This window comes from Bubalus bubalis, chromosome 1 (genome assembly GCF_019923935.1).
Source record: "Bubalus bubalis isolate 160015118507 breed Murrah chromosome 1, NDDB_SH_1, whole genome shotgun sequence".
Lineage (NCBI taxonomy): Eukaryota > Metazoa > Chordata > Mammalia > Artiodactyla > Bovidae > Bubalus > Bubalus bubalis.
The window spans coordinates 58,508,098-58,580,186 of NC_059157.1; the positions used below are offsets into that span (position 1 = coordinate 58,508,098).

Consider the following 72,089-nt stretch of genomic DNA (forward strand, 5'->3'; position numbering starts at 1 on the left):
AAGATGCATTTTGGGATAATCTTGGGCCATAAAATAATTAACTTGAATCTTAAAGAAGGGCAGACCACCATACAAATAGTTTCATTTACATAGATTAGGGGAACAATATCTGAGTATAACATACTGGTTTGTCAAGTAGGTTTTGGGCCCAGAGGCGGAACCGACTTGGAGACCGAGTTTGGGGTAAAGGCGTATTACATTAGCATAGCTTAAGACAAATATTTCCATAAGAAAAAGGCATTGGTTATCTCTAGGCTCAAGAATAGCTAACTTCAGGTGAAACCAGGTGTCATTATGGCAACACAGTATTTTAAGAGAAACCTCTCTTTAAATTTGTATAGAGAAGGAAAAAAATATTGCTAGTTTGTTTCCTCCTGCCGCTTAAGAGAGATAAAAATGTCTGACACTTGCAGGCTATTTCCTCCATTTGGAGACCCCTGGCCTTCCTGCCTGTTACCCTCTCATTCCCCCCTTTTCTTTTAGGAGAATTATGTTGCCTAGGGAAAAGGGGCGTCGTTCTCATTCCATAACTACTTCCGAGCTGACAAGGGGCGTTGTCCCTAAATTGGTGAGGCAATATATTCTCCTAATCCTCATATTGAGGATATCTGATCCAGGGGCCCCAAATAGTAGCTGGAGGAAGCTACAGCAGTAGCAGGAGTTTGAGCAACCATTTGTAACTTAAAAGCTTTCATGTAGCTAGAAACAAATCCAGTTATACAATTACAGATGCAGGGAGCAAACAGCAAAAACACAACATTCAGAATCATAATTAAAAGTCACATTATGTCCATAGTTAAAGTGCTAAGTGTTGCACCAGTCCATTTTAGGGTTGGTAGATGTCATCAGATGAAGAAGAAGCATCGCATGTGATTGTTGTCGAAGGTATTCACAGACTTGGAGAAAGTCTTTTCTTTGAAGTGGGGATGTCCACCACGGGAAGCCTCCCACTGACGAAGAGGGGAGCGCTCCACAGACCCAGCAGTTTATCTTTTAGATCCTCTCGAGCTGTATGGTTTAAAGTTAGGAATTGAGAACAATCGTGATCAGGTGTTGAGAACAATCGTGATCAGGTGTTTCATTTTCCTTCTCAGGAAGGAAAGTGGCAGGATTTAAATTTTCACAAACTTTAAGCTTAGTTACTGGTCCTTCTAACAACAATGACTGATACTTAAGAAGCCTCCTGTCTGTCATCCAAATATTAACCTTAGAATTTAAGATTTCACTCACATCATGAGAAGTCAGTACAGTAAGGTTTCATCCATTAATTATTTTTAAAGCTTCAGGTGCTAATAAAGCCTCTGCCCCAATTACTCTTAGGCAGTGGGGCCACCCACGTGAAACTACGTCTAATTCTCTGCTTAGATAAGCAACAGGTTGCTGGTGAGGCCCTCGGGGTTGTGTCAAAACTCCCAATGCCACACCTTTTCTTTCAGTGACAAACAAATTAAATTCTGACCCTGTGGGCAAGCTCAGAGCTGGAGCTTGCAGGAGAACAGTCCGAAGAACCTTAAAAGCCTTTTGAGTTTCTGGAGACCAAACCAGTTTGTCAGTTTGGGCCTGCTGAGTTTCAGCCAAAAGTTTATATAAAGGCCGGGCAAGTTCCCCATAACCCGGAATCCAAATATGACAGTAACCTGTGATTCCCAAAAATCCTCTCAATTGTCTTAAAGTCATAGGTAGGGGGTGATTTAGTATAGGTTTAATTCTCTCAGGGCCTATGGCCCTAGTCCCTTCTGATATGATTAAGCCCAGATATCTAACCGATTGTTGACAAAGCTGAGCCTTTTCTCTTGATGCCTTGTAACCACAGTCCGCCAGAAAGTTTAAGAAATCTTCTGAGGCTCGCGAACAAGCTTCCTCTGTCTCAGCACAGAGCAAAATATCATCTACATATTGTAACACCACTGTTTCAGAGCTATTAAAGTTTTGTAGATCTCGTGACAAACTTTGTCCGAATAAGTGAGGACTGTCACGAAATCCCTGGGGCAAAACTGTCCAGGTTAATTGAGAAGCTGGCTGCGTAGGGTCTTCAAAGGCAAATAGGAATTGACTTTCTTCCGCCAAAGGCACTGAATAGAAGGCATCTTTTAAATCAATTACTGAGAAATATTTGGCCAGTTCAGGAATTTCAGACAATAGAGTATAAGGATTAGGCACCACGGGGTGTAAAGGAACTACAGCCTCATTTATTTGTAAATCTTGAACTAGTCTCCATTTACCATTCGATTTCTTTATACCCAAAATAGGAGTGTTGCAAGGACTGTTACAGGGAATTAATAGTCCCTGCTCCTTTAAATTTTCGATGATGGGTTTTAACCCTTCCTTAACTTCAGGTTTCAGTGGATACTGCTTCTTATGTGGAAATACGCGTGGGTCTTTGAGCTTAACAACTACAGGAATAGCATTTTGTGCTCAACGCACAGATTTTCCATCAGCAGTTTAATGGTCATCTGAATTAAATTTTCTTATTTCCATCCATTTTAGTTCACTGATTCCTAAGATTTCAATGTTCACTCTTGCCATCTCCTGTTTGATCACTTCCAATTTACCTTGATTCATGGACCTAACATTCCAGGTTCCTATGCAATATTGTTCTTTACAGCATCAGATTTTACATCCATCACCAGATACATCCACAACTAAGCACTGTTTCTGTTTTGGCCTACCCACTTTATTGTTTCTGGAGCTATTAGTAACTGCCTTCTGCCCTTTCCCAGTAGCATTTTGGAAGCCTTCCAAGCTGGGGGGCTTATCTTCTGGTGTGTCATATCTTTTGCCTTTTCATACTCTTCATGGAGTTCTCCAGGCCAGAGTACTGGAGTGGGTTTGCCATTTCCTCCTCCAGTGGGCTAAGTTTTGTCAGAACACTTCACTATGACCTGCCCATCTTGGGTGGTCTTGCACAGTATGGCTTATAGGTTCAATGAGTCATACAAGCCTCTTCACAATGATACAGCTGTGATCCCTGAAGGTATCTGTATCACCTAATCTGATGTCAATTCATTGTAATGTGTTTCATTTGTTATTGTATTTTGCAATTCTGTATTTTTTTTTACACTTCTTAGTTCCTTGTTAATATTCTCACCGTGTTAACATATTCTTTTTCCTAATTCACTTGGTATTCTTATTACAAAAGCTTTGAATTCTTTATCTGTTGAATTGTTTATTTCTCTTTCATTGCTAGCTTTTTTTTTTTCCAGATTTTTTTTCTTGTTCTTTAAATTGAAATGAAATCCTTTGTCTTCTATTTTTTGCTTAATTTTTTCTGTCCCTATGAAATCAGGCAAAACAGTTAACTCTTCTAGTCTTAAAGGTGTGTCTTTGCATGGGGGCATCACTATACAGACTATGTATGTCATAGAGCTGGAACTGACCTGAGCACAAGGCAGATCCTTCCAGAGGTGGTGCTGGCAGCAATCAGTCTGGTAGGACATGGGGCTGCAAATAGAAGGCCTAGAGTCAGAAAAATATGAGCTAGAGCTTCTCTTCTCTGTGGGTAACCCGTCTCTGTTGGGGGTGGGGTCAGGTCCCAAGTTGCTGGAGCAGAAGCCTTGAAAGTCAAGTCCAAGTTGATTCCATTCCTTCCAAGTGCTGTTCTTTCTCCATCCAGCACTGGCACCTTCTTCCCAGAAGCAAGTATTGCTGCAATAAAAGGGGCTGACATAGGTTCTCAGCATTAATCTGGGTGTGGGCTGTGGCAGCCCCAATCCCAATCAGTGTCCCAAAACATTACTCATGCAATAATCACCAGTATGGCTACCCTTGCCCAACCGAGTCAGGGGTCATTCTGGATCTGGGCTGGCACAGTATCTCACAGCCAAGCACTTTCCTTAACCATAGCATCCCTCTCTTTAGCAGGAAGTTGTATTAATAAGCAAACAGGACACAGCAGGGACTCAGTGCAGGCTGGGGTATGCCAGAGCAGTAGAGGAAAAGAGGCCAGGGTCCCAGGCAGTTTCCATTTTTTTTCCCCCGCCTTATTTCATAAATAAGCACTGTATGCACACTCTCCATGAACAGATTCTGGGTTTCGTACACCCTTCTTGTTAGCCCACTATTTTTCTAATGAGTTAAGTGGACTCAATCTCCGGTGTCAGACCCCAGAGCTCTTGTGCCCAATATGTGACTCAAACAGTTCACTCCCCAAGGAGAATCTCTGCTTTTACAATCCCACACCCTTCTGTGTCCCTTTCCAGGGAAACAGGCTTCAATCTGCTTGCTTCCCTTCCCTTCCTACTCAGTTATGTGTGGATCTTTCTTATAGCTTTGTTTGCATAGCAGTCTTTCTGCCAGTCTCCAGTTAGTTTTCAGTGAGAATGACTCCACATGTTGATGTATTTTTGATGTTTTTGTCAGGGTAGGTGAGTTCAATGTCTTCCTAATAAACCACCTTAATCTTTTCTTACAAATGTAGTATTTTTGATACATTAAGAATAACATCATGGTGTATCAACACAGATTGATTTGCATATATTGGAGAACTGAAAACAAAGCAATTGACAAAGGTTTAATCTCCCAAATAAATGAGCAGCTCATACAGCTCAATATTGGAAAAACAATCCAATCAAAAAAGTGGGCAGAAGACCTAAACAGACATTTTTTCCCAAGAAGATATACAAGTGGCCAAGAGGCACATGAAAAGATTCAAATCATCACTCAGTATTACAGAAATCAAAACTCCAATGAGATTTCACCTTACACTAGCCCAGAGGGCCATCATCAAGAAAAAAAAAAAAATCCACAAACAATAAATGCTGGAGAGGGTATGGAGAAAAGAGAACCCTCCTATACTGTTGGTGGGGATGTAAACTGATAAAGCCACTATGGAGAACAGTATGGGGGTTCCTTAAAACAACAACAACAAAGCTAAAAATAATACTACCATATGATCTAGCAATCCCACTACTGGACATATACTGTGAGAAAAACCACAATTCAAAAACACATATGTAACTCCAATGTTCACTGTAGCATTATTTGCAATAACCAGCGCATGGAAGTAACCTAGATGTTCATGGGCAGGGGAATAGATAAAGAAGACATGGTACATCATATACAGTGGATTATTACTCAGTCATAAAAAGGAAAGAATTTGAGTCAGTTGAGAGGTGGATAAGCCTAGAGTCTGTTATGCAGAGTAAAGTAAGTCAGAAAGAGAAAAATAAATATATATTAACACATAGATATGAAATCTAGAAAAATAGTACTGATGAACCTATTTGCAGGGGAGAAATGGAGACACAGAAACAGAGAACAGACTTATGGACACAGCAGGGAAAGGAGAGGATAGGATGAATTGAGAAAATAGCATTGACATATAGACACTATCCGTGTAAACTAGGTATCTAGTGGGAAGCTGCTGTTTGACACAGGGATCCCAGCCTGGCGCTATGTGACAACTTAGAGGGGTAGGATGGGAGAGTGGGAGGGAGGCTCAAGAAGGAAGAGGTATGTATATCATTATGGCTGATTGTTGTACAGCAGAAACCAACACAACACTGTAAAGCAATTATCCTCCAATTAAAAAATAAATTAAATTCCAGAAATACTTTAGAAAAAATAAATAACTATCATTTCATCTCATGATTGAGCTATTGTCTCATTCTTGATAGTTAAGGAACCTAAAATTATCTTAGGCATGCATCAAAATAATTTTTCACATGTCTTTTTCTTGTATTCTTTCTATACATGTGATTGTATACAAGCACATATAATTTATAAGGACTGCTTTTATTCCAGTGTGAGTACACTATCATGTGTGTTTGTTAACATTAAATATAAAAGGAAAACAAATTATGAGCTTTGTTCCTTGGTAGAAGTTTTATGTAATAAGAGTCCTCTGCTTCATTACCTTTGATGTATATGAATACATAGTTTAATTAGTGCAAACTCAAAGTAAATAGTCAGCACTTTATCAGTATGAGAAAAAATAAATTGTGCTTGGCTTTAGTCATTCAGTGATGATGAAATTAACAAGGCCAACTCTGTTCATAAAATAGTTGTGCTTTAAGTTAATAGAAAACTTGATTGCAAATAATTAAAATATTTTTAATTGAAAAAATGATTTATAAATTATTTTTAATACTTTAAAGACAAAAATAATTGCTATAAGTTGCAAAACAGGACATAAAACAATATACTCTTAAATTTATATTTTGAATTCTGTGGTGAACATAATGTCTTAAAATACTTTCTCATTAAGATAATAAAACTTGATTTTGCCATAGATCAACATGCATCCACCACGGGTGTACACGTGTTCCCCATCCTGAACCCCCCTCCCACCTCCCTCCCCAATACAATATTGTAAAGTAAATAATAATAAGAAGAAGAAGAAGAAGATAATAAAACTTGAGAATAAAACATACAAAAAAATAAACTATTTTAAGACATTCTAAAATGGAAGTAAACTTTTAGGGTCTGAACTCTAAATGGCAAAATAAATGTTATGAGGTTAGCCTTAGGAGATCTGACTTTCACTTTTAGATGTCTTGATAAACTCTGGAAAATCTGATCCTGATAAATATACTAAGTGAGGCTGAAAAATACCCTAGTACCCATGAGATAGGTAATCTGACAAAGAACGAAAAATATTTCTGAGATCTATAACAGCTGCATTTTTGGTGTATATGTATTTGATATATAGTATCTACGCAAAACAGGAAGAAAACAAAATTCAAATTGGAAGGAAACACCAATTTAAAGTAAAAGCAAACATGGGTTCACAAAAAAAAAAAATTACACAAGTGGATCTCAGAAAAGTATTTTCCCTCAAATTAACAACACACAGTATTTTTTTTTTTTAATGAGCAAACAAAAATATGCTCAAAGCAAATAATTAAATTTAAGGCAACTTTGTTTTGGTTATCCTTTCACATGATTTGTGGAAACAACAGCAAATTCTTAAGAATAAAATTGCAAGTAAGTTTTCAAATAACCCACATTGGTTATGTTTTTCAAGAAAGAAATAACTTTTATGCAAAAATAACAACGTATATAGGGAAATGAGTCACCATGAACGCAAGCAAAAAAAAAAAAAAACAATATATTCAAAGTACAACATTTCAGATATAGGAAGAATCAAATAATATGAAATAAATACAACATTTCAGATATAGGAATTATAAAATAAACATTAAATTTGTTTAGATAAATAATAGAGAATCAAAAATAAGTCAGGTGAAAGTGAAAGTCCTTCAGAAGTGTCCTACTCTTTTCAACCCCATAGACTGTAGCCTACCAGCCCTCCCTCTGTCCATGGAATTCTCTAGGATAGAACACTAGAGTGGATAGCGTTTCCTTCTCCAGGGGATCTTCTGAACTCAGGAATTAAACCCAGGCCTCCCACATTGCCAGCAGATTCTGTACCATAGAGCCACTGGAAAAGTCAGTTACTAGAGTCTAAGAAGAATGACCCATTAAATGTCTCAAGACACAAACAGAGAGAGCTTTTAAAAATGAAAACAAAACAAAACAAAAATCCATAAGTGAATAAAATAGCATATTAAAAATAAGAATCAGGGAACTAGAAGATATTGGTGAAGAAATTATGTAGGACAAAATATAGAACAAGACAGGGAAATTATGTGGGATTAGGCAATGTTGAGACTAGAGCAAGAAAGTCTAATATATGTCTATTTCAGAATTTCTAAAAGAAATAATATAAAGTTAAAGTAGGGTGATAATTAGAGAAACAATGGTTGTCTACTTCCAATAACATGTATAGATAATAAAATTGCAGTTTTTGAAGCCATATAACAATCTTAAGTAATAAAATAAATATAAATCTATATAATTAGAGTAAAATTAGTAGTAAGTCAAGGGCAATAGAAATTTTAAAAGCATACAAAGAATAAAGACATTATCTAAGATGGAAAACAAATGTAATGAGAGATAACTTCACACAAACACAACACACAATACACATAGACAATAATAAAATGTCATCAAAATAGTTAAAGAAATTAACTGTCCTCACAAAATTCTATAAGTAATCAAATTATGTCTGATAAATGGAGAGAAAGACAAACTTTTTTAGAAAGGAAGACATGGCAAACATGTATAGAGCTTAATAAATAAATATTAAGTAAAATATAAAAATGGTAATAATAATTTTGTGTGAGGAAAATAACATACCTAATGCACTGGAAGATGTGATTGGAAAAATGAAATAAACAGTTTTGAAGATTAGAATATGCTACATTTTCAAGTTTCACTCAAAGTATTAGACAAGACAGCAGATGCAATGCTAACTCCTAAAGAAATAAGCACAGTGAGTAAAAATTCCAAATAAGCAAATTTAAAAGCAAAAGCACTCAAAAAGAAAGCTCAATTCAAAAGAAGGCAAGAAAGGAAGAAAATAAGGAAAAGACATAAAACTCTGTACAAAAAGAAAGACAACATGGAGTTTTATATTTCCATTAATATAATATTAAAATATTAATTGACATATATGATTAAAATCTTCATTGACAAAATATGATACACTGATTTTTTTTAAATTATAGAATAATTTAAAATATTGGGACACAAAGAAAAGCATGGAGAAATGAACAGTGAACAAATAACAATAAAAAAATAGCATAGCTATATTGTTTAGAGACTTAAGGCAGAAACATTTTGTAGTCATAAAATATATCATGATAAAATAATTAAATTCAGAGGCAACCTGTAATTATTACATGTGCATAATTATATGGTCCAAATAAGTAAGTCTCAAATTGTCTGGAGTACAGATTTTCAGAAGAATACACTACTGAGATACTCACACAGATTTACTATAAGAAATTAGCTCATACAATTACAAAGGCTGACAAATCCCAAGAGCAAACAGTCAGAGAGCTGGAGACCCAGAAGACCCAGGAGAAATGATCACGTAGTTTCAGTTAGATAGTCTATAGGCTCAAGACCCAGCAAAAGGTGAAGTTTCAATTTGAATATGAAGGCAGAAAAAAAAGAAAAAAAAAAAAAAACAAAAAACTTAAGGTCCCAAATTGATGGCATCACACATTAAGACATTCTCTCCTGCTCTATCCTTTTGTTCTTTCCAGATCTTGAACTGATGTGATGAGGTTCAACCTCCTTTGGGAGGGCAATCTGCTTTACTCAGTCTACTAATGCAAATGTTAAGCTCGACCACAACCCCCTTCACAGATATACCCGAAATAATATTTAAACAAATATCTAGGCACCACATGGCCAGTCAAGCTAATGTGTAAAATGATCCATCTCACTCTCTGTGATATTTTAAAGAAAAGCAACTTAACTGGATGATCTTAGTCAGGGAGAAAAATACTATAGAGTGACTGGGTAGCTTAAATGACAGGCATTCATTTCTCACAATTCTGGAAGCTGGAAGTACAGTTTCAATGCACTGGCAGATCTGGTATCCACTGAGAGCCACCTTCTTTTAGTATCCTCATGTGTTATATGTACAGCAGAGAGAGAATGGGAGCAAGATTGATCTAGTTTATTTGTCTTTTTATAAGATCACTAATTCCATTCATGAGGTTTTCTCCCTCATGTCCTTGTTACCTCGCAAAGAACTCATCTCCAAATAACAGACCACTGGAAATTAAGCTTCAAATGTAAATTTGAGGTTGGGGGAGGAAAGGAGATACAAGCATTCAGCACACATCAAAATATAAAGAAAAAAATTGTATAGTAAAACTTTATGGGGTTGATGGCAAAATGGATAGAGCACTTGAAATTAAGTGTACATAAACAACATAAAACAACAAATATGAATCTATTTATAGTTCTATATGCAACCCACTCCTGTCTTCTTGCCTGGAGAATTCCATGAACAGAGGAGCCTGGCTGGCTACAGTCCATGGGGGCACAGAGTCAGACAGGACTGAGCAACTAACACACACAAATACACACACGCATACGCATTTTACATATAATTATGATTATGTACGGGCTTCCCAGGTGGTGCTAGTGGTAAAGAACCTGCCTGCCAAAGCAAGAGACAAAAGAAACATGGGTTGGATCCCTGGCTTTGGGAAGATCCCCTGGAGGAGGTCATGGCAACCCACTCCAGTATTTTTGCCTGGAGAATCTCCATGGAGAAAGAAGCCTGGAAGGCTATAATTCATAGGGTTGCAAAGAGTCAGACACAACTTAAGCGACTTAGAATGCACACACATGATTACATATACTTATAATTTTAGATAACTTTATACAATTAAGAATATGATAGAGATAACAATTGAAATAAATGACAGGATACATATTTTCCAGTAAATGACATTGCAGCACTTGAATAACCATTTGGACTACAATTTAATTATATAGTTTTTCATAAATTATCATAAAATGTAAAGATGGATTAAGTATTTGCATTTAAGAAATAAATATACAACGGTATTAGAATAAAATGGCTATATGAGGATAAAAAAATCCTTCATAAGTATGATATTAATGTCTGAAATCATGGAATGTTGGATCAACAGATCACTAAAAATTTTTAAAGTGCTATTATTGTATGTTATGTATGAATGTAGTGTATAATTATTGTTCAGTTCAGTTCAGTTCAGTTGCTCAGTCATGTCCCACTCTTTGGACCCCATGAACTGCAGCAATTCAGGCCTCCCTGTCCATTCCAAAGTTTTCCCAAACTCATGCTCATTGAGTTGGTGATGCCATCCAACCATCTCATCCTCTATTGTCTTCTTCTCTTCCTGCCATCAATCTTTCTCAGCATTGGGGCTTTTCCAATGAGTCAGCGCTTCCCATCAGGTGGCCAAAGTATTGGAGCTTCAGCCTCAACATCAGTCCTTCCAATGAACACCCAGGACTGATGATCTCCTATAGGATGGACTGGTTGGACCTCCTTGCAGTCCTAGGGACTGTCAAGAGTCTTCTCCAACACCACAGTTCAAAAACATCAATTCTTCAGCACTCACGTTTCTTTAGAGTCCAAATCTCACATCCATACATGACTACTGGATAAACCATAGCCTTGACTACACGGACCTTTGTTGGCAAAGTGATATCTCTGCTTTTTAATATGCTGTCTAGGTTGGTCATAACTTTCTTTCCAAGGAGTAAGCGTCTTTTAATTTCACGGCTGCAGTCACCACCTGCAGTGATTTTGGAGCCCCAAAAAATAAAGTCAGCCACTGTTTCCACTGTTTCCCCATCTATCTGCCATAAAGTGATGGGGCCAGATGCCATGATCATAGTTTTCTGAATGTTGAGTTTTAAGCCAACTTTTTCACTCTCCTCTTTCACCTTCATCAAGAAAGGCTCTTTAGTTCTTTTTCACTTTCTGCCATAAGGGTGGTGTCATCTGCATATCTGAGGTTATTGATATTTCTCCCGGCAATCCTGATTCCAGCTCGTGCTACTTCCAGCGCAGCATTTCTCATGATGTACTCTGCATATAAGTTAAATAAGCAGGGTGACAATATACAGCCTTGACGTACTCCTTTTCCTATTTGGAACCAGTCTGTTGTTCCATGTCCAGTTCTAACTGTTGCTTCCTGACCTGCATATAGGTTTCTCAAGAGGCAGGTCAGGTGGTCTGATATTCCCATCTCATTCAGAATTTTCCACAGTTTATTTTGATCCACACAGTCAAAGGCTTTGGCATAGTCAATAAAACAGAAATAGATGTTTTCCTGGAACTCTCTTGCTTTTTCCATGATCCAGCAGATGTTGGCAATTTGATCTCTGGTTCCTTTGCCTTTCTCAGACCAGCTTGAACATCTGGAAGTTCATGGTTCATGTATAAGGAACAGAGGATGTGCTTTGCTGGAGGAGCCTTGAAGAGATACCACACCTCCAAAGTAAGAGAAACCCAAGTGAGACCGTAGGTGTTGTGAGAGGGTATCAGAGGGCAGACACACTGAAACCATAATCACAGAAAACTAGCCAAACTGATCACAAAGACCACAGCGTTGTCTAACTCATTGAAACTAAGCCATGCCGTGTGGGGCCACCCAAGATGGACGGGTCATGGTGGAGAGGTCTGACAGAATGTGGTCCACTTGAGAAGGGAATGGCAAACAACTTCAGTATTTTTGCCTTGAGAATCCCATGAACAGTATAATTATTGTACAAACAATAATTATAAGATATTTTTAAAAGTACATTTGTTACATATACATGAATCAGTGAAAGTGAAAGTAAAAGTCATTTAGTCGTGTCCAACTCATTGCTACCCATTCCATAGCCAGAACACTGGAGTGTGTAGCCTTTCCCTTCTTCAAGGGATCTTTCCAACCCAGGGATTGAACCTAAGTCTTCCACATTGCAGGTGAATTCTTTATCAGCTGAGTCACAAGGGGAGTCCAAGAAAGGTGGAGTGGGTAGCCTTTCCCTTCTCCAGCAGATCTTCCTGACCCAGGAATCACAATGGAGTCTCCTGTGTTAGAAGGCAGATTCTTCACTAACAAAGCCATCAGGGAAGCCCATGATGAATTAGTAACATGCTATTTATAGTAAGTGTTCTAATAAAATACAGTAAAAAATAACCCAAATAAGAAAGCAATCTCGATTAAAAAATAGGCTGAACTTTGACACCTCACCAAAAAAAGATAGATTGCAAATACACACAAGAAAAACTGCTGCTCATCATATGTCATCAGGGAAATATAAATGAAAACAACAAGGGGATTCTACTGCACACTCATTAGAATGGCCAGTATCCAGAACACTGAGAACACAAAATGCTGGTGAAGATGTGGATTAACAGGAGCAGTCATTTTTGAGAGTAGCTCTGGCTATTTCTTACAAAAGTAAACAATTATTACCTAGAGATCAAGGAATCTTGCTCCTTGGTATTTATCCAAAGGAGGTTACAACTTATGTCTATTCAAAACTTACTCAAAATTGCTGAAATTTGGAAACAATGAAGATGTCCTTCGGTAAGACTTTCAGTAAGACTGAGTACATTGTGCTGCCTCCAGAAAATGCTATATAATTGAGCTATCAAACTATGAAAAGACATGGAGGAACCAGAAATGCATATTACTAAGTGAAAATAGCCAATCTGAAAAGGCCGAGTTCATCTATCATTCTTAGAAAGGGAACCCTGGAGACAGTGAAAAGATCAGTGACTATCAGAAGGCAGGAAAGAGGGAAGGATGTGTAAGTAGAGCGCAGAGGATTTTAAGGTATTGGGAACATTATTTGGAAACATATGTTGGATACATGTCATTATATGTTTGTCCAGGTCCAGAGAAGGCACAACACCAGTAGTGAATCCTAAAGTGGACTGTGGGTTTGGGGTGATTATGATGTATTAATGTGGATTCATCAATTCTAGCAAAATAATTGGTTTGGTACCAAATGCTGACAATGGGGAGTTTGTGGATGTATGAGGCCAGGAGAGTATATGTTCCCTGTATGTTCCTCCCAATTTTGTCAGAAACCTAAAATTACACTCAAAAAATGTACCCCTTAAGTTAAAACAAACAAACAATGAAACTCATATGAGTGGAATGGCAATCAATCCACAACAGGAAAAAAAAATCATAGCTCAGACACACTTTACAAATCAAATAGTAAAAAATATTTGAAAAACAGGGTTACTGCCATAATTTTAATGGGAGTGTAAATTTAAATATTTTTCTAAGAGAAATGTAACTCCATGTGTCAGTGTGTCATTAGATATGAAAACCCACCTTCTAATATATATGTGTATATGTATGCATGTGTGTGTGTGTGTGTGTGTGTGTGTCCTGTGTTAGTTGCTCAGTCATATCTGACTCTGTGACGCCCAGAGACTGTAGCTTGCCAGGCTCCTCTGTTCACGGGATTCTTCAGGCAAGAATATGGGAGTGAATTGCCATTTCCTACTCCAGGGAATATTTCTGACCCAGGGATCGAGCCCACTTTTCATGCACTGAAGGTAGATTCTTTACCATCTGAGCCATCAAGGAAGACCATTTCTATGCCTTATAAATTATCAATTATAGAGAGGTATATGCAGGAGCATTTATATCAAGAGGCTTAGAAAATACTTCTGCAAACTGAGGAAGGACATAATAAGAAATTAGAATATTACTTCTGCAGAATATCATTCACACTGTCTCAACTCTCAACAAATTGAACAAGATTATAAAAGATCAGCTCTTTTTAATAATTGAAAATTAAAGACCTTATAATGATGCAGTAATGTGCTTTAGTTAAGTTAATTATGACTTACTCTTTTATCTATGATGTAGAGTCATCGTGTGTCTCTCATAATGGTGAGCCCTAAGCATGGCCTACTCTGATCTATGTGTTTCCAACTCTGCAGTTCTCTCAGCTGCACATTATATTATCTTTCATCTCATTCCCAAAACTGTCATTCTTTTCTGCCCTAAATTACTCTTAAATCTTAATCTTTTTCCTGATTCTGGGGCATAGCATTGCTGTTTCCTTTGACCAGAAAATTATTTACTTCCTTTTTCCTCTGACTAAATCTTCTTGATCTTCTAAAAATGTTCAAATGTTCAACTGTAATGAATGGTTATAATGTCTTCTCCTAATGCAGATATATTTAATTAGTTATTAAAATCTCTGGTACTTGAAATGCTCATTATATATTCACATATAATTGGATAATGAAAGACATTTGTTTCACATTATATATTTATAGCAGTTAGAGTTCAACTCCTAATGTCAAGGACCACAGAAACTACATATGCATTACTTGAAACATAATTTAATACAGAAGAAATTCATAATATGATGTCTTGCAAAATAGTCTGGTCAGCCTTTCTTGGAAAACTAAAAAATTATTATATCATTTGGAGCCATCCAGTACTGCTTTTGAATATTATATCTTGCCCCAAATCTACATTGACTTAGAAATTTACTTAATGTCACTGAGTCACTATCCTAAACTACAGTAGGAGAACATCAGGCCCCTAGATTGAGACATCTTTAACTAATACAGAATATCTCCTTTTGTGTCTATGGTGGGTGAATGTAGTGAAGGTTAACCTACCTAACTTACCTTTAAGTGAAGTGAAGTCTCTCAGTCATGTCCCACTCTTTGCGACCCCATGGACTGTAGCCTACCACGCTTCTCCATCCATGGGATTTTCCAGGCAAGAGTACTGGAGTGGATTGCCATTTCCTTCTCCAGAGGACCTTCAGGACCCAGGAATCGAACCCGGGTATCCTGCATTGTAGGCAGACCCTTTACCATCTGAGCCACAAGGGAAGCTCTTTAACTTACCTTTAACTACAATTAAATATATTTATATATTTTTCTGATTTACTTCATTATACAAGCTTGTTTGAATCCCATTAACTTTTTATGGGATTCTAAAGAATCCCATAAAGTTAAGAATTTATAAATTCTTAACTGTATTTCATTAATACTTCCATGTTTTATTCTTTAAGAAATATATTTGAGATTTCAGTATTTTATCACAAACCCTAAAGCCTGTTTTTAGGGTTAGATGCAAAGACTAGTGACATATCTTTGAATCCCAGAGTGAAGGGGTCCATGGAGGTTTGGATGTGCAGTTTATCTGGGATCTGGGTTTAGGGATCACAGCTTTCAGGTGGCTTAACTATTGTACCAGTTCCCTGGGGCTGCATTAACAAAGCACCACAAACTGGGTGGATTGCACATTTCAGTTCTGGAGTCTGGAAGACTGACATCAAGATGTTATTAAATTTGGTTCCTTTGGAGGGCTGTGAGGGAGAAATTGTTCCATACCACTATCCTAATTTCCAACAGCTACAGGCCTTCCTTGATTTTGTAGATAGCATTCTCCCTGTGTCTTTATATCATCTTCCCTCTATTTGTGTCTTTCTCTATAGTTCTTTTCTTAAGAGGATAGCAGTCATACTTGATTAGGATATAATAATCTTATCTTGAATTGCTCATTTGCAAACACTCTTTTTCTGAGTAAGGTCACATTTACAAGTACTGAGGATTAGTATCTCAATGTTTTGGGGAGTACATAGGCATTGTCTTTGTCTTTTTTTTTTTTTTTTTTTTTTTAACTTGCTTTATTTTTTAATTGAAAGATAATTACTTTATAATATTGTGATGATTTCTGCCATACATCAACATGAATGAGCCATAGGTATGCATATGTTCCCTCCATCTTAAACCTCCCTTCTTCCTCCCTGCCCCACCCCTCTAGGTTATCACAGCACACCAGCTTTAGGTTTCCTGTGTCATATAGAAAATTCCCAGTGGCTATCTACTTTACATATGGTATTATATATGTTTCAATGCCACTCTCTCAAATCATCTCACCTTCTTTCTCCCTCATTCTGTACAAAAGTTTGTTCTCTATGTCTGCCTCTCAGTTGTCGCCCTGCAAATAAGTTCATCAATACTGTCTTTCTAGATTCCATATATATGTGTTGATGTACAATATTTGTCTTTCTCTTTCTGACTTACTTCACTTTATATAATAGGCTCTCGGCTCATTCACCTCATTTGAATCCACTCAAATGTGTTCCTTTTTACAGCTGAGTAACATTCCATTGTGTATATGTGGCACATCTTTATCCATATATCTGTAGATGGACATCTTGGTTGCTTCCATGTCCTAGTAATTGTAAATATTGCTGCAATGAACACTGCACACATGTATTTTTTAAAATTATGGTTTGGTAGAACATAATTTTAATTGTAATAGCTATTCATTGCAAGGATTTTGATAATAATGTCATGTTTCTGAAAAACAAAAATTAAAAAATGGTACTAACCCATGATATGCTCTTTAAAGGAAACTTCAATTACATAGTTACATACTCTAAAGTGATGTTGCTGTTGTTGTTGAGTCACCCAGTCATGTCTGACCCTTTGTGACCACATGGACTGCACCACATCAGGCCTTCCTGTCCCTCACCATCTCCTGGAGTTTGCCCAAGTTCATGTTTGTTGCATTGGTGGTGCCATCCAGCCATCTCATTCTCTGATGCCTTCTTCTGCTTGGAGTTTTTCCCAGCATCAGCAACTTTTCCTTTGAGCCATCTGTTTGCATCAGATGACCAAAATACTGGAGCTTCAGCTTCAGCATCAGTCCTTCCAGTGAATATTCAGGGTTGATCTCCCTTAAGATTGACTGGTTTGATCTTGCTGCCCAAGGGATTTTCATGAGTCTTCTCCAGCACCACAGTTTGAAGGAATCAATTGTTTGGTGGTCTGCCTTCTTCATGGTCCAGCTCTCACAACCTCACATGACCACTGGGAAGACCATAGCCTTGACTATACAGACCTTGGTTGGCAGGGTAATGCCTCTGCTTTTCAACACACTGTCTGGGTTTGTCATCACTCTAAAGTGATAGGCAGTGCTAAAATGCTAATTAAAGAAAGGAAGTCTAATTTCACTTGTTTAAAATGTGATTAGGATCTAGAATTTAATTGCTTGAAAATCAGAATGGCATACTCATAGGATTCAGTCTTTTTTTTTTTTTTTTAACTTATAATTTAAAAACAAAAATATCTATGTTAGCCCATTTAAAAGAGTCTCCAAATATTTTATTGCAGTGAAATCACATAAAATAGTGTTCTACAACTGGTTGCCACTGAGAACCATGAATCAGAAAAGCACATCCATAAAACTGAAGAAGTGCCAAAAACATCTGGTACTCACTATCAGAGAACACAAGTAACTGAAACTTGAAGCAACAACATTGTGGAAAGAAAATGAACAAATTGCAGGGGGGCAAAGTTATGCTACTTTTATATTGGGGATTTTTTTTCCTCCTAAATCTCATGATAAGGCATTAAGCCCTTATAGAAACTCAGCTTGAGATATTGTTTTGAGAGAGGCAAAATTTTGTTTTCAGAAGTAATAATGCATCCAGTATGTGAGAAATAGAAATCTTAGAGAAAAATGACAAAGAGAAGTGATCCAAAAATTCTGAGTGCTTTAGTACTGCAGATTACCAGTAAATCCTAAAAAACACAGAAGGAAGAGGCCAAGAAATCAATCAGAAAGAAATTGCTAAGTAACTTAAAAAGCCTAGGAACTTTCAATAGTCTTATGTTGCAGGGGAGGCACAATTGTACTGCAGGATAGGAGAGGAGAGAAGAGAGCAATAAACACCACATGTATTCAGTTGCCACTTCTAAATAGCTATGTCCTAAAATAAAATGTGTACCAGATAAAGATAAGCTTTACAACACAAGCTCAAAAAAATCTAGGTTGTTTATCGAGACATGGTAATATGCCCTTACTTTAACTACTGGCATGAAGCAAGTTAATTCTTCCCTAAAGGAAAATACAATTATTTAGAGCTGGTTAAATTTTTCATGTTGAATGTAACATGCAATAAAATATCCCCGGTATTAACATGGGACAAAAATTCAAAGACTAAAAACCAAGAGAAAACTTACAAATAAAACTGATCCACAGATATACAGACAATTGAGACAGACATAGAATTGAAAACAAATCTGATTAGTATATTTAAATATGTTCAAAACAATAGCCTGATTAGGAATTACACAAAAGAAACTTAAAACCGGATCAGCTATCTGATCATTTTAGGTGAGTTCTGCTACCAGACCAGCAGAGAATAGAAATTAGCATATGGGCAGAGATAATCTGCCCTAACCACTATGTGTAGGAAGGTCACCTTTTATGTAACGGGGGGTGGAGAAAAATACACTGATGCTCAACGAAGGGATTTGTGGTTTTCCATGACCAGCATTATCAGTAAATGAGTGAGTACCACAAATAAAGTCTAATGAAAATATGAGGGAGTGTCAGATATGAAGTTCTGTATCAACCAAGATGGCAAGCCAATTTTGATCAGCAGAAATGTTAACTAAATAGAAAGTTTAACTACAGTGGATAGTAGAAAATGGGGATCCTGATTATCAATTATGGTCTCAGGACAAACTGCGGGAACAGGACTGAATTTGTCACATTAAACCTCTTTTGATAATTTTTCCAGGAATTATAATTTAAAAAACAGGAGAAGCAATGGAATCTGTGTGATCAAAAGAGTTGATTATGTTGGATGCAAGCATTCACCAGTTTTCTTTACAATTTGACATAGCCATTTTCTAATTTCAGTCATTGTTGAATAAATAAATCTGGAGCTCTCTTCATAATTCCTAGAATATTGTATTCTATGGTAAAGTATGTATTCCTCAGCTTCCTTGTGATATCAGTTGGAAGTTAGTCTCAACTAAGATCACATTTTTGCTTAAATTATTTACTGATTTTTTTTTTTAATGAAATAATCTCCCCTTCCAAAACTATAAGGCTCAACTGCTAAAATATCTGACATAAAACCACTTCCCAACTTGTTCCACTACTCCAGGATAAACTTAACACAAAATTCTGATGAGGACTTTAAGTAAAAGAATACTATAGGCTAACTTCTCTCAAGAATATAGGTTAAAAAAAATATATTATAAGCAAAAGTCAATCAAATTTACTAACATCTGGTGGTTCAGATGGTAAAAATTTGCCTGCAATGAAAGAGACAGGGATTTGATCCCAGAAGATTCTCTGGAGAAGGGAATGACTACTCACTCCAGTATTCTTGCCTGGAGAATTCCATGGACAGAGGAGCCTGGCAGGCTATACAGTCTATGGAGTTCAGAGTCGGGCACAAAGGAGCAACTAACACTTTCATTTTCAAACACATAATACATCACAAGTTGGATTTACATTAGAAATTTCAGAATGATTTAGCATTCAGAAACAATAAATACATATCTCTATATCAGTGGAAAACATAAGACAAATATGATATTCTCAATAACTAGAATAAATAATAATTTTCTTCTTCCACATATTAAAAAATGGCACTTTACCTCAAGATAGAAGAAAAACAAGCTTAGGTGTAAAATATTACTTCTATTTGACAACTTCTGTTAATATTCCTAGTCACTGAAATAAGAAAACGGAAAGTGATAAGGTTTAGAAATGGCAAAATAAAATTGTAAATGGCAATAACAATGTATTCATCCAAAAAAATCAAAAGCATCTTCAGACATTAAAATGAGTCATATTTTACATTATAAATATATAATCTATGAGACAGTATAATTTCATATAATTATTCTAATGATATGCTTACCTTAGTGTATGATTAGTTATCAATGAGAAATCAGAAGAAAGTGGATTTATTTTAAAATCTTTTATTTATATCACACATAATCCACACATATCAATCAATTTTCTTGATTATATTCTTCCTGTATCCACTAACTTACTTTTTCATTAGTAAAAATCATTTTACCTGTAAATGTTAGGGCAGATTCTCAGTTATGTGTTTAGAGTGTTAAATACGCACAGATTGAGGGGTTTGTGTAACAATACACTTAACCATAAATTGGGTCATACTTTACTAATTTGTTTTTTTCAGAGAGTTGAGCACACAGTTGTTTTCTGCAGTAAACATGCTGACAATTTAGTGGCCTTTTGAGTATAGACCCACATCTCATTTTACTGCTCTGATAAAATGTCAGCAAAAATGTATGCATTCTTCAATAGCCTCTAGAGAAAGTCAACCTAAAACAGAAAACAGCAACCAGTATGATAAAAAGCATATGTTTCAAATATCTTGGGTATAATAATATGTATCTTCTGAGGAGACAATTTGTATTGTATATTATAAGAGTAAGTAATAATAGATCTCTAGGTAAATATTTCAAGTGATTAAAAAAAAAAGGGGGGGCTTGTTCAGTGAATTATTTCATCTACTGACACCAATGATTCTTCTCTGTGAGGCTAAATTAGTATATCACAGAAGAGTTTAGCTTCTTGCTTTTGACAGTGTATGATAAAGCTGTGCATAGGCAAAGTGTCCTGTGAATGCAACAAATAATTTTAAAAAGAATAATTTTTAAGATGAAGTGAAATTCACTCAGTCGTGTCTGACTCTGCTACCCAATGGACTATACACTCTATGGAATTCTCCAGGGCAGAATACTGGAGTGGGTTGCTGTTCCCTTCTCCAGAGGATCTTCTCAACCCAGGGATGCAACCCAGGTCTCCCGCATTGCAGGAGGATTTTTTACCAGCTGAGCTACCACGAAAGCCCAAAATTTTTAAAACTCTCAGTTAATTGATGTGAGAATTAAAGCCTAATACATATTTCAAAAATAAAATAAATCTATAGTATTAAAATGTTAATTAATATATCTTCCAGTGAAGATTTAGATGGAGACATGTTAATCATTTTATAGCCACCACTAAAATGTGAATTCTCAATTATAGAGACAAAAGTTCTACAGCTAAATAAATATACAGGAGTGTGAATTTTTTATTAGGGCCTATAAGTATTGATGTTTTATCTCTATGATGTAGACTTAACTTATATACAGCACTCTCTGCATAATGAATTAATTTCTTATAATTTTGAACTTCCCTATCAGTAATTAATTTTAAACAGAAAATTATCATGAGAAAATCCAACAATGTAGATTAGGAATATGTTTTTCAAGTTGTGTTTAGAGAAACCACAAACCAGTGGAAGGAAAGTAATCATAAGAGTTAAGAAATTTTCACATGTGCAAATAGGAAAAAAAGAACACAGCAAAAACAACAACAAACATTAGATAATCGAAATATGGCCTTCCGAAAGAAATCTTAAAAATTAGGGCAGAAATAAATGTAAAAGAAACAAAAGAGACCATAGCAAAAATCAACAAAGCCAAAAGCTGGTTCTTTGAAAGGATAAATAAAATTGACAAAACATTAGCCAGACTCATCAAGAAACAAAGGGAGAAAAATCAAATCAATAAAATTAGAAATGAAAATGGAGAGATCACAACAGACAACACAGAAATACAAAGGATCATAAGAGACTACTATCAGCAATTATATGGCAATAAAATGGACAACGTGGAAGAAATGGACAAATTCTTAGAAAAGTACAACTTTCCAAAACTGAACCAGGAAGAAATAGAAAATCTTAATAGACCCATCACAAGCACACAAATTGAAACTGTAATCAGAAATCTTCCAGCAAACAAAAGCCCAGGTCCAGACGGCTTCACAGCTGAATTCTACCAAAAATTTAGAGAAGAGCTAACACCTATCCTACTCAAACTCTTCCAGAAAATTGCAGAAGGTCAACTTCCAAACTCATTCTATGAGGCCACCATCACCCTAATACCAAAACCTGATAAAGATGCCACCAAAAAAGAAAACTACAGGCCAATATCACTGATGAACATAGATGCAAAATTCCCTCAAGCAATCAGAATCCAACAACACATTAAAAAGATCATACACCATGACCAAATGGGCTTTATCCCAGGGATGCAAGAATTTTTCAATATCCACAAATCAATCAATGTAATACACCACATTAACAAATTGAAAAATAAAAGCCATATGAGTATCTCAATAGATGCAGAGAAAGCATTTGACAAAATTCAACATCCATTTATGATTAAAAAAAAACAAAAAAACTCTACATAAAGCAGGAATAGAAGGAACATACCTCAACATAATAAAAGCTATATATGACAAACCCACAGCAAACATTATCCTCATTGGTGAAAAATTGAAAGCATTTCCCCTAAAGTCAGGAACAAGACAAGGGTGCCCACTCTTAACACTACTATTCAACATAGTTTTGGAAGTTTTGGCCACAGCAATCAGAGCAGAAAAAGAAATAAAAGGAATCCAAATTGGAAAAGAAGAAGTAAAACTCTCACTGTTTGCAGATGACAAGATCCTCTACATAGAAAACCCTAAAGACTCCACCAGAAAATTACTAGAGCTAATCAATGACTATAGTAAAGTTGCAGGATATAAAATCAACACACAGAAATCCCTTGCATTCCTATACACTAATAATGACAAAATAGAAAGAGAAATTAAGGAAACAATTCCATTCACCATTGCAACGAAGACAATAAAATACTTAGGAATATATCTACCTAAAGAAACTAAATACCTATATATAGCAAACTATAAAACACTGGTGAAAGAAATCAAAGAGGACACTAATAGATGGAGAAATATACCATGTCCATGGATCGGAAGAATCAATATAGTGAAAATAAGTATACTACCCAAAGCAATCTATAGATTCAATGCAATCCCTATCAAGCTACCAATGGTATTTTTCACAGAGCTAGAACAAATAATTTCATAATTTGTATGGAAATACAAAAAACCTCGAGTAGCCACAGCAATCTTGAGAAAGAAGAATGGAACTGGAGGAATCAACCTGCCTGACTTCAGGCTCTACTACAAAGCCAAAGTCATCAAGACAGTATGGTACTGGCATAAAGAGAGAAATATAGATAAATGGAACAAAATAGAAAGCCCAGAGATAAATCCATGCACCTGTGGACATCTTATCTTTGACAAAGGAGGCAAGAATATACAATAGATTAAAGACAAGCTCTTTAACAAGTGGTGCTGGGAAAACTGGTCAACCACTTGTAAAAAAATGAAACTAGAACACTTTCTAACACAATACACAAAAATAAAGTCAAAATGGATTAAAGATCTAAATGTAAGAGCAGAAACCATAAAACTCCTAGAGGAGAACATAGGCAAAACACTCTCCAACATAAATCACAGCAAGATCCTCTATGACCCACCTCCCAAAATATTAGAAATAAAAGCAAAAGTAAACAAAAGGGACCTAATTAAACTTAAAAACTTCTGCACAACAAAGGAAACTATAAGCAAGGTGAAAAGACAACCTTCAGAATGGGAGAAAATAATAGCAAATGAAGCAACTGACAAACAACTAATCTCAACAATATACAAGCAACTCCTCCAGCTCAATTCCAGAAAAAAATAAATGACCCAATCAAAAAATGGGCCAAAGAACTAAACAGACATTTCTCCAAAAAAGACATACAGATGGCTAACAAACACATGAAAAGATGCTCAACATCACTCATTATCAGAGAAATGCAAATCAAAACCACAATGAGGTACTATTTCATCCCAGTCAGAATGGCTGTGATCCAAAAGTCTGCAAGCAATAAATGCTGGAGAGAGTGTGGAGAAAAGGGAACACCCTCTTACACTGTTGGTGGGAATGCAAGCTAATACAGCCACTATGGAGAACAGTGTGGAGATTCCTTAAAAAAACTGGAAATAGAACTGCCTTCAGTTCAGTTCAGTTCAGTTGCTCAGTCGTGTCCGACTCTTTGTGACCCCATGAATCGCAGCACGACAGGCCTCCCTGTCCATCACCAACTCCTCTAGCTTGTCCAAACTCATGTTTCAATTGATTGAATTAAAAAAAAATCACTAGTATTATTCCTCCAGTTTCCAAATATTCACCTCTTATGTATAACCTCAAGGAAAAAAATATAATTTCTGGACTAAAGAAAATCCAATCTAACTAAAGAAGGAACACCAACTCTTAAATTTTAATTGGGTTATAAAAGTAATCATCCAAGTCTATAAAAGCTGTTATCCCTATTACAAGCATACATTAATTTTCCATATATGGTTAATTATGTCCACTCTCTTTTAACACTATAATTTTGAAAATGAAGCACAAATTGAGAAAATAATACATTAGGTATATAAGATTATATAGCTTGCATTTTCTATTTTATTTAATAACCAACAATATGCATCTAATAAAATTTATTTCCTCTACATTGCTATCAAGTGTCATAAATAATTCCTCCTTGCTGAACCAAGATGTTTATTTACAGTACTAAACTAAGAAATGCCCTAAAATAAAACATCAAAAAATTACAATAATAAAACAGGTGAAGAGAGTAATGAATTTAAATGTTTTGCCATTAATTGTAATTCTTCCTCCTAAATATCAAAATGCTATTGCTAAATAGTGAATTCGGTTTACTTTTTTTTCCAAAGTGTCATCATATTTACCATTCAATAATCCCATAAAACTACAATGTGAATGAAAGGATGTTCATGACAGCTTAAAGGTATAGACAGTAAGCCTCTACAGATCAATGTGTTAGAAATTTCTGTTGTTCTTCATTTAGTTCTTCTAGAAGGCAATGGCACCCCACTCCAGTACTCTTGCCAGGAAAATCCCATGGATGGAGAAGCCTGGCAGGCTGCAGTCCATGGGGTCGCTAAGAGTCGGACATGACTGAGCGACTTCACTTTCACTTTTCACTTTTATGCATTGGAGAAGGAAATGGCAACCCACTCCAGTGTTCTTGCCTGGAGAATCCCAGGGACGGGGGAGCCTGGTGGCTGCAGTCTATGGGGTCACACAGAGTCGGACACGACTGAAGTGACTTAGCTTAGCCTATGGGGGACTGTAGTTCAGTTACTCATATTACTCCACTGAAATCTATACAACACTGTTTTATCTGACCGTAACAAGATGCAGTCACAAAGAATGTTTCCTTTTTGGTGGTAATGGGATCACAGGCTATCGATGATGGGGCAAATACTGTTGGTAACCATTCCAAACATACTTCTGCTACATTTCTGTCAATTATTTTCTCTATTGTTTTCCCATTTTCAGTTTCATTGATTTCTGCTCCAATGTGTATTAATGACTTATCTGAACTTACTTTCAGTTTATTCTGCTCGTCTTGTTCCAGATTCTTGAGGTAGAAAATTAGGTTTTTATTGAGATCTTTGTCCTTCTTTTCTAATGTAAGTCTTTAGCACTATAAGTTCCCTCAGCACTACTTTAGGTGTTTCTTACATATTTTAATGTATATATTTCTGCAGTCTCAAGATTTGGAGATGAAGAGGTTTTCCTGGTTGTTGCTTATTTACCTATTTCAGGTGGAGGGGGAGCACTTCCTGGGGTAGGCATTTATTATCAGTAGGTTAGGATCCCCACTGCATGTTTCCTTCTCCAGTCACTTCAGTGTCTTAGTACAGAAATGGAGGGTTCTGACCCCTCAAAGAGAAAAAAGTGCTCCTCTCTTGGCTTTTGTTAGCAGAGTTTGTGATTGATTGCCCTTACCAGTGAATCCAGGCTTGCTGAATCTTGGCAGAGAGAATCCTGACACCCACCTGAGTGTCTTCTGCTGCTAATTTTAGACAGGAATGCCGAAATTGAGGGTATATGGAGCTTCAGATATCCTCCCACTTTGATTCTCCTCCAGTAGTATATTCTCACACCAGTCTTCCTTCCTCTTACCACCTGTCAGCATCCTTCTTTGGTTGTCTCCCACAAATTTTAAGAGTATTATATAGTTTAAAGAGTGAGAGAGAGGTGGAAGAAACTGGCCTATATCATATTGTCCAGACCAGAAGTCCCTTTTAATTCTTTCTGAAGTTTCAAGTCCTTTCCTATATATTACTTTGAGAACTTCCTTTAACTATTGCTTAAGATTATGTTTACTAGCAGCATATTCTCTTGGTTTTCCTTTGTCTGAAAATGTCTTTATATTCCTTTGATTCCTGAAGATATTTTAGCTAGATATAGAATTTGGAGTTGGAAATTCTTTTCTTCTAACACTTAAAAAATGCTGTGCCATTTTCTTCAGACTTCCATGTTTTCAGATAAGAAAGCCATTGTTATTCAATATGGTTGTTCCCTTTAAGGTAATGTGTCATGTGACTCTAGGTTCTTTCCATAGTTTTTTACTTAATTTTCAGGATTCTAATTATGATGTATTTTGGTGTGGATTTCTTTAGATCTCCTATTTTGCTCAGTATCTTGATCCTATAGTTTAATAGCTTTCATCAAATTTGGAAAGTTTTCTGTCATTATATCTTTGTATATTTTTAAAATTCTACTTTCTCCTCTTCCTCTCAGTTTCCATGATATAAAAAATGAGCTATTCTACTTTTGTCCCACTGTTCCCTTAAACTGTTATTTCAGTCAGCTTTTTCTCTATTTTTCAGATTGTGCTTAGTTGCTTAGTCGTGTCTAACTCTTTGTGACCTCATGGACTGTAGCCTGCCAGTCTCCTCTGTCCACAGAGATTGTTCAGATTAGGTAAACTATATTGAGATTAGGTAAATTCTATTGAACTGTCCTTAAATTTTTTACTTCTATCCTTTGTCATCTCAACCCTCCTATTAACTTCATCAAGCAAGTTTGTTTTCCCTGTACTCTTCAATTTTATAATTTCTATTTGGAACTTTTGACATATATTTCTCTGTTGAGTTTTTTTATTTTCTTCTTTTCATTTGTTTGAAGAGAATTTTTAATTGCATGTTGGAATTTTTTTATAATGATTGTTTTAAAAGATTTGATAAATAATTTCAACATCAAATTCATCTCCCTGTTGGTTTCTGTTTATGATTTTTTTCTCACTCAATATATGATTTTCTTCATCTTGGTATGAAGAGTCATTCTTGAAATATAAATTGCATTTTAAAAATTGTGGAATCTAATTTTAAAGCTGGCTGTACCCCTGTTGAGGCATACCGCTATAGTTGCTTAGGTGTTTATGCTTAATTTCCCACTGGGCTCCACCAACACCATCCTGGAAAATGTGGGTCATTGGCCCATACCATCTTCTTGTCTCCAACTTGGAGAGTGTGCTTACCTCTCCACTGGCCTCACAGAGTTAAGAGAAAGGGGAATTGGATGACTGACAGATACTACCATAATGTGCATGGTAGAGTTCTAGCTTAGTACCTCATGTTTTCCGCTTACATAGAGGGCCAGGGAAGCAAGTGCAAACAAGTCCTACTGTGCAACACTTTAATCTGTCTCCTTCATTGCAGGTGGATGTTGGGCTTGCCACTGGGCTTTGCTACTGTATAATGGAAGGCACTGAAGTGCCCAGGAATCCCAACTCATAATGCCTCACTGAGTATCATTGCTACTTCATAGGTGTTGAGATTTATCTATTCTACTGGGCCACACTGACCACGGGTATGTATGAAAAGTAGAATTCTGATTAGTTTGGACTCTCACTGCCTTGACCTGGTCTCCTTGACATTAGGTGATGATGGTAGACGAGTTGTAACTGTGAATGGTCACTAGCTCATCTCAGTACTGCCTTGTTAAGTTTCCTTGCTTCATTGTGGGATTTGAGGCACAGCTTGGCAGCAGACCTCATGGATACTACCTTGGTTGGGAAATTGGAGTACCAGCAACTTCCTCAAGATTGAAGACAGAACATAAGCTTTTCTCTCACATCAACACTACCTCAAGTAGAAGAATTAAAACACTACCTATCTCCATGGACAGAGAAAACAAGATCAACACCCTGATAAGACTCCAACACTGCCAAATGGGGCAATCAGAGTGTTGCTGTCTGATTCTATAGAGCATGCAAAGGATGAGGTGGAGGTCCAGCTACCTGATTAATCACTTGGAACTCACAGTATGGGGTTACAGGTGATGCATGAAGGAGTATGGGCAGCTACATATAGTAAGAAACTAGCCCTCCCAAACATGTCTATGTCCTAATATCTAGAATCTTTAAATATGTTATGTGGAAAACAGAATTTTTCAGATGTAATTAAGGTTATGGGCCTTCAATGGAAAGATTAGATTAGACAGGTGGGTCCAATATGATCACATAAGTCCTTAAAAATAGAGAATTTTTCCTGGCTAAGGTGAGTCAGATGTAGTAGAAGAAGAAAAAAAAAAAAAACTGCTATAGCTAGGAATGTCATATCTATTCCAGTTGAGAGAATGATTTGATTCATGATTGCTGGCTCTGAGATTAGAGGCATACATTTAAGGGGCAGAGAGAAATGTGTAGTGATGTCTCTGAAGCTCTCAATCATTTTTCTTTTGATAAAAGCAAGACTCAAATATTTTCTAATTTTAAAACTGTATCAGTCTCCTTTCATCGTAGAGTTTTGAGTTCTTTATAGGGTCTCCTGCATTGGCAGGCAGATTATTTACCACTGCACCACCTAGGAAACTCTAATATCAACTGACCCATCTTTAAGTTCACAAATAATTCTTTTTGCCAGCTGAAATTTCCTGTTGAACTGCTCTCATGAATTTTACATTTGTTTTATTTTCCAAGTCCAGAGGTTCTTTTTTGTCTGTTTAAATGAAATTTCCAGCTCTTTATTCCCATCTTTATTTAATGAAACATTGTTCTTATACTTTCCTTTTTCAGGGAAAAAATAGTTGCACTTTTTATTTTTAACAAATGTCCTCAGGAAAAGATTGTTCACACAGAGAAAGTTCTGTGTCAAGTCATATACATATAAGCCTTGCAATGAGGATTTCTAGGGGAATTGTCAGAGATGTCAAATAATTACAATTCTCTAATAATTCTGCTTTAGAGGCATACTAATGTTGTTTTGTACCTTCCAGTGGCTGCTAGGCTGTTGGTTTACACTGCAGTTGTGGGACTATTGCTTTTTATAGTTTCTGCAGAGTTGGGTAGAGAGAGTTGGGAATAAGGCAAGTTAAAGTGTCACTGCCGTTGTTTAGTTGCTGTCATGGCTGACTCTTTGTGACTCCATGGTCTGCAGCATGTCAGGCTCCTCTGTCTTCCATTATCCCTCAGTTGCTCAAATTCATGTGTAGTCAGTGATGTTTTCTAACAATTTCTGCCTCTGCCACCCCCTTCTCATTTTACCATCATTATTTCCCAATATCAGGGTCTTTTCTAATGAGTTGGTTCTTCACATCAAGTGCCTAAATACAGTGCCACACAGATCACCAATCCAGCCATTTTACTTGAATAAATACTTCCCAGGTTGTTGTAAGCCACTGGTTGATTTTCAGAATTCTGGAGTTGAGTGTTGATAAATTTGTAGTGTTTGTGTTGCTCTTATAAAAGAATTTTTGGTGGTCCTTACTCCATCTTCCTTGCCCACATTTACTTTCAGTGCAGCACATATATTAGACTGTCTTTCCTAACTCAATCATTTTTAAGTAGTAAAGTATATTCACATTGTTGTGCAGCAGGTTTCTAGAACTTTTCATTCAGCAAAAATGAAACTCTGTACCCACTAAATAACAACTTTTCTTTTATCTTTTCCCCAACCACCTGGGAAACACCATTCTATTTTTTGTATCTATGTGTATATTTATAGTAGACAATGTCAGTAATATGAGGTTATAGCTCCTTGTGGTTTTTATGAGTGTTGTTGAGTATCTTTTTATATGCTTCTTGGCCACTTGTAGATCATTTTTTGAGAATTATCTATTCGAGTCCTTTGCTCATTTTTTATTTGATTTATTTTTGTTTTTGTTGAGTTACAGGCATTCATTATATATTCTGGATATTAAAACTTTATCAGATCTATAATTTACATCTTTTTCCCATTCTGATGGATGCTTTTTCACTTTGTTGATTCTCTCCTTTGATATATAAAGAAATCCCATTTCTCTATTTTTGCTTTTTCTGTTTATGCTTTTGGTATCATTTCCATGAAATCATTGCCAAATTCAATGATATGAACTTTTTGCTTATGTTTCCTTCTAATAAGTGTATAATTTCAGGTCTCATGTTCAGGTCTTTAGTCCACTTTGAATTAGTTTATAGGTAATTTTGAGTTCAACTTCATTCTCTCACCTGTGAATATGCAATTTCCCATCACTATTTGTTGGAAGAAATTATCATTTCCTACTGAGAGGACTAGTCAATGATCATCTGACTGAAAATTAATTTTTTTTCTTAATTATTTTTTTTGGAAACTGATTTTTATGCTGAATTTTTGCTGAATTTGTTTATTAGTTCTAAGAATTTTTTTTTAAATCTTTAGGGTTTTCTACATAAAGATCATATCATCTTAGAAAAGAGGTAATTTTACTCCTTTCTTCTTAATTTAACTTCTAAAAATTTATTTAATTTATTTTTCTTACCTATTTTCTCTAGCTAGGTCTTCCTGTACTAGGTTGAGTAGAAGGGGTCAGAGTTGGCATCCTGTCTTGTTCTTTCTTGATCTGAGAAGAAAAGTTTTCATATTAACAACTGAATATGATGTTAGTTGTTGTCTCTTTATATACAGTGTTTACTATGTTGAGGAAATTGCATTGTATGCTTGGTTGTTAAGTGTTTTTATCATGAAAGGACATGGAATTTTGTCAATTTTTTTTTTTCTGTATCAATTGAGATGACCACATAATTTTTGTCCTCACCTTATTAGTATGGAACAGTTTATTCACTGATTTTCACATGTTGAAAAATCTTTTCATTTTAGGGGAAAAAAAATCCCACTTAATCATGGTACAAAATCTTTTAAATGCTCTGTTGAATTCAATCTGCCAATATTTTGTTGAGGTTTTATATTAATATTAATTAGGGATGTTGATTTGTAGTTTTATTTTTGTATGATATCCTTGTCTGGCTTTGGTATCATGGTAACGTTGGCCTTACAGAATAAGAATGAAAATGTTTACTTCTCTGAAGACTTTGAAAAGAATTGTTATATTTCTCTAATTGATAGAATTCATGAATAAAGCACCTGGTCCTGGGCTTTCCTCTGTTGGATTGTTTTTGATTGCTGGTTCAATATCTTTACTAGTTACAGGTCTACTCAGATATTCTATTTCTTCATAATTGAGTCCTGGTAGGTTGTGTGTTTTTAGAAATATATTCATTTAGTTTTTCTACTTTGTTGCCGCACAGTTGTTCACAGTATCATGTTCTACAACTTTTTATTGCTATGTCATTGGTTGTAATTGCTCATCTTTAATTTCTGATTTTAGTTATTTGAGTATTTCTTCTCCAATTTTTCATTGTTTTTTCGCTCCTCTGAGTTGATAATGTGAAAATGCTGCACTCAATATACCAGGAAATTTGGAAAACTCAGAAGTGGCCACAGGACTGGAAAAGGTCAATTTTCATTCTAATCCGAAAGAAAGGAAATGCCAAAGAATGCTCAAACTATCGCACAATTGCGCTCATCTCACACGCTAGTAAAGTAATGCTCAAAATTCTCCAAGCCAGGCTTCAGCAATACATGAACCATGAACTTCCAGATGTTCAAGTTATTTTTAGAAAAGGCAGAGGAGCCAGAGATCAAATTGCCAACATCCACTGGATCATCGAAAAAACAAGAGAGTTCCAAAAAAAAATCTATTTCTGCTTCATTGACTATGCCAAAGCCTTTGACTGTGTGGATCACAATAAACTGTAGAAAATTCTGAATGAGATGGGAATACCAGACCACCTGACCTGCCTCTTGAGAAACCTGCATGCAGATCAGGAAGCAACAGTTAGAACTGGACATGGAACAACAGACTGGTTCCAAATAGGAAAAGGAGTACATCAAGGCTGTATATTGACACCCTGCTTATTTAACTTGTATGCAGAGTACATCATGAGAAATGCTGGGCTGGAGGAAGCACAAGCTGGAATCAAGATTGCTGGGAGAAATATCAATAACCTTAGATATGCAGATGACACCATCCTTATGGTACAACCCGAAGAAGAATTAAAGAGTCTCTTGAGGAAAGTGAAAGAGGAGACTGAAAAAGTTGGCTTAAAGCTCAGCATTCAGAAAACTAAGATCATGGCATCTGGTCCCATCACTTCATGGCAAATAGATGGGGAAAGAGTAGGAACAGTGGCTGACTTTATTTTTTTGAGCTCCAAAATCACTGCAGATGGTGATTGCAGCCATGAAATTAAAAGACACTTACTCCTTGGAAGAAAAGTTATGACCAACCTAGACAGCATATTAAAAGCAGAGACATTACTTCACCAACAAAGGTCCGTCTAGTCAAGGCCATGGTATTTCCAGTAGTCATGCATGGACTGATGTTGAAGCTGAAACTCCAATAATTTGGCCACCTGATGAGAAGAGCTGATTCATTTGAAAAGACTTGATGCTGGGAAAGGTTGAGGGCAGGAGGAGAAGGGGATGACAGAGGATGAGATGTTTGAATGGCATTACTGAATCAATGGACATGGGTTTGGGTAGACTCCAGCAGTTGGTGATGGACAAGCAGGCCTGGCGTGATGTGGTTCATGGGGTCACAGAGTCAGACACGACTGAGCAACTGAATTGAACTGAGTTGATAATTTCAAATAACTTGTCTTGAAGTTTGCTAATAATTTATTCCTAGTCAAGTCTACCTTTGAGCAAATTTAGTGATTTTTTTCAACTCACTTATTGTATCTTTCAGCACCAAAATTTCTATTTGGTTCTTTTTATTTATTGATAGTTTCAATTTATTGATATTATCATTTTGTTTATTCAATATTTTCCTGATTTTATTTAGGTGCCTAAAAACATAAATCTGTGCCCTCATTGAACATTATTTAAGCAGAAGTTTTAGTTTCTTTGTTCAGTAATTTAGAGATACATATTCTGTAGATCAGTCTGTGGAGATTTACTTTGCTTTTTTAGTTGTTTCATATTTCCCTATTTGTACACATAAGATTTATGATATTAGTAATAATAAAAAAGAGGGTCTTCTCCTAGTCTTTGTAAACCATCTTTTTGCAGAATGAGTCTCTTCACCAATCAGCCCAGTTAGAGTTTCCATTATCTCTCAAAACTTTTCTAGTCATGTGTCTTCCCTGAGTGTGAACATCTGTTTTTATTCTGGCATATACAGGTACTTTTAACTACCTTAATTTCCCTGTTCATTTCAGTCCATTCAGTTCAGTCCCTTAGTAGTGTCCAACTCTTTGCATCCCCATGAACTGCAGCACTGCCAGGCCTCCCTGTCCATCACCAACTCCTGGAGCTTACTCAAATCATGTCCACCCTACCATCTAATCCTCTGTCATCCCCTTATGCTCCTCCCTTCAATCTTTCCCAGCATCAGGGTCTTTTCAAATGAATAAATTCTTCCCATCATGTTCCAGCTTCAGCATTAGGCCTTCCAATGAATATTCAGGACTGATTGCCTTTAGGATGGACTGGTTGGATCTCCTTGCTCTCCAAGGGACTGTCAAGAGTCTTCTCCAACACCACAGTTCAAAAGCACCAATTCTTTGGTGCTCAGCTTTCTTTATCGTCCAACTGTCACATCCATACGTGACTACTGGAAAAACCATACTTTGACTAGATGGACTTTTTTTTGGCAAAGTAATGGCTCTGCTTTTTAATATGCTGTCTAGGTTGGTCATAACTTTTCTTCCAAGGAGCAAGCATCTTTTAATTTAATGGAGCAGCCAACACCTGCAGTGATTTTGGAGTTCTTTTTCACTTTCTGCCATAAGGGTGGTGCCATCTGCATATCTGAGGTTATCGATATTTCTCCCGTCAATCTTGATTCCAGCTTGTTTCACCCAGTTCAGCATTTCTCATGATGTACTCTGCATATGAGTTAAATAAGCAAAGTGACAATATACAGCCTTGACATGCTCCTTTCCCAATTTGGAACCAGTCTGTTGTTTAATGTCCACTTCTAACTGTTGCTTCCTGACCTGCATATAGGTTTTCTCAGGAGGCAGATCAGGTGGTCTGGTATTCCCATCTCTTTAAGAATTTTCCACAGTTTGTTGTGATCCACACAGTCAAAGGCTTTTGCATAGTCAATAAAGCAGAAGTAGATGTTTTTTTCTGGAACTTTCTTGCTTTTTCAATGACGGATGTTGGCAATTTGATCTCTGGTTCCTCTGCCTTTTCTAAATCAAGCTTGAACATCTGGAAGTTCACAGTTCACATACTGTTGAAGCCTATCTTGGAGTATTTTGAGAATTAATCTGTTAGCTTGAGATGACTGCAATTGTGCAGTAGTTTGAGTGTTCTTTGGCATTTCCTTTTTTGGGATTGGAATGAAAACTGACATTTTCCAGTCCTGTGGCCACTGCTGAGTATTCCAACTTTGCTGGCATATTGAGTGCAGCACTTTCACAACATTATCTCTTAGGATTTGAAATAGCTCAACTGGAATTCCATCACCTCCTCTAGCTTTGCTCATAGTGATGCTTCCTGAGGCCCACTTGACTTTGCATTCCAGGATGTCTGGCTCCAGGTGAGTGATCACAGCATCATGATTATCTGGATCATGAAGATTGTCTTTGTATAGTGCTTTTGTGTATCCTTGCTACCTCTTCTTAATATCTTCTGCTTCTCTTAGGGACCATTTTGTCCCTTATTGTGCTCATCTTTGCATGAAAATTTCCCTTGGTATCTTTAATTTTCTGGAAGAGATCTCTAGTCTTTCCCATTCCATTGTTTTCCTCTATTTCTTTGCATTAATCACTGAGAAAGCTTCCTTATTTATCCTTGCTATTCTTTGGAATTCTGCATAAATGGGCATATCTTGCCCTTTCTCTTTTCCCTTTTCTTCCCTTTTCCTTTTCTTTTTTCACTTTTCTTCTTTTCATGGCTATTTGCAAGGCCTCCTTAGATAACCATTTTGACTTTTACATTGCTTCTTTTGGTAATGGTCTTGATCCCTGCCTCCTGTACAGTGTCACAAGCCTCCATCCATAGTTCTTCAGGCATTCTGACTATCAGATCTAATCCCTTGAATTTTCCTATTACTTCATGGCAAATAGATGGGGAAGAAGTGGAAACATTGGCAGATTTTATTTTCTTGGGTTTCAAAATCACTGTGACCATGACTGTAGCCACAAAATTAAAAGATACTTGTTCCTTGGAAGAAAAGCCATGACAAAACTAGACAGCATGTTAAAAACAGACATCACTTTACCAACAAAGGTCTATATAGTCAAAGGTATGGTTTTTCCAATAAGCATGTATGGGTGTGAGAGTTAAACCACAAAGTTGAGCACCAAAGAACTGATGTTTTCGATTTGTGGTGCTGGACAATACTCTTGAGAGTCCATTGGACAGCAAGGAGATAAAATTTGTCAATGTTAAAGGAAATCAACACTGAATATTCATTGGAAGACTGATGCTGAAGCTGAAGCTCCAATATTTTGGCCACCTGATACAAAGAGCTGACTTATTGGAAAAGACCATGATTCTGGGAAAGATTTAGGGATGGAGAAGAACTGGGCAATAAAGGATTAGATAGTTGGATGGCAACACCGACTCAATGGACATGAGTTTGAGCAAACTCAGGGGGATAGTGAAGGACAGAGGAGCCTGGCGTGCTATAGTCCATGGGGTTGCAAAGAGTTGATCACAGCTTAGCCACTGAACAACAAAATGCTCACCCTCAGTAGCACTTGGCTTCCATTTCTATTGAGTTACTATATCTAGCACTGTTTGCTCCCTCCATCGCCTCCCTATAGAGCTTCATACTCCCTGCTGCTCTAATGCCCCATGTTACAGGTCTTCAAGGTCTAACCCAAATTACATCACTAGTTCCCCCAAGCAGTCCAACTCAAGTGATACATACAATAACCAGTCCTTTGTGCAGACACAAGAAACATTCAAAACATCAGATAAAGTTTCCACTTTTTTCCAGGAGCCAGTAACTGGGAGATTTCCTTCTGATTGTGTTGTACTACACTTGGTCAGGGGATCGGCAAAGATGAACACATGCAAAAAACAAAAACAAAAACAAACAAACAAAAAAAACTCTTTATAGTCAAATTCCTTCTTAATTATTCAGTGCTTCATGCTGCTCCTGGATGAGCCCACCAACTACCTGGACCTCAATGCTTGTGTGTGTTTAAGAAGAACTAAAGGCTTTTAAGTACATCTAGGTCCTCATCCCCCATTCCCAGGACTTTCTCAATGATGTCTGTATCAACAACATTAACACTTGAAACAAGAAACTAAAGTTTCTTGTTGGGTAATTGTGGTCAGTATGTGAGGACATGACAGGAGGTGAAAGAGAATCAGATGAAGAGATTTCACGGGGAGCAGAATCAAATTGCATACATGAAGAGTTATACTGTTTGGCTCAGTCATGGCAAGGCAAGCTATTCAGCAGACACACAGCAAGGAGAAGACACTACAGAAAATGATGACATCAGGACTGACAGAGAGAGCTGTGAGTGAGAAGACACTGTCATTTTATTTCTCACCATGTGGAATGATCCCTCCACCCATTATCATGGTGCAAAATGTCACTTCAAATAAACAAAAGACAGGACTTGCATCTTCAACAGTCTAAAATTACGTGTCAGTTTTGACACATGAATGACTTTGGTGGGGCCCAATGGAACAGAGACATCAACTCTTCTGAAGCTGATGAGTGGAGAGCTACTAATTGCAGACAGAATGACCTGAAAACACTCTCATGTCAAGAGAGTACATTACCATCAACATTTACAAGAGCAGGTGGACTTAGATCTTTTGCCTTTGGAGTGCATGATGAATGCTATCCAGAGAACAAGGTGAAGAAAGAAATGAAGAAGATGATTATACAACTGGTCTCATTGGGAAACAGCAGGTCATTCCAGTCCAGAACCTATCTGATGGGCAGAAGTCTTGAGGGTGTCTGGCCTGGCAGAATGCCCACATGCTCTTCTTGGATGAACTGGATATTGATACCATTTGAGGGTTGTGTGATGCTGATCAGTTATGGTTTCAAACTCCATCAGCAAGTTGCACAAGAATTGTAGTTCTGTGAGAAGTAGACAATCACCAGGTGGCCTAGAGACAACATGGTCTACAAGAAGAACCTCAAGTCCAAGCTGGTGGCCGAGGAGCCCCAACTCACAAGGAGGACCCACAACATGTGAGCCCTTGCCGGCCCCTTAGGCCAGGCTCCTGGGGTTGTACTCCTGCATTGCTGAAATACTATTCCCCAGCCCCTCCCCTGCCAACATTAGCCTCAGCTGCACTCTGATCTTATCTACAGCTGGACAGTACCTGTCCATCTCCTGTCCTTCCAGATACATCTGTCCATGTCTGGGCTTGGCTGGCTGTTAGTGCCAGCTTTTTGCTGGTTCTGACTGCAATATAATTATTTAAGGGTGTAACTTTTAAACATGTGTGACATCTATAAAGCATCCCCCAGAAAAGAAAGAAAGATTAAAAAAAAAAAAAAGAAAGAAAAAGTTCAATCAGAAAATGCTTGATAAGTGGTCTTGTATTCAAAAGCATATTATCCAACATGTGAGATATAAAATATTAGTTAACAAATATATACCTTCAAATATATTTTCTAAATGAGATATCTGTTTTTCCAATTAAAATTTCATATTGAGTATACTTTTTAAAATTAATTTTTAAAACATTTTTGAATTTTATAAATTTAAAATGTAAATATATTTTATATAAATTTTAAACTTTTAGTAAAGAATCATGTCTTTGATATAAAGCTATTTTAGTTATAGCTGCGCATATGACAACGTTAAAATAACATCCAGGAAATCAAGAAGCTATTTATTTGTCTTTTCATTTTAAACTTTTTAATGTCTAAATTTATACCTACATGATTTACTATATTCTGTGTTGATGGAGTTAACAAAACCCTTGTATGTTTGTAAAATTCAGAGAATCTACCTGCCAATGCAGGAGACGCAGGAGATGTTGGTTTGATCCCTGGGTCTGCAAGATCCCCTGGAGGAGGAAATGGCAACCCACCCAAGTATTCTTGGCTGGAAAATTCTATGGGCAACGGAACCTGGAAGGCGCAGTCAGTCATGACTGAGCACATACACAAGCACAATTTTATACAACTTTTCAAATATATTTTGAAATTATATACTTTCTTTAATTTATAAAAGAGCAGATGTATGATCTATCTTATTAATTACTAACTTTAGAATAGCATATGTTGGTGCTAAAAGTAGCATTATAAATTATATAATAGTTCCCTGGGTTGGGAAGATCCCCTGGAGAAGGGAACAGCTACAGTCTCCAGGATTCTGGCATGGAGAATTCCATGGACTGTATAGTCCACAGGGTTGCAAAGAGTCAGACACAACTGAGTGACTTTCACTTTTATATTCCTCTCATTTTGCAAATGGCAAAATTTGGTGCTCTGAGATAAACATGCTTGTCTCTGTTAGTGGAAGGAACAGGGGTACAGGAGTTGGAAGATGAGTGTAGAAATGAACTTAGAGCTAAAACCTGACTTTCAGTGAAGTGAATACCATCACCATTTCCAATTAGAAAGTAAAGATTTGTGAGAAAGATCAGAAACATAGTTGTTTTTTTTTTTTTTTTTCTTTCTGTCAAACAACATTTCAAACCACTGGAGTAGTCTACATTATTTTGTTTTTCAAAATACTGGAATAGCTTACATTGCTCTGACTTCAGTATGAGACTAGCCAAGATACCAATTGGACTCAGAACAAGCAAAGACCAAACCCACATTAAAACTACCCTAGATTTATTACACTTCTAGTTAACCATCTTACCAATAAAATTATAATGAAAGTATCCAGGCAAATAATCATAAAGTAATTGAGGAATGAGAAATATTTAGTCTGGATAACTCCATTATCAGGTTGGTAGAAAATCTGGAGGGCTTGAAATAAAGAAGAGAACTGAGGCCAAAAACTGCATTTACTTTGTTTTGAAAGTGTAAACTATAGGAAAGATGCATTTTTTTAGTGACTAGCATTTCATGTTTTTCCCATTTTACTCTAAATTAGTATTAGGTAAGGAATATTGCCATGTTTACATAATTCCACCATTGTTTCTCAGATTGAAATACTAAATTGAGACATCAGAATGGAAAAACTAAACTTTGCCTCCTGGTGCTCATGATGATTTATCTCTCATTTATGATACAACACATTCTTCTTCTCAGTCCATCTTTCCAAGAACATTTTATGACAATGTTGTTTAGATAAATATTCAAGATTTATGTTATGAGCATGTAAATGCTATTCAAAAATGCAGCCACACAGCAAACTTTGATTATTTATTTCCATGAAAAATGCTTATTTTCTTGGTACTAATAATTATCTTGCTTCATTTGCTTAATTTTATGTCTCTATCATAATTTCTATTCCAAACTCACTGACTACCTCACACTCCTCTGCTGCGTTGAGATACATCAGTTCAGTTCAGTTGCTCAGTCATATTCAACTCTTTGTGACCCTGTGGACTGTAGAAGGTCAAGCTTCCCTGTCCATCACCAACTCCCAGAGCTTGCCCAAACTCATATCCATCAAGTCGGTGATGCCATCCAACCATATCATCCTCTGTTGTCCCCTTCTCCCCCTGCCTTCAATCTTTCCCAACATCACAGTGTTTTCCAGAGGCAGTTCTTCACGTCAGGTGGCCAAAAGATTGGAGCTTCAGCTTCAGCATCAGTCCTTCCAATTTATATTCAGAACTGATTTCCTTTAGGATTGATTGGTTTGATCTCCTTGCAGTCCAAGGGGCTCTCAAGAGTCTTCTCCGACACCACAGCTCAAAGTATCAATTCTTCAGTGCTCAGCTTTCTTTATGGTGCACCTCTCACATCCATGCATGACTACTGGAAAAACCATAGCCTTGACTAGATGGACCTTTGTCAGCAAAGTTATGTATCTGAATTTTAATATTCTGTCTAGGTTTGCCATAGCTAGGAACAAGTATCTTTTAATTTCATGGCTACAGTCACCATCTGAAGATAATGTATAAAATTTATCTTCCTAATAAAACATCTCCCAAGTCATATAATCTGCTTCAAATTTAATGGATTATTTCACATATCCTATGTACAGTTGTCATCCTAATTGTCCTGTCCTGGGAACTCCTTTTATCTCTTTATTCTGTTTATTTTATCTCTTTTTCTTTGTTTACTTCTTTTGTTGTTGTGGCATTTTAATATTTATTTAATATATATTTGACTTCCTGGGTAACTCAAATGGTAAAGAATCTGCTTGCAATGCAGGAGACCTGTGTTCAATCCCTGAGTCAGGAAGATCCCCTGGAGAAGGGCATGGCAACCCACTCCAGTATTCTTACCTGGAGAATTTCATGGACAGAGGAGCCTGGTGGGCTTTAGTCTATGGGGTCGCATAGAGTCAGACACGACTGAGTGACTAATACAACAGCACAGCAGCAATACACATTATAAATTGCCTATTTAATATGCATTACAGAGAGAATAGCCTATGTTGTATTAATACAATTTCTCTATTATGTGCACAACACATTTTATATTAGACTAATAGTTTATATTATTTCTGTTAAATACACATACACAACAAAATAGTCTATTATGTATTTTCTTCTAAAAATCATTTCCAAATGCATGCTTTACTTTAACCTATATATCACTTTGGGCATACACATCATCCAATAATTTCCTAAAGAAACTGTCTCAAAGTTACTCTTGTGAGAGTCTATATGTCTTAAACTGTTTTTATTCTACCCTCACAGTTGATTGGTAGTTTGGGCAAAGGATCATAGTTTCAAAATAATGAAATATCATAGAACAAAGGAATTGAAAATTTGACCCTGCTTCGGACACTGTAAATTGACCCATTAGTGCTTTAAAAGGTAATGAAATATTCACTTTCCTTTCTTAAATGACCTATTTGACTGGACTATAGAATATGATGCAAGATGAAGAAAGGGATTTGTCACTGAGATCAGCTAGTAGGTTGTTTTGATAATCCAAGTGAGAGAGGGTAGTGTCCCTGGACTAAGGTAAAAACAGCGTTGGAAATCTAGGCATCAGTTTTAAACTGGCTGAAGTAAAGCAATGAGGAATAAATGTTTTATCTGTATAGGAACTACTTTAGCAATCACTGACCAGTGAAAAAGAGTTGGAGCTTGCTCTGCTTGTGGGGCACTTTTGCATTTAAGTAAAGATAATTTTAAAACATCATTCCAACAAATGCAGTTAGAGTGGGTTTACACTGTAGCTGACTTTGGTTCTGTGAATTTCCAAAGGGTCAGAAAATTCCTTGCGACTATCCAGTTCTCTTCAAAATTGAATTACCCACTTCTCTATAGCAGTGTGAAAGTGTCAGTCGCTCAGTCACATCCAACTCTTTGTGACTCCATGAACTGTAGCCCATCAGCCTCCTCTGTCCATGGGATTCTCCAGGTAAGAATACTGGAGTGGGTTTCCTAAATTCATTTCAGTGTAGTACTTACCCTTAAGATTAATAAACAGCAAGTTGAAAAACAGTTTTGTGTTATAGGATGGCAACTAAGTTCCTTTTCACAAGTAATCAATGTATCAGTAAGTTGGTGATTCTAAAAATGTGTTGCAAACCATCCTAATGAGAATTGCCTATAGTGTTGGTTAAAAAGCAGAGACTTCTAATCCCCACCCCTGAAAGTATATACTAATATTGTCAGGAAGCATTTAACAGGAGACTTCCTGTGTGCTGTTTTGGATCTGTCAGGAATTCTCTGTTCCTTATTAATTCCTGAATATTTAGGAATTAAGAGGAGAGGGAAGCCTCTCCAGGGACTGAGGAATCCAGGCATTTCCTTCCTTAGTTTTTCTATACAGTGATAAGTACCCTCTTCCTTTTTATGAACCATATGGTAAAAAGTGGCTATTTACAACTCTCTCTTTCATATGGATGACCTCATGTTTTCTTAATAACTTGTAATTTTTGATTTTATCTCTACTGAAAATAGGTATCTTGTAAGACAGTATGAATACCTACACAATGTTGAATAAAACATCTTTGCTCCATCAGAGCTCTGATCCCCATGTCTTTCTCTCTCTCTCTCTCCCTCCTTCTCTTTTTCAAGCTGATCTCCTGGAGCGCAGAGGCTCTCTGAGTTCCCTTTTCTGCCCGGGCTTCTAAGACTCTCTTAAGAAGATTCTCTGTGCCTTCACCCCATCGAGAGGGCGCCTGAGGCCTTTGTGAACAGAGCAAGCCCTGTGCAGGGGCTTTATTGGCTTTCTGTGTAAACCAAGGAATATCAGCCTCTTTCTTATCATCGACTCTGGACCGCCAGGTTCCAGTCCATTAAAGGACCTCAACATAATATAGTCTGATGGTTGACCCCAGGAATCTGCATTTTAAAAAAGCTCTCCTGGAGTGTTATGTACTGTAAATTTTGAGAACCACTGGGAATGTTTGGTAAGAAGCTAATACCTTCATTTGGAATAATTCAGGTTGATTTTGAAGTTGGATACAGGGATAATACACAATGAAACTGCATTGTTAATGAATGATCATTTCAATTTGATATTTGAGAGGCTAATCTTTTGGCATGAATCTACAAATGAATATTACAGATGTTATATAGTTTTAATGGCGTGGAATTAATATCCTAGAAGCATAACAAATCCAGACTAACCTGATAATTACTGAGGTGAAACAATAAAATCATAAAAAAAATACCACTGTCTGAAGGAAAGGGCAACCCACTCCAGTATTCTTGCCTGGAGAATCCCATGGACAGAGGAGCCTGTTGGGCTGCAGTCCACGGGGTTGCAAAGACTCAGACATGACTGAACGACTTCACTTTCTCTTTCATGATCAACACAAGTTACTGCCAGGACATAATTAAATTATGAAATGTTACTTTCTCTTTCAAAAGCAGAAAATGCATTTGAAGAATTATTGCATGACACCTTCCAATTTATAGTTAGTGTTTACAGATATTTTTAAAACTCTGCATCATTTATTGCTATTGTGAACAAGTTCTGGCATGACTTAAGGAGAGGTCTTGCATTCAGATAATACAGATGTTTGTATCAGGAGTTAACAAACAAACCATTAATAAGTAATCCAGCAGTATAATGAAACCATCACCTAACAAAAGTGACACAGTACATTGCTGGCTGCAGCAAGTAATTAAAATGAAACAAGTTTGTTACATTTAGGATAATAAAAGGAAATAACTACAAGCAGCTGAGAGGGCTTTTTGTTTGAAAAACCAGGAGCTTTCTGGTTGTGTTTTTCATCTGCATTACAATGCTTTCCTCCCTCGTGACCTTTTGGCATCTTGCACTTTTAAAATGCATCACTTTTAAATATTCATTTGGGTAGTGGAGCAATGATGCCTTTCATTTATTCTGCAATGATGTTTGCATATTTCCTGTAGGATCATATTTAATTCTTCTCTTATAGATTGATAATTCACCATATGATTTGGCAGAAGTAAAGCTTCCTTCAACCTCAAGCCAATAAAATGCAGCTGTCGTTTATACAGAACTAAATATGTACTAAAGACTAGGCCAGGGGCTTTGTCCCTGGATCGTATTTCACTTTCATTAGAATTAGCTTGTGCAGGAAGAAAAGTGAAGGTACAGAATTCAGTAAGCCATTTAAAATCATTCAGTACCTTTCTTTTTTTTTTTTTTTCCTTATTTCATACTTATTTCATTTCCTTATTTCATCCTTATTTCATGATCTTCCTATTGGCACTAGAAAGGGAAGTTTTTCCACTCCCAAACAGTATTTCCTCCTTTATTTAATGAAAGATATAAGCCAGAAATATTGCAGGCTGAAAAGGGAAACATTGGTAGTCTGGCAAAGAAGTCTTAACTTCTAGTAGAACCAAAAACAAAGCTGGAGACAAGTTAAAGTCGAGAACTGAGTGGCTTTTCCTGGTTCCTTGAGTCAAACAGTGTGACTTCCTCATTTGCTTCCATTTCTAATTCTGAGAACTCCAGATATACCCAAGATCAAAAAAAAAATAAAGAAAAAAAAAAAAAAACACACACACACAACATTCCAAAATTAAATAAATGATTTCTTGATTATTTGGGTCTCTGGTCCTCTCCACTAACATGTATAATCAAGAGCTGATAATGCCATATATGAGAAGTAATTCTTTGATGAAAAATTTGATACTTAATTTCTTATAGGAGTTTCATTTTTGCTTTTGCAAGTTTTAGTTCTGACAAGCCTATTTCTGAAGAATGCCATTTAGTCCTCGGGTTTTCGAATGTCATTTGAAATATTTTTAGCCATTTAAGAAAAAGGAAGCCAAAGTCATGTTTCAGGGGAGAAAAAAAGAATCCAACTAGAAGTAACAGCTTAATCCAGGCTGGACAGCAGAATGCATGAACTCTGACTGTTGAAATAACAATTTAGCAATCCTAAACTAGACTCCCGTCAAAATGAAGCTTTCACTCATTCCCCAGCCCCTCACTGTACTCTTTTCTCTTTCATATAGCTTTTATAATGCACTTGTCAAACTAGTCATTAAATTCACATTTGCATGCTGACCATGAAGTGTTTGGGCTTCCAAGATGGTCAAAATGAACTGCTTTGAAGCTAGTAATCTGCTGAATTAGCTGCCTTCTTTCATGGTATTCCAGAACAAACAGATCCCCTTTAAAGAAGACTCCACTCTTGTTTCAAGTGGTTCAAGTCTGTTATTCTTACATAAAGATGTTAGGGTTCTTCCAAGAGAAGTTCAAAGAGAAATTTAGGAATAAAATGTTAAGCAGATTAAAAGGACTTTGAGTATAATGATCATGTCACTGAGTAAAAGATGAGGTTAAAATTGGCCATCACTTTACTGTGTAATCAGTTATGTGTTTTTCCTTAACTTGCATAGAAAGTCTCAAGTTAGCCCTAAGTTTTAGAAAGGAATGTCATCACCGGGACAAATGTCAGAGTAGTATTATTCATTGAGTGCTTAGTCTAACACATAGGTCGGGAAGGTCCCCTGCAGAAGGAAATGGCAACCCATTCCAGTACTCTTGCCCGGAAAATCCCATGGACGGAGGAGCCTGGTAGGCTACTGTCCATGGGGTCACAAAGAGTTGGACATGACTGAGTGACTTCACTTTTCTTTACCGTCTGAGCCATAGGGAAGCCTGCTGTAGTAGACTGCAGAAAAATCCAAACAAACTTTAAGATGGACCTACACATTTGACTTGCTTATTCTCTAAAGACCATCTTTTTATTTTATTTATTTATTCTTTTTATCTTTTTAATATGTCCTTAAATGTTTCAGCATAATAATGTATTATCTATCATATTTATTATAATGATTAAGAGGAACTAGTAAGATAAGTCGGAGAAGGCAATGGCACCCCACTCCAGTGCTTTTGCCTAGAAAATCCCATGGACGGAGGAGCCCGGTGGGCTGCAGTCCATGGGGTCGCTAGAGTCGGACACGACTGAGCAACTTCATTTTCACTTTTCACTTTCATACATTGGAGAAGGAAATGGCAACCCAGTCCAGTGTTCTTGCCTGGAGAATCCCGGGGACGGGAAGCCTGGTGGGCTGCCGTCTGTGGGTCACACAGAGTCGGACATGACTGAAGCGACTTAGCAGCAGCAGCAGTAAGATAAGTCATATAAGGTGCTTGGGACATAGTAAAATCATAATAAAAGCTATGCATGCTAAGTCGCTTCAGTCATGTCTGACTCTGTATGACCCCATAGATGGCAGCCCACTAGGCTCCTCTGTCCCTGGGATTCTCCAGGCAAGAATACTGGAGTGGGTTGCCATTTCCTTCTCCAATGCATGAAAGTGAAAAGTGAAAGTGAAGTCGCTTAGTCACGCCGGACTCTTAGCAACCCCATGGACTGGAGGCTACTAGGCTCCTCCGTCCATGGGATTTTCCAGGCAAGAGTACTGGATTGGGGTGCCATTGCCTTCTCCAAAAGCTATGCATATTATACCCCATAACACATACTATTTGATATACACTAAATATTTTTGTAACAATGGAAATAATGTGTATGAATCACATCCTAATGCCTTCACATAGCAGTCACAAGTAAATAGTGTCATTCTGTATGCATAAATCACCAATAATTATCTGTGCCTATAAGTGAGGTGCAAAACTGGAATCCAATGGACCTAATAGTTGTGATATTTTGTAGAACATATTGAAATATTTACCTTTGAAAGGAAAGAGAGAAACTATATTTGCTTTATTCATATAAACATATAATGTTATAGTCATCTTTAAAACTGAATTAGCTTATTCTCATATACACAAAAATACTCTATAATTTATGACACCACATGAAGATCTTTATTTTCAAACATCTAGCCAGATGCACTGCAAATAACATGATTAGGGTTGAACAATTTGTTCTCAAGGAGTCATAATTTCTTGAAAGCTCTGTTAACCTTTCCAAGCCACTAGGGTGTCATTTAGTATAATGAGTGCTAGTTTCGTAAGTGGTGTCCCAGTGACCCAAAAGATTTATCCCAACTTCTAAAAGTGCTCCTTAATCTCCATGGTACAGTTTGCACAGTGGAAAAATATGCTTCATTATCTCACAAACATACATTACAGGCAAAGAACTTAATAATTTCAACATTTTTTATGCTTAAACTGGGTAACAATAAAAGGAGTGTTTCTAAAAATAAAGTGAAAGTCACATGTAGAAAGTCAGTTATTATGATCCAATATTTTCTCTTTTACTGGATTTTGTTTAAAAAATTCTTCTACAATCCAATTTTAGGACTCCTTTTAAGATGTAAATGAGTATCAGAAGGGAGGGGCTATCTCAGGCTAATTTCCTTAGCGCACTCAGAATGATGATTTTCATCTTCTCCTATTGCTCTCCAAGGCCCTTTTCTGGTTCTTCAAACTGATGTTTTGCTCTTTTCAAGCTTGAATGACATTGGAACATATTTTTTTTAGCTCAATGAATTTGTATCTAGGCAAGTTCCTAATTGCCTTACATAAACAGTTTCTTCAATGTTTCTGTAAAAAATATTCTTATACAAATCACTGCCTTTACAAAGAATAAAATTTAGATTTCTCTGAATGATAGGAAAAATGACTAATGGAATGAATATCATATTATATGCAATATATTCCAATAATACTGCAGACATATCATTCTTGCTTCTCCCTTGTGCATCATAAATATGAGTATATGATTTAAGAAAGAGAGGAAATCACTTATTTCTATTTCTCATTCCTAATCTGAGGTCAGAAATCCTTTTTAATAGTTATAATCATGTCTGAAACCACTACTTTAGAGATGGAAGTTTAGTTATTATGTTGAGAATTTCAACTTAAAATGTGGGATATTTCCACAAAGAGTATTAATGAATGATGAAGCAGGAATGTGTTGAACTTTGTGAAAATAAGTGGGAGAGTGGTGGGCAGAAGTTTCTCTTTTTACTTAAGTCCCATAAACAATTTTCTTTTTACAAATTCATGTAGAAAATTTTGGTTGCAGAATCAAATTCATTATGACCTATTTTCATCTTAGTTATGTCAAAAGAAAAATATGAATTCTACTACAGGGAATAAGGTAGTATATTCCCAACTTTAATGCACCTACAGAAATCACATGGACCCTCTTATCAAAGTGTAGATTCTGAGTTTGAGTTTGTTATGTTTTGAGTAGGGCCTCAGATTCTGTGTTTCTAAGAAGCTATTAGGGAATGCTACTGTGCCTGATAGATGGACCACATTTTGAGTAACAATGGAATAGAAAATAGAGTTATTCCTTTTTTAGCAGTTAGATTTTCAGTGATGCCTGAGGAGTTACATGATTAATGTCTACATATCAATGTAGTTCTTTAGTTTAACTGAAAACCAAAGAGTAACCTAGTGCAGAGAAACGATTATAGAATGGCAATTCTGATACCATAATAACTATCATTTTATTCTGTGAATTTTTAGATTTATGACATAGGTTACCAGAATGCATATATCAGACACAATCTAGAAATTCTGGGGAGAAAGTAGTTTGAGTATGGAGACAATGAGAGTATATGGAGGTTTACAATTGTCTGAACACTTATTGAGGAAAAGGGCATAGTTGTTACTATGTAAAAATGAATGGGTTGATGTTCGTTGTTTTCATGCAAACCCACAAAAAGTAGGAAAGTTTATTTATTAACATGATATGAAACCAGATATAATTTGCATTGCATATCTAATAGGTTTGACCCTATAACCATATCTATGTGCAAGAAATGTTACTTTAGATTAAATGTTTGTTGAATAGTTGATACTTCCTACACAAATAGTTACATCACAAATGTTTTAATAAATAAAATATTAATAGCCAGCTATTTCATTTGTTATATGATTAACACAGGTATATTAGGTATTTCATTTATTATACAACTGATACAGGTATAAGTTACAAATACCATGTTATGACCAAATCACAATTGAAGATATTCTATTTGAATAAAATAACCATTCTTTCTATACCAAAATTTGAGCAAGTAATATATGTATCTTAAGAATAAAAACTACTTTCTCTATATATTTATTTTCCATAGCAATATTACATTCGAAGAAATTCCTAATTATTTGGAATTTAACAGGCTTAAGATCTTTGCAAGAAATCTGAGTAGATTATAAATTTTCTAAAGAGCTTTTTTAAAAAGAAGGCTTTCCATCACACAGTACATAATCAGTAGTTCTTTTGCATTTGAAAAGAAAGGTGAGTAGTTATTATTTCAGTGCAAGTACTATAAATAGGGAATTTGGTAATAAGAGGAACATTTGTTATTTAGGGTAAAAATAATACATACATGAAATGTGTGTAGATGTTACATGTAAGTTTACAGAAAAAAATTTTTAAAAATGGTGAAGCTGGGATTGGAAGTAATAAAAATATAACAAACATGGTTTAAAAAAGAACACTTTACTATAATTTACAGTAAGTAGTAAAATGCTCAGCAATGTTGCAGTAGTGAAATTAGAAAAAAATATATATTAAGTAGTTGAGTTCAAGAATAGTTTATTTCTTACTCTTAAGTGATCTGCACACATTAATATAAACCTCTACATGCAGAGAAAAGGCATTGAATCTGTCTTATTCACCAGGCATGTCACTGATTCCTTCTTCCCACACATAGAACACACACATTTCCTCCTTACAGGAAATAAAGTCCTCTCTTGTCAGTGACTGGTCTGCAGCCATTCTCAAATGCCACTGGGAAGATAGTTTTTGAAGGTTTACTACTTGTAGGTCTGGAGGTGGGGTTCCTGACAAGATCTGACAGTTCTCTCAGAAATCCTTATTCTACTGGTTCCTGTGTTGTTCTGCTCTGGTATTATTTATAGCTCACTATTTCTCATCTATATATCAGATGGGTAATGGGAAAGGTATCCTCCTGTAGTCTGCCAGACTTCTCAGTTCAGTTCCCACAGGAAAAAGCTTAGGGACCAAAGTTTTCTGTTGTTGTTGTTGTTGTTCATTGTTTTTCTTCTTAAAATCTCAAAGAGTTAAAGTTTTTTGTCCAATATCTTAGGATTTTTGCCAGCAAAATTTCCTGAAAATTTTAGTTTCCTTCTCATCTATGGGGTCCAGGATATTCCTTGTGCTAATTACCACACTGAAAGTTCTATTGAGACATATTTCTAAATACTGCTTTTGTTGGTGGTTGTTGTCTATTAGTCACTAAGTCATGTCCGACTCTTTATGACCCCATGGACTACAGCCAGAAAGCCTCCTCTGTCCATGGGGTTTTCCAAGCAAGAAAGCTGGAGTGGGTTGTCATTTCCTTCTCCAGGAGATCTTCCCAGATCAGGGATCAATCTCACGTATCCTGCATTGCAGGCAGATTCTTTACTATCTGAGCCACTAGCAAAGTCCATATACCAATTGACTTTTCCAACTCTGGCAGTAGTTGAATATTTCACAGGTTTTGCTTGCAACAGTTTTTAGCTTATTTTATGATACTTGTGTTCCTAGGAAAGAGTTTGCATTGAAGAACTCCCCTTACCTTTCTGTGTTATAGGAAAGAAAGCCTCGCTGCAAAGAACACTCTTACCCTTATGACTCAGGCTAAGACTTAATGGTAACTCCCACCATACACACACCTTGTTTACTCATGCAAAAGGCAGCTAGAATCTACAAATCCCATTCTTTGCCTTATGAAAGATAGGTAATGGAACTTGACTGTCATCACTTGTCAATCAACACAAAGTGCTTGTTAACTGACTAAACCAAACTTTAGTGAAATTTCTGTCTTTATAGGACCCTGAACATTGACTCACCCTTAGCCAGAGGGAGCAGACAGCCTATCCTTAGGAATTTTTTCAAAAATTTGGGAATCTACTGACCCCAAAGAAAAGCATTTCCTCATTTATTTTGCCTTTGTTTACTCCTCCTGATAAAAGGAAAGCCCCATTTGCCCTACTTTCGAGATGTTTGCAGATCTCCTAAGTGGAGTGTTCTAAGAGTCACCTTTCCAACCACTGCAGTAGTCCCTTTCCTGCCTCTTGCAATAAACTTTTCAAATAAAGTCTGAAATTGTTTTCATTTGAACACTTACAAATTGACTAGTAATTTTTTAGAGACTGTCACTTTTTTCTGAGACCTTGATAAATGGAAGCCATAGCTTTGCCCACGCCCGATTAATATGTTTCTAACTTCCTCCCCTAGAGCTACAAGTTCAGTAGGCATAGAATTTCCCTTCCAGATGATTTCAGGCTGTAATTTACCACATGTTTTGGTACTTCTAAGATGAACCTCCACCTTTTTATGCTTAGATATTTCCCTAGTGGCTCAGATGGTAAAGAATCCTTGTTTGATCCCTGGGTCAGGAAGATCCCCTGGAGAAGGGAATGGCTACCCACTCCAGTATTCTTGCCCGGAGAATTTCATGGACAGAGGAGGCTGCCTGGCTACAGTCCATGGGGTTGCAAAGAGTCAGACACAACTAAGCGACTAACACACCCAAGCTTCCTTACTTTCCCAACCCAACCACTAAGCCAGGACCATACAATTAAGTTCATCTTTGTGCTTATTTGCTAAGTTTTGGCAGCATTTCATTAAAGATCTGGTTTCTATTTTTGTCAGCATAACATTAGACATGCTATAGAGTTAACACAAGAATTAGAAAATTAAATCTTTTAGTGTTTGTTCATTAAGAGTTCTCTAAAGGCAAGTGACTCTGCTCCATCTTCAAGTGCCTCTAGAGAAATGACTCCTCATCCAGGAACATACACACATCACCTCAATTCATAGTCTACACCAGTCAGGGTCAGTTACATGATGCCACAAAACTACAGTAAGAACTATGAATATATGGGGCAACTATTAGTGACTCTCTCTGCTGTGTGGTAGAAAGGACAAGAGACATAAGATCTATGTCACAAAAGCACCTTCAAAATTTAAGATTAGTTTAGTTTCCCTTGATGATATAATACTAATTCAATTGACATATGCATACCCTGCCCAAGAAAAGGCTTTGTTAGAGTGGCAGAGTCCAGTAAGACTTAAACATTTATTCCCAGAAGTTCAATTCCTCTTTCAAACAGCATGTTTATAATCAACATTCTTTCACTAGTTATTCCAATTTTACTCTCTGTAGCATTCCTAAGAGTAATTGAAAGAAAATTCCTGGAATATATACAACTCCTAAAAGGGAGTAAACATCTCCAACCTCTATGGATTATTGTAGCCCATTGCTGATGCAAACTAATTATTTATTAAATAACCATATGACCATCAATACCATCAATTTCTATATTTGTTATTGTATCAATTCTAGCTTAACCCTGTTTTTATCTATATGAATTCCTATTCCCATATAATAAAACACTAATCAGTATAAGCCTAGGTATACTATATAGGGCTTCCCAGGTGGCTCTAGTGGTAAAGAACCCACCTGCCAGTGCAGGAGATGTAGGAGACATGCGTTCGATCCCTGGGTTGGGAAGAAACCCTGGCGAAGGAAATGACAACCCATTCCACTATTCTTGCCTGGAGAATCCCATGGACAGAGGAGCCTGGCATAAGATCGCCAAGAGTTGGACACGACTGAAGCAACTTAACACAAATACTATATATACTAGCTGGGCTTTCCAGGTGGTGCTAATGGTAAAGAATCCGCCCACCAATGCAGTAGACATAAGAGATGTGGGTTTGATCCCTCAGTCAGGAAGATCCCCTGGAGGAGGACACAGCAACCCACTCCAGTATTCTTGCTTGGAGAATCCCATGGACAGAGGAGTCTGGTGGGCTACAGTTCATGGGATCACAGAGTCTGACACAACTGAAGCGACTTAGCACATTTGTACTATCTATATCAAGCCTGGCTGTTTACTCCATCTTCTGAGCTGAATGAGCTTCAAATTTAAAAGATGTACTAATAGAGTTCCTTGGGCAATAACCCAGGCAATCGCATATGAAGTGACATTAGCAGTTATTCTCTTATCAGTCCTACAAATAAATGGATCATTCACACTTTCAGTACTAATTATTACACAGGAACACCTATGATTAACTTTCCCACCCTGACACCTCACCATAATATGAGTTATCTTTATTCTCACAGAAATCTTTTGATTTGACAGAAAGTGAATTGGAATATGTATGCATAGAATACATGGCGGACTCATTCATGGTGTTCCTGGCAGAGAATGTCAACATCATCATAAGAAACGTTTATTATTTTAGGAGCATTTCATAACCCTTACATATATGAAGTATACAAAGACAATCTCATCATTAAAACACTCCTTTTAATAATCTCTTTTCTAAGAATTCTAACACCCTACCCATGATTTTGATATGATTAAGTTACAGATCTTTTATATAAACAAAAATTGCCACTAACACTAGCCTTATGTATGTGATGGGTTTAACAACCTTCATCATATCAGGCACCCCATCACACACATAAGAAATATGTCTGACAAAAGAGTTTCTTTGATAGGTTAAATAATAGCAGTTTAAACCCTCTTATTTTTAGAATTTATAGGAATTGAATAGTGAATTCAAAATCCTTCATGCCACTATGTTACACCATACTCTATAGCACAGTCACTAAATAAGTTATCAGGCCCATACGCTAAAAACACTAGTTATATCTTTTCCGTACTAATAATTCTATTGATTTTACCATCATTCTACTATTATCCCAGGACAATAATTAAACCTACAGGCCCATACTTGTTATTAATGTGAATCGAATTTGAAATAAAATACCAGCTATGGGGCCCATTCTAATAAAACAATTTAACCCACAAGCTATAGAAACAGCCACTAAATATTTTTTAACACAAGCCACTGCATCACTGCTGCTGCTGCTAAGTAGCTTCAGTCGTGTCCGACTCTGTGCGACCCCATAGACTGCAGCCCAGCAGGCTCCCTCTTCCCTGGGATTCTCCAGGCAAGAACACTGGAGTGGGTTGCCATTTCCTTCTCCAATGGATGAAAGTGAAAAGTGAAAGTGAAGTCGCTCAGTCGTGTCTGACTATTAGCGACCCCATGGACTGCAGCCTACCAGGCTCCTCTGTCCATGGGATTTTCCAGGCAAGAGTACTGGAGTGGGCTGCCATTGCCTTCCCCCACTGCATCACTACTACCTTATAATGGCTATACAATTACTATTTTAACATATTCCAGTCAATGAACAATTAAAAGAACCTTTAATACAATAGCATTCACCATCATAACAGTAGTCCTCATCATAAATTTAAGACTTTCCCTATTTCACATGTGAATGCCTGAAGTTACAGAGGCATTCTGCTAACAGCAAGCCTATTTCTATTAACTTATAATTGAAATGTTAGGGACATTTCATATTAATGGACACACACTGCCTTTCAAAAATAATGACAAAACATATGTTACATGAATTATTTTTCAATTTGAAACACAAACCCCCTGAAACTAAGGGTCAGTTCAGTTCATTCGCTCAGTCATGTCCGACTCTTTGCAACACCATTAATCGCAGCACGCCAGGCCTCCCTGTCCATCACCAAATCCTGGAGTTAACTCAGACTCACGTCCATCGAGTCAGTGATGCCATCCAGCCATCTCATCCTCTGCCATCCCCTTCTCCTCTTGCCCCCAATCCCTCCCATCATCAGAGTCTTTTCCAATGAGTCAACTCTTCACATAAGGTGGCCAAAGTACTGGAGTTTCAGCTTTAGCATCATTCCTTCTAAAGAAATCCCAGGGCTGATCTGCTTCAGATTGGACTGATTGGACTTCCTTGCAGTCCAAGGGACTCTCAAGAGTCTTCTCCAACACCACAGTTCAAAAGCATCAATTCTTCTGTACTCAGCCTTCTTCACAGTCCAACTCTCACATCCATACATGACCACAGGAAAAACCATAGCCTTGACTAGATGAAACTTTGTTGGCAAAGTAATGTCTCTGCTTTTGAATATGCTATCTAGGTTGGTCATAACTTTCCTTCCAAAGAGTAAGCGTCTTTTAATTTCATGGCTGCAGTCACCATCTGCTGTGATTTTGGAGCCCAAAAAATAAAGTCTGACACTGTTTCCACTGTTTCCCCATCTATTTCCCATGAAGTGATGGGACCAGATGCCATGATCTTCGTTTTGTGAATGTTGAGTTTTAAGCCAACTTTTTCACTCTCTCACCTTCATCAAAAGGCTTTTAGTTTCTCTTCACTTTCTGCCATAAGGGTGGTGTCAAGTGCATATCTGAGGTTATTGATATTTCTCCTGGCAGTCTTGATTCCAGCTTGTGCTTCTTCCAGGCCAACATTTCTTAAGATGTACTCTGCATATAAGTTAAGTAAATAGGGTGACAATATACAGCCTGACATACTCCTTTTCCTACTTGGACCAGTCTGTTGTTCCATGTCCAGTTCTAACTGTTGCTGCCTGACGTGCATACAAATTTCTCAAGAGGCAGGTCAGGTGGTCTGGTATTCCCATCTCTTTCAGAATTTTCCACAATTTATTGTGATCCACACAGTCAAAGGCTTTGGCATAGTCAATAAAGCAGAAATAATGTTTTTCTGGAACTCTTTTGCTTTTTCCATGATCCAGCGGATGTTGGCAATTTGGTCTCTGGTTCGTCTGCCTTTTCTATAACCAGCTTGAACAACTGGAAGTTCACGGTTCACGTATTGCTGAAGCCTGGCTTGGAGAATTTTGAGCATTACTTTACTAGCATGTGAGATGAGTGCAATTGTGCGGTAGTTTGAGCATTCTTTGGCATTGCCTTTCTTTCGGATTGGAATGAAAACTGACCTTTTCCAGTCCCGTGGCCACTGCTGAGTTTTCCAAATTTGCTGGCATATTGAGTGCAGCACTTTCACAGAATCATCTTTCAGAATTTGAAATAGTTCAACTGGAATTCCATCACCTCCACTAGCTTTGTTTGTAATGATGCTTTCTAAGGCCCACTTGACTTCACATTCCAGGATGTCTGGCTCTAGGTCAGTCATCACACCATCGTGATTATCTGGGTCATGAAGATCTTTTTTGTACAGTTCTTCTGTGTATTCTTGCCACCTCTTCTTAATATCTTCAACTTCTCTAATTCCATACCATTTCTGTCTTTTATCGAGCCCATCTTTGCATGAAATATTCCCTTGGTATCTTTAATTTTCTTGAAGAGATCTCTAGTCTTTCCCATTTTGTTGTTTTCCTCTATTTCTTTGCATTGATTGCTGAAGAAGGCTTCTTATCTCTTCTTACTATTCTTTGGAACTCTGCATTCAGATGCTTATATCTTTCCTTTTCTCCTTTGCTTTTTGCTTCTCTTCTTTCACAGCTATTTGTAAGGCCTCCCCAGACAGCCATTTTGCTTTTTTGCATTTCTTTTCCATGGGGATGATCTTGATCCCTGTCTCCTGTACAAATTCACAAACCTCCGTCCATAGTTCATCAGGCCCTCTATCTATCAGATCTCGTCCCTTGAATCTATTTCTCACTTCCACTGTATAATCATAAGGGATTTGATTTCGGTCATACCTGAATGGTCTAGTGGTTTTCCTTACTTTCTTCAATTTCAGTCTGAATTTGGCAATAAGAAGTTCATGATCTGAGCCACAGTCAGATCCTGGTCTTGTTTTTGTTCACAGTATAGAGCTTCTCCATATTTGGCTGCAAATAATATAATCAATCTTATTTCAATGTTGACCATCTGGTGATGTCCATATGTCGAGTCTTCTCTTATCTTGTTGGGAGAAGGTGTTTGTTATGACCAGTGCATTTTCTTGGCAAAACTCTATTAGTCTTTGCCCTGCTTCATTCCGTATCCAAGGCCAAATTTACCTGTTACTCCAGGTGTCTCTTGACTTCCTACTTTTGCATTCCAGTCCCCTATAATGAAAAGGACATCTTTTTGGGGTGTTAGTTCTAAAAGGTCTTGTAGCTCTTCATAGAACCGTTCAACTTCAGCTTCTTCAGCATTACTGGTTGGGGCATAGACTTGGATTACTGTGATATTGAATGGTTTGCCTTGGAAACGAACAGAGATCATTCTGTCATTTTGAGATTGCATCCAAGTACTGCATTTCGAACTCTTTTGTTCACCATGGTGGCTACTCCATTTATTCTGAGGGATTCCTGCCTGCAGTAGTAGATATAATGGTCTTCTGAGTTAAATTCACCCATTCCAGTCCATTTTAGTTCGCTGATTCCTAGAATGTCGACATTGACTCTTGCCGTCTCTTGTTTGACCACTTCCAATTTGCCTTGATTCATGGACTTGACATTCCAGGTTCCTATGCAATATTGCTCTTTAAGGCACTGGACCTTGCTTCTATCACCAGTCACATCCACAACTGGATATTGTTTTTGCTTTGGCTGCATCCCTTCATTCTTTCTGGAGTTATTTCTCCACTGATCTCCAGTAGCATATTGGGCACCTACTGACCTGGGGAGTTCCTCTTTCGTATCCTATCATTTTGCCTTTTCATACTGTTCATGCGGTTCTCAAGGCAAGAATATTGAAGTGGTTTGCCATTCCCTTCTCCAGTGGACCATATTCTGTCAGATCTCTCCACCATGACCTGCCCATTTTTGGTGGCCCCATGGGCATGGCTTATTTTCATTGAGTTAGACAAGGCTGTGGTCCTAGTGTGATTAGATTCACTAGTTTTCTGTGAGTATGGTTTCAACGTGTCTGGCCTCTGATGCCCTCTTGCAATACCTACCATCTTACTTGGGTTTCTCTTACTTTGGGCGTGGGGTATCTCTTCATGGCCGCTCCAGCAAAGCGCAGCCACTGCTCCTTACCTGGGACGAGGGGTACTGTCTGCATAATGCACATTTATAACACATGGTTGAATCTCCATTAAAATCCATCTTGGAGTCCAATCACTATTACCTCCTTTCTTTGTGAGACCAAGAGACTAATATGGTTATTGCCACAAAGATCCCATATTAGTAAAGATTCCAAAGCTTACAGTGATCTTGTGAAGAAAATTATACATGGAGCTGAAACTAAAAATGTGGAACCAACTTTTCTGAGTTGGAATTCAATCTTCTTGTACAAAATCAAAGTGGTTCATATATATTGCTTCCAAACTAAGAAGCATTTCACTTTGCCTTGGTGTTACCTGTGATTTTCAAGCAAAGTGTATGTTGTTCTGTGTGTGTGGAGATGAGCAAAGGAAACATGGTTAAAGACAAGTTTAAGCCAATTCATGAAAAAGGCGAACATTGGATATTGTGACATCATAATAAAAAATCCAACTGTATAAATGATTGTCTTGTAATTTAAAAATAAAATGATAAAATTGTATGATAAAGTTTTAAATGAGCATAGATTTTGTTCACTCAATACTAAACAAATAGCATGTTAGCAAGTGTATTTAGTTTCTATTTCTCCATCTTAATATTCTGAGTGAATATTATGAAGTCATCAATCAGACTTCATGTTCTTCCAGATTCAAAAGCTGAAAAAGAAAGACACAGTCTCTGCTTCACTTGTTCTTTATTCTGAAAACTTATCATTTCCAAGGTTCCAAGCTCCCAAGCCCCTACCCTCTTCTAAACTGGATCTGCCTTCATCTGAGTCCTCACTACCTCAGACACTGTATTTCAACCACACACATCATGTTGTGAACAGCTCTTAACCTTGTCAACCTGAGTAACTTCCTGTAACATGCAAAATATTTCCATGTTTCAGATCCACGTTATTTAATAATACCACTTCTTCAACTCACCTTCTCAATACATGCACACATTTTCTAATTCCATTAAGGACTTTGCATTATAATTACCTCATCAGCTATGATTCTGGGACCAAAGATGTGGTAGAGTTTCACATTTCTCTCTGACTAAAATTGTTCTATTTCCAGTTAGCACCTTAACACTACTTAATACTTTGGCCATCTGAGGCAAAGAGCCAACTCAGTGGAAAAGACACTGATGCTGGGAAAAATTGAGGGCAAGAGGAGAAGGGGGAGGCAGAAGATGAGATGACTGCATGGCATCATCAACTGAATGAGCCTGAGTTTCAGCAAGCTCCAGGAGATAGTAAAGGACAGGGAAGCTGGGTGTGCTGCAGTTTCTAGAGTTGCAAAGAGCTAGGCATGACTTAGCAACTGAAAAATAATAACAATTAAAAAAATGTTTTTAACTTTTATTTTCTATCTTCCCATAGAATGTCAACACTATGGGTGCAAGAATTTTTAAAAAATATATTCTGATATAACTGTAGTTATTAGAAAAGTCTATTACATGACTGGGGAGTCAATCTTCATTCCTTAAAAAGTACCTGCTATATAGTCATTCCAATCCCAAAGAAAGGCAATGCCAAAGAATGCTCAAACTACTGCACAATGCACTCATCTCACACGCTAGTAAAGTAATGCTCAAAATTCTCCAAGCCAGGCTCCAGCAATACGTGAACCATGAACTTCCTGATGTTCAAGCTGGTTTTAGAAAAGGCAGAGGAACCAGAGATCAAATTGCCAACATCTGCTGGATCATGGAAAAAGCAAAAGAGTTCTAGAAAAGCATCTATTTCTGCTTTATTGACTATGCCAAAGCCTTTGACTGTGTGGATCACAATAAACTGTGGAAAATTCTGAAAGAGATGAGAATACCAGACCACCTGATTTGCCTCTTGAGAAATTTGTATGCAGGTCAGAAAGCAACAGTTAGAACTGGACATGGAACAACAGACTGGTTCCAAATAGGAAAAGGAGTTCGTCAAGGCTGTATATTGTCACCCTGTTTATTTAACTTATATGCAGAGTACATCATGAGAAATTCTGGGCTGGAGGAAGCACAAGCTGGAATCAAGATTGCCGGGAGAAATATCAGTAACCTCAGATATGCAGATGACACCACCCTTATGGCAGAAAGTGAAGAGGAACTCAAAAGCCTCTTGATGAAAGTGAAAGAGGAGACTGAAAAAGTTGGCTTAAAGCTCAACATTCAGAAAACGAAGATCATGGCAAACAGTCCCATCACTTCATGGGAAATAGATGGGGAAACAGTGGAAACAGTGTCAGACTTTATTTTTCTGGGCTCCAAAATCACTGCAGATGGTGACTGCAGCCATGAAATTAAAAGACGCTTACTCCTTGGAAGGAAAGTTATGACCAACCTAGATAGCATATTGAAAAGCAGAGACATTACTTTGCCAACAAAGGTTCGTCTAGTCAAGGCTATGGTTTTTCCTGTGGTCATGTATGGATGTGAGAGTTGGACTGTGAAGAAGGCTGAGCGCCGAAGAATTGATGCTTTTGAACTGTGGTGTTGGAGAAGACTCTTGAGAGTCCCTTGGACTGCAGGAGATCCAACCAGTCCATTCTGAAGCAGATCAGCCCTGGGATTTCTTTGGAAAGAATGATACTAAAGCTGAAACTCCAGTACTTTGGCCACCTCATGTGAAGAGTTGACTCATTGGAAAAGACTCTGATGCTGGGAGGGATTGGGGGCAGGAGGAGAAGGGGATGACAGAGGCTGGATGGCATCACTGACTAGATGGACATGAGTCTGAGTGAATTCCAGGAGTTGGTAATGGACAGGGAGGCCTGGCGTGCTGCAATTCATAGGACAGCAAAGAGTCGGACATGACTGAGGAACTGAACTGAACTGAACTGAAAGTTTATCAGATATTTTCATACAGAAGAAACAAACAAGACTCAGAATTTTTGTTGGTGTTGTTTACAATCATCTGAAAACGTAATGTAAACAAAAGATCAATACTGATTTACATTATAATTCTAAAGGATAAAGGGACCTTTACATATAGGATCATTTAATTTCCTGATGGCTCAGATGGTAAAGAATCTGCCTGCAATGCAGGAGACCTGAGTTCAATCCCTAGGTCAGGAAGCTTCCTTGGAGAAGGGAATGGCAATCCACTCCACTATTCTTGTCTGGAAAATTCCAATGACAGAGGAGCCTGGCAGGCTACAGTCCATGGAGTCAAAAAGAGTCAGACACAACTACACTACTACACTACTACTACTGCTGCTGCTAAGTCACTCCAGTCGTGTCCGACTCTGTGCGACCCCATAGACCGTAGCCGACCAGGCTCCTCCATCCCTGGGATTCTCCAGGCAAGATCACCGGAGTCAGTTGCCATTTCCTTCTCCAATGCATGAAAGTGAAAAATGAAAGTGAAGTCGCTCAGTCGTGTCTGACTCTTCGCGACCCCATGGACTGCAGCCTACCAGGCTCCTCCATCCAGGGATTTTCCAGGCAAGAGTACTACTGTAACTAATAAAATATTATAGATGTGGAATCCAAGCTCAATGGAAAAGGGAAGCCAAGAGCTGTGAGGGTATGAGATGTTTCTTTCCATGTAAGTTGATTACTAGGCTGACCTCATTTTCATGGATGCTTAGAGAAGAAAATAAACTTGGTTTAGAGAACAAGTACATCAGATTACTCACAGAGTGTCAATAGTCAGAGTGTCATTATTTTTTTGCATTTATTCCCTGAAACCCTGTGTTCCACACATGACTCAAAAAGGGCTGGATAACATCTGCACACTCACTGTGCTGTGGCAGAGAAGAAGAACACAGAACTAGAGCAACAGAACCTTTTATAATGGGCTGTGATCATGGCTGCACTTTGCTCCCATAGGAGAGAGTATTTTTAATATACTGAACCATAAGCAGACCAGATCTTGGGAAGCAACACTATCTCTACCCTCCAAGCCTAGAAGCAAACCTGATACTTGGGAGACACCATCTCTGTATTTCAAAGGGTTTGCTATACAAACACTCCTGCAAAATAGTTCAGAAAAAAAAAAAAAAAAAAAAAGGCTGTCAGTGCATTGTTTCCAAGATTTGCAGACATGTGAGAAATACAATGGAGGACTGAATACAGAGAGAAGTACCTGAATTGCTTATATACTTTGTTTTGACTATCATCTCCCTCATTATTCTGTCTATATCATAGCTGGCAGAATGAGCAAAAGACATTAAGTTTTGTTCAGCACTGCAATGAAAGGAGAAATAATTCACTTCCACTTTTACTATCATATTTTTCAAGTAAAGGTTATATGATGTTTCCAATCAGTAGTGTATTACAACTCATTCCACATTATAAGAGCCAATTAATAAAAGTTCAAGGATTACAGAGGAGACCAATGTTAAATATAGCCATGGATAGAAATGAAATTATATACATTCATAATTATTGTTATATTTAAAAGGCAATAAATATTATGCATTTAGTGTATATATATATATATATATATATATATATATATATATTCACAGGTTCCATGTAGGTATATATATACCTACAATATCTCCATGGTGGAAATACCATGGATATATATAATGGCACACTACTGTACTTCCCTTTCTGTTATGGGTTGAAATATGCCTCCTAAAATACACACTGAAATTCCAACACAAGAAACCTGTGAATGTGACCATATTTGGAAATAAGTGTTTTTTGAGTATAATCAAGTTAAGATGAGGTCATTGTTGTTATTTGTTGTTGCTCAATTGCTAATTCATGTCTGACTCTTTGCAACCCCATGGAGTTCAGCATCTCCCTGAGTTTGCTCAAACTCATGTCCATTGAGTCTCATCGTCTGTTGTCCCCTTCTCCTCCTGCCCTCAATCTTTCCTAACATTAGGGTCTTTTCCAGTGAGTGGACTCTTCCAATCAAGTGGCCAAGGAGATTTGCAAGGAGATCAAGCCAGTCAATCCTCAAGAAAATCAACCCTGACTATTCATTGGAAGGACTGATGCTGAAGATGAGGTCATAGTTGGTTACAATAAGCTCTAACCTAATGCCTGGTGTTCTTATTTGTAGAGAAAAATATGGACACAGCAACACAGAAGGGAGAAATGCCATGTGAAAAAGGAGGTAGAGATTGGAGTGATATGTCTACAAGCCAGAGACGGCTAAGGATTACTATCAAGTACCAGAAGCTAGATAGAGGAAGAAAGGATCCTCCCCTATAGATATCAGAGAGAGCATGGCCCTGCCAACACCTCGATTTTAAATTTCTATCTTCTAGAACCATGAGTGAATAAATGTCATTTGTCCTGGGATACTTTGTTATAGCAGGCCTAGGAAATTAATACACTTTCCAATTCCTCATTCACCAGGATCCCATTTGTAGCCTGAAATTGGCCATGGTGGGAATATTGACAACAGGGAATCAAGCAGTATTACAAATAAGAGATTTATTTAATGCTGATGCTTAAAGAAGTTTTAACCTAGTGAATACAACTTGCATGAGTATTAGAATAATTAACCAATAGATCATAGGTAAGATTCAATGGTGATGTATTTATAGGGATAAAGCTAGATTAGGATGCATTTGTTAATTCATAGCAGGATTGCAAGCATAGGTCAGCTATAGCAAAAATCAAATATTCTATGATAACTGGTTGACTATATACAATTTACCATAAAGAGTATTGATCTTAATATAAGCACTTTATACAAAATGATGTTGAAGAATTACCTCAAATTATCAGTGACTTTTTTATATGTGAATTAAAAAAATATGTTATGGGGATTATCAGAGCTTTGTTAGAGAATTATATAATGATACTCCCAACTAATTTTCACTATGCAAAGACATCTGAGAGCAGAAACTGGCCATCAGTCATCTGGGATATGCAAATACTACATAGGTAAGGGGGCAAGTTGGAAACAGTGACAGACTTTATTTTCTTGGGCTCCAAAATCACTGCAGATGGTGACTGCAGCCATGAAATTAAAAGATACTTGCTCCCTAGAAGAAAAGCTATGAAAAACCATGGCATATTAAAAAGCAGAGATATTATTTTGCCAACAAAGGACCATATAGTCAAAGCTATGGTTTTTTGAGTAGTCATGTATGGACGTCAGAGTGGAACATAAAGAAGGTTGATGCTTTTGAACTGTGGTGTTGGAGAAGATCAAACTAGTCAATCCTAAAGGAAATCAACTGAATATTCATTGAAAAGACTGATGCTGAAGCTGAAGCTCTAATACTTTGACCACCTGATGCAAAGAACTGACTCATTGGAAAAGCCCCTGATGCTGGGAAAGATTGAAGGCAGGAGGAGAAGGGTATGACAGAGGATGAGAGGTTGGATGGCATCACTGACTTAATGGACATGAGTTTGAGCAGGATCCAGGAGATGGTGAAGGACAGGGAAGTTTGGTGTGCTGCAGTCCAAGGGATCGCAAAAAGTCGGACTGAGAGACTGAACAACGAGGGGTTAAGCTGAAAGAAGAAAAGACTGATCACCTTAGAGGATTTAAAAAGCTCAACATCCCTGGGCCTCAATCTAGACTTATCAAATCAGAATTAGGGACACAGAGTGGCATGAATTAAAATATGTCAAAGATCCATCAGGTGATTATGATGAATATACAGAACCATCAAGTACTCAGATCAATGCTCTTCACATTTTTTTCCTTAAATATTTCACACTTCTAAATTTCCCCTGTTGATTCTTTCTTTCCTCCAATGCCTCTGGGGAGAATGACATAGCCACCTTCTATTGCCAGTGATCCTGTGATGTGTATGTAGCCAGAAGAACTGATACTTCTCTAATGTTCTCAGTTTCTTAGTTTAGGTCTGTGGCTGGTATTCACAAGGCCAAGTATTACTGCCTTTATTCAAAGAGTCAGTTTGATAAGTCTGAAAACCAAACAGAGGCATTCTATCTGCCTCTATTTCCAAGCAGGCCTGTACCTGTTCCTTTTTTTTTTTTTTCCTTGTATTTTAAGGACATGATTAAAACATGTCTATACATCAGATATCTATCATTGAGCTTTCCACTTGACTTTCTTAACCTGCTTTCTGTACCATTATCAATTATGCATTAGCTAGTGGTATTTAATATTAGCAGACTGGCTCCATTTTAACATATATTGCCAAATTTGCCTTATCATTTAACCACACATATGGTGTTCATGATGAAATCACACCAAAAAAGGCCAGCATTATAATCATTAAATTAAAACTGGCTATTTCATTAATGTAATCACTTGACAAATGGAAGTTGATTGCATATCTGAAGCATACTATATACTCATCTCTGAAAATATTTGATAGCTTTATAGCTTTAGTTTGCCTCTGTGGGACTTAAATATATAATCAGAGTATGGGCCAAAGCATTCAGTGATTATCTTCAGATCTTTATTACCTGTGAAAATTAAAGGCTTAACGATCTGTTTCTGTCATGCTGGCCGGTTGGTGATATCAGACTCACTTAACTTGGTCATCCATCCAAAACACTGTGCTGACTCTGCACATCAAACACTAATGAACACCCTCGTCTGCAGGTGCCTTATTTGTACTGTGATGTGAACACAGATGGGACAAAGTTGTTTTCAAATGAATCTATAAACTGTGAAAATGGTATATGCACATTTACCTCTATTATTTGAGATTTAGGAAAACAGAAGTACTATGATACATGGTGATATATGGTAGAGCTTTGGAAAGGAGGGGCCATTTTAAATAACACAAACAAAGATACTGAACAGTGCAACAAATATTAAGGGACACTAAATTATCAGGTCTTTAGATTGCATGAGCTGCTGGTGTACAACCTTGCCTGCTTATATACTATCTGGCTCAAGCTACTGAGTGTGAATCTGCATCATGATTAACATACAGTCAATGATGAAGGCTGTAATTCAAGAAGTACATCTGGTGTTCTTTATGGAAACCTCAACCATGCTGTCCAAACAAGGACTGATTCTGGGGAAAGACTGAAGGCAGAAGGAGAAGGGGGCAGCAGAGGATGAGATGGTTAGATAGGCCGTCATTGACTCAATGGACGTGAACTGGAGCGTACTCCAGAAGATAGTGGAGGACAGAGAAGCCTGAAGTCCATGGGGTCACAAATGATCAGACATGACTTAGGGACTAAACAACAACAAAATTTATATATTGAATTCCTAATCCCCAATACTTCAAAATGTGACCTTATTTGGAGATAGGGTGTTTACAAACATTATCAAGTGAGGTGTCCCTATAAAAAGGGGAACTTCGGTGAAAGATATGAATATGGGGATAATGCCATGTGAAAAGACTCAGGGAAAAATGGCCTTGCACAAGCAAAGGAGAGAAGCCTGAAATGGATTTATCCCCCCACAGTCCTCAAAAGGAATCAACCCTTAATTTCAGATTATGCCCCCTAAAAGTCAGAGACAATATATTTCTGTTTTTTAAGCCACCCGATTTGTGGTCATTTGTTATGGCAGCTTTTGTGAACTAATACCACATCTTCCTAAATGATTCTGCTTTCTTGATGAAAGTATTTGGACAAGGACTGGCACCTGCCCCATGCTGGGACCCATATAGTTTCACTTTCCTAACCACAGTGTTTGGGATTGGGTGAATGGCCTAAATAAAAGGCCAGTTAGAGTCTTTTTATGGAGATATTTAAATTGGAATGCACAAATAACAGTCTTTACTCTCAGATGGAAAATATGCGTTTAGGAACTGCTGGTTGCCCTTGCTTCTCTCCACAGAGAAAACCAACCAGTAGAAATAGAAAAATGGATGTGACATGTGGAGAGGAATAAAGACAAAAAGCAGAAAAAGGCAAGGGTCGCTGGTTGCCGTTCTGAAATATACAGCTATCCAGACTTCCCTGATTACATGGGGCATTACAGGGAAGTTGTTTTCTGTTTTCTTTTTTTAATTACTCTGACATTGTGCAAATGTCTTAAACTGAATCTAAATTCTCATCACTAAAATGATATTGATATTAGTTACCTTTTGATAACATCAAAAGGTCAAGTTAATTGTTTGCAAAGTTTTTGGCACATAATACATACTAAATTCAATAAATGTTTTTAACATTAAATTTATCAGTGTCTGAACAAAAATAATAATTGGTCAATAATCTTGTTGTACCCTAAGACTGGAGGCCTTATTTATTAGAATCTTGACTTATTTTTATACCGTAACCTCAGGGCAAATATATTTCTCACCATTACCTTGTTACTTTGTCTGTCATGTCTAAGTCCTATTTAGTAGATGTGTTTTCATTTGATTATATCTAGGCTTCTTCCTGCCCAAGGTTAAGTTCCTACTGGCTTCAGCATTCAGTGCCTCTCATTCATTCAAGTCCCTAATGCTTGTATTCTTTCTCATAGTTCCCTGCTTTATTTCTGCTTGTTTGTGAGCCACATAATAATGGGCACTGCCAAAACATATGACTGCTAATAACTGGAAAGTCATTAACAAAATCACCTGAATTGAAACCTCATTTCTTGCTGAGTTTTTGGCTGACTTACAAGCACATTCACCCTATGACAAGAGGAAAAATAAACATGATGGCAGTAGGTTAGTAACTAATTTACTTATTTTTCATAAAAGTATCTGTTTGAGTTCAGGTACAGAAATAAGAAAGAATTGGTTGATTATAGATCACCCTAAGTTGTTCTAGAATCTGTTTTTAAAATTTTGCTATCTTGTCTACATATTATTCCTGTAATAGAGTTGCTTAACATAGCTTCTAAGGTAATCCCAAATTCAATCTCCATACAGGTCATTTTGGTTTGTATTATGACTTTTCATATTCATGTTTCACATGAGCTAAACCTACAATTGTTTACACATCAGCTCTTTAGCCATAACCAGAGGTTACCTTACATAGATGTTTATTTTAAGAGGTGATAGAAATGAATCATTAAATTAAATTTAAATGCACTTTAGGATGAAAAAGTGAGCAAATAAAATAAGTTCCAAGGACAAATTTTAAAGTATTCCTTTTTTCAAAAGAAATTCTTCATATCGACATTGTCAGTAGGAATGATTTTATTGAGAGTAGTGATAAGCTTTGACAAGATGCAAAAGAATGCATGTCATATTGATGTTTACAAATGTTGAGTCTTTAATGTCATAGAAGCAATAAAATTAAACAATACCAACCTTGATAACTATTAAAAATATAGAGTACATTGATTTCTTTCAAAGCTTATCATTTTGTTACCCCAGGTTATATTTATAAATATTTCTTCATAAATCAAATTTCTTTCTGAATAAATATTTAGTTGCTCATTAGCATTATCCCAGGAAATGTTATTTGTGTCAGGCTCCAGAAATAAGAATGAACCATGAAAATAAATATTATAGACAAATAAGCGCTACTTTATAAGGATATTCAGATCTTGGTAGGAGAGTGTATAAAGTGCAATAAGGACATACAAAGGTAGCTAGCTGAGTCCTCAAGGGTAAATCACACATTTTATCCTCTAGAATAAATCCAAAGATTATACCTTATAAACCTCTAAAATATGCTCATCCACATCAATATCCACATCCCACATAATACAAATGTGCTCATACATACAAAAGTCAAAAACAGAGTTCAAATCAATACACTAAGAAAGCATATACAAATAATATCCTATTTGGGGGATTAGAAAAAGAACTAAACATACTGAGGGTTGACTCTTTTAGCAGGATATAGATAAAGAATATAAATAAAACAAATTTGGCAGAAATGACTTTTAGATACCTAATTTTCTTTTTTTCAGGAGAAAGATAAAATGTCTTCAGACTCTAAGGAAAGAAGGAATGCACTTAAAGACACATACACACAATCCACACATATCTATTTTTAACCTTTCCATACCTCTTCATTTTCCATCTTGAAGCATCTAGAAGTGACAAACAATGACAGAACCTCAAATATATTAATTCCCCTGTCATCTCAATCTAAGATACTTCCTCCCTTAATCTAAATTAATGAATCACTCAATCTAAATTAATTAATCAGAGGTTGAAAATTGGCCCAGAAAACAGACATTCCAGTGTCAAAAATTAAGTGGCAAAGACACAGTCTAAATTAAAATCTGTGGACCAGATGTATAGAAAGAGCTATAGGTAGATGAACATATATGAAGGGTTTTGAAATGTCAGAGCAAGGACAAATTTTAGGAAATATCCAATGATAACACCAATAATCAGAGAAGGTTGAAAACATGTTTTTAATATTCCAGAGTGAATTTCCTGAATGGATCATGGGAAAAATAAATAGAAATAAATACCAGCTGAGAAAAGAAGAGAAGTAAAAGGCAAAGGCGAAAAAAAAAAAAAAAAAAAAAAGATATACCTCTGATACAGAGTTCCAAAGAATAGCAAGGAGAGCTAAGAAAGCCTTCCTGAGTGAATAATGCAAAGAAATGGAGGGAAAAATTAGAATGGGAAAGCCTGGAGATCTCTTCAAGAAAATTAGAGATACCAAGGGAACATTGCATGCAAAGGGGCACTATAAAGGACAGAAACAGTATGGACCTAACAGAAGCAGAATGTTAAGAAAAGGTTGCAAGAATACACAGAAAAACTATACAAAAAAGATCTTCATGACCCAGATAACCATGATGGTGTGATCACACACCTGGAAGCAGACATCCTCAAATGTGAAGTCAAGTGGGTCTTAGGAAGCATCACTATGAACAAAGATAGTGGAGGTGATGGAATTCTACTATTTCAAACCCTAAAATGATTCTGTCAAAGTGCTGCATCCAATATGCCAGCAAATTTGGAAAACTAGCAGTAGCCACAGGATTCAAAAAGGTCAGTTTTCATTCCAATTCCAAAGAAAGGCACTGCCAAAGGAAGTTCAAATTGCTGCACATTTGCAGTTATTTCACATGCTAGCAAAGTAATGCTCAAAATTCTTCAGGCTAGGCTTCAACAGTATATGAACTGAGAAATTCCAATTATTCAAACTGGATTTAGAAAAGGCACAGGAACCTGAGACCAAATTGCCAACATCCATTGGACAATAGGAAAAGCAGAGAATTCCAGAAAAACATCTACTTCTGCTTCATTGACTATACTAAAGCCTTTGACTGTGTGGATCACAACAAATCGTGGAAAATTCTTAAAGAGCTGGAATACCAGAACACCTTACCTGCCTCCTGAGAAATCTGTACGCAGGTCAAGAAGTAACAGTCAGAACTGGAAATGGAACAACAGACTGGTTCTAAACTGGGTAAGGATTACATTAAAGCTGTATATTGTCACCCTGCTTATTTAACCTATATGCAGAGTACATCATGATAAATGCCACGCTGGATGAAGCACAAGCTGGAATCAAGATTGCCAGGATAAATATCAATAACCTCAGACATTATGATGACACCACCCTTAAGACAGAAAATAAAGAGGAACTAAAGAGCCTCTTGATGAAAGAGGAGAGGGAAAAAGCAGGCTTAAAACTCAACATTCAAAAACTAAGATCATGGCATCCAGTCCCATCACTTCATGGCAAACAGATGGGGAAACAATGAAAACTGTGCCAGAGGTTATTTTCTGGGGCTCCAAAATCACTGCAGATGGTGACTGCAGCCATGAAATTAAAAGAGACTTGATCCTTGGAAGAAAAGCTATGACAAACCTAGACAGCATACTAAAAAGCAGAGACATTACATTACTGACAAAGATCTGTATAGTCAATTCTATGGTTTTTCCAGTAGTCATGTATGGATGTGAAAGTGAAAGTCACTCAGTCATGCCCGACTCTTTGTGACCCCATGGACTATACAAGTCCATGACATTCTCCAGGCCAGAGTACTGAAGTAGGTAGCCTTTCCTTTCTCTAGGGGATATTCCCAACCCATGGATCAAACCCAGGTCTCCCACATTGTAGGCAGATTCTTTACCACCTGAGCCCCAAAGGAAGTTCATGGATGTGAGTTGGACCATAAAAAAGGCTGAGTGTTGAAGAATTGATGCTTTTGGACTGTGGTGTTGGAGAAGACTCTTGAGAGTCTCTTGGACTGCAAGATCAAACCAGTCAATCCTAAAGGAAACCAGTCCTGAGTATTCATTGAAAGGACTGATGCTGAAGCTGCCTGTCCAATACTTTGTCCACCTGATACAAAGAGCTGACTCATTAGAAAAGACTCTGATGCTGGGAAAGACTAAAGGCAGGAAGAGGAGGGGGTGAGATGGTTATATGGCATTCCTGATTCAATGGACATGAATTTAAGCAAGCTCCAGGAAATGTTGAAGAACAGGGAAGCCTGGTGTGCTGCAGTCCATGTTTTCTCAAATAGTTCGACATGACTGAATGATTGAACAACAACAACAACAAAGTAAATATTGAGGAGTATTTGTTGGTGATAATCAAAACCTCCTACTGGCACCCTAAAAACAGAAGTCCTGATTAAAATATGATGTTGTTTAAGTATATCATGGGTCATATAAACATTTTTAAAAATTGAAATTAACAAGTGAGAAATAATACAATTCATATACATGTTTTAAGTACATAAATACTGATATAATAATAGAAATTGTAGGAATAACAGCAGAAAAATAAAAACTAGATAAAAAGGACAGGATGGAACTTAGAACCATAAATGACAATATATGAAATGAAAATTTTACAGGTTTTTTGGGGTACATACAATAATGATGGGCCAACCAAAATAAAAAAAATAATAAGATATCTACATGTTAATCTGCAGAATCTGTGAATGTTTTATTACACAGATATTGGGAATTGAGTTTTTGGATAAAGAATTAAGTTCCCAATAAAAGACCTTTAAATAAAGAGATTATCCTGTATTATCCAAGGTTGCCTAATGTAATCATGAGGATCCTTGAAATCAAAAGACAGAAGAGAAGTCTTAAGTGATCCAATATGAAGGCTCAAATTGCCTTTTCTGGCTTTGAAGTTGGAGGAAGAGGACCATGAGCCAAGAACTGGAGTAATCTCTGAAAGCTGGAATGATGCACAGAAACGATTTCTCCCTTGAAACTCTGGAAATAAATGCAGCCCCGTAGACACCTTGATTGCAGCCTACTGAGATGTGTGTCATGTTCCTGATCCATAAATCTGTATGATAACAAATTCAAGTTGTTTTAAGTCATCCCGCCTGTGATAATTTGTAAAAACAGAAATATTAAGCAATTTGTATTCTGGAATTTCAAAAATTGAAATTAATAGGAAAGTTTTAACACAAGTATCACAGCAAATGTTTTAAGGACTTATGAGAGAAAAATAGACATAATAATAGAAAATATGGAGGATCTTGATGACATAATGGAAATGATAAAAGAGAACCAAATGGAAACCTTAGAATTGAAAAGGACAATATTTGAAATGAAAATCTTACTTACTAGACTTATCAACAGACTTTATCAATATACAGCCATAGAAAATATCAGTGAATCTGAAGAAATGTCAATAGAGCATTTAACTGAAAGAATGATGACTGCTGGGCATGATAGATATGTGGTTAATGTAAAAGTGGGTTTCTATGGTAGGAAGGATCTTTTCATGACTGTATTCAAATTCTTTCCTTATATGTGCTTTCCATTCACCATTGAAGAATTTAATTTTTTAGAGGACAGAAAATGTAATGTTCTGGGACTTTGCCAAGATTTAAAAGACTGGACATGACAGGCGACTTAGCAGCAGCAGCAGCAGCAGCATGTTCTACTCTTTTTTTTTTTCTTGGAACCCAGCCACCATGCACTGAGAAGTTCAAGCTCTATGGAAAGGCCATGTTCATCACTCAAGTAAACCACTTCAAATGAGTTCCTAGTCAAAGAGACACAACTTTCAGCCAAGTGAAT

At 36.9% G+C, this 72,089-nt stretch overlaps 1 pseudogene; it reads left to right on the forward strand.

Moving 5' to 3' along the window:
• The first annotated feature begins 26,393 nt into the window (after positions 1-26,393).
• LOC102390389 lies at positions 26,394-37,306 on the forward strand (annotated as a pseudogene).
• Positions 37,307-72,089: the final 34,783 nt, after the last annotated feature.